The sequence below is a fragment of the Anolis sagrei genome, chromosome 6 (assembly GCF_037176765.1).
Source record: "Anolis sagrei isolate rAnoSag1 chromosome 6, rAnoSag1.mat, whole genome shotgun sequence".
Lineage (NCBI taxonomy): Eukaryota > Metazoa > Chordata > Lepidosauria > Squamata > Dactyloidae > Anolis > Anolis sagrei.
In genome coordinates, this window is record NC_090026.1 from 115,281,315 (window position 1) to 115,353,403 (window position 72,089).

Consider the following 72,089-nt stretch of genomic DNA (forward strand, 5'->3'; position numbering starts at 1 on the left):
TGCATTCAAAGCACCCCTGACAGATGGCCATCCAGCCTCTGTTTAAAAGATTCCAAACAAGGAGCCTCCGCCATACTCTGGGGCAGAGAGTTCAACTGCTGAATGGCTCTCACAGTCAGGATGTTCTTCCTCATGTTCAGATGGAATTTCCTTTCTTGTAGTTTGAAGCCATTGTTCCGTGTCCTAGTCTCCAGGAAGCAGAAAACAAGCTTGCTGCCTCCTCCCTGTGACTTCCTCTCACATATTTATACATGGCTATCATATCCCCTCTCAGCCTTCTCTTCTTCGGGCTAAACATGCCCATCTCCTTAAGCCGCTCCTCATAGGGCTTGTTCTCCAAACCATTGATCATTTTAGTCGCCCTCCTTTGGACACATTCCAGCTTGTCAACATCTCTCTTCAATTGTGGTGCCCAGAATTGGACATAATATTCCAGGTCTAACCAAGGCAGAATAGAGGGGTAGCATTATTTCCCTGGATCTAGACACTATGCTCCTGTTGATGCAGGCCAAAATCCCATTGGCTTTTTTTTTTTTTTTTGCCACCACATCATATTGTTGGCTCATGTTTAACTTGTTGTCCACGAGGACTCCAAGATCTTTTTCACACATACTGCTCTTAAGCCAGGCATCCCCATTCTGTATCTTTGCATTGCGTTTTTCCTGCCAAAGTGGAGTATCTTGCATTTGTCACTGTTGAACTTCATTTTGTTAGTTTTGGCCCATCTCTCTAATCTGTCAAGATCGTTCTGAATCCTGCTCCTGTCCTCTGGAGTATTGGCTATCCTTCTCAATTTGGTGTCGTCTACAAACTCGATGTTCATGCCTTCTAACCCTTCATCTAAGTCATTAATAAAGATGTTGAACTGGACCGGGCCCAGGACGGAACCCTGCGGCACTCCGCTCGTCACTTCTTTCCAGGATGAAGAGGAAGCATTGGTGAGCACCCTCTGGGTTTGTCCATTTAACCAATTACAGATTCACCTAACTGTAGTTTTGCCTAGCCCACATTGGACTAGTTTGTTTGCAAGAAGGTCATGAGGGACCTTGTCAAAGGCCTTACTGAAATCCAGGTATGCTACATCCATTGCCCACATCTACCCAGCTTGTAACTCTATCGAAAAAAGAGATCAGATTAGTCTGGCATGACTTGTTTTTGATAAATCCATGTTGACTATTAGCAATGACTGCATTTGTTTCTAAGTGTTTGCAGACCACTTCCTTAACAATTTTTTCCAGAATCTTGGCTTTTGTTTTAGTCACTCTTTTTTCCCTTCTTGAAGATTGGGACCACATTGGCCCTCCTCCAATATGCTGGAACTTCTCCTGTTCTCCAAGAACTCTCAAAGATGATTGCCAATGGTTCTGAAATGACTTCCACTAGTTCTTTCAAAACTCTTGGGTGTAGTTGATCTAGCCCTGGGGACTTGAACTCATTTAGAGTGGCCAGGTATTCCTGGATGACTTGTTTCCCAATTTTGGGTTGGATGTCCTCTAATCCCTCATCCACTCCATCTTGCTGAGGTTAAAGATGACTTTCTTTTTGTGAGAAGACTGAGGCAAAGGAGGCATTAAGTAGTTCCGCCTTTTCCCTATCCCCTGTCAGCATTGCCCCATCTTCTCCTTGAAGAGGCCCTATCACCTCCCTGTTCTTCCTTTTTCTACTGACATAAGAAAAGAATCCCTTTTTATTGTTTTTTATGTCCCTGGCAAGCCTGAGCTCATTTTGTGCTTTAGCCTTGTGGACCTTTTCCCTACAGATGTTGGCTATTTGTTTGAATTCTTCTTTGGTGATTTCTCCCTTTTTCCTCTTCTTCTGCATGTCTCTTTTGTGTTTTAGCACAGTTAGAAGTTCTTTGGATATCCATTCTGGCTTCTTTGCACTTGTCCTATTTTTTCTCTTTGTTGGCACTGTTTGCAATTGTGCCTTGAGTATTTCACTCTTGAGAAACTCCCATTCATCCGTAACTCCCTTGTCTTTTAGTATCTCTGTCCATGGAATGCTGCTCAGTGCTTCCTTCATATTTTGGAAATCAGCTTTCCTAAAGTCCAAAATGAGAGTTTGACTTGTCTTAGTTTTGGCCTTCCTTTGTACCTCAAATTACAGGAGCACATGGTCACTTGCCCCTAAGGATCCCACCACTTCAACCGCATCGATCAGGTCTTCTGAATTTGTTAGGATGAGATCAAGAGTAGCCGGCCCCCTTGTTGCCTCTTCTACCTTCTGGACCATGAAACTGTCTACAAGGCAAGCAAGCAATTTGTTGGACTTTGTACTCTTGGCCGAGTTTGTTTTCATCCTTTTTGTGGTTAATGGATATTGGGCAAACATTGAAAATCATGCCATTCTTTTTAAATGGGAGAATTTGAGGGCTTTTGGGAAGCAACAAAACTGGAATCTGTGGAAATTTAAGGGCTACAATTTTACTAGGTAGAGTAATCTGTCATTTCTTCTTACTCCCACATCGTTATCTTTAAAATCCCAAGTTTTTTCTTTCCATTTCAGATAATAATATTGCATGTTCCATACATTCTTATGGAAACTGAAATAAACATTTCTCTTATCCCTATTCTGTACACACCATTGATTCTCTCTATATGAACAGCTGTGAAAGTCAAAACAGGAATGTTTTGCGTTACTCAGTCCAAACCTATATTTTAGTTTCCACTAATGAATTTAACATTGGAAAGCATGACATTGAATCACACAGAAACACACATGGCCATCTTTTTTATTTTTCTCTTACACAAACCAATACAAAACTCTCAAAATGCTAGTGCAGATGTTGGACACTTTATATTTTCTGCATGGAGAAAATGAACTGTGAAAGCTAAAGATATAGACTGCAGGAACAAATAACTGTTTATACCTTTTATCCACCTTCTCTCGTGTCAAGGCATGCCTGTTATCTGCTATTAAACTGTTGGCAGTGAAACGATTCCAGGTTTTCTCACACTGATTAAATGCCGGGGCTGGCACTCATTCTAGTAACATATGCTACTAGAGTAGATCTGCCCTATAAACCAGAAAAACAGCTTTACACAGGCCATGCCATAGAACATTCAAGCCAAGAAATCTTCTTTTCCTGATGATGCTAGGAAAATCAAAGCAGAAATGCCAAGAGAGTAGTATGAGTGTAGCTGACCCAAGACATTTTCCTGCCTGAGGCAGAGAAATAAACAGATCCCACACTCACCCAAATTAAGAGTATCCAAAGCCAGCCAAGGTATCTTGGCATAAGAGGAAGATAATTCTTCAAGCACTTTTCCCAATTCTTGGCACAAAAACGATAAAGTAGAATCGGTAGTAGTAGCAGTAGGAGTAAGTTTATTTACTTGATCCATTTACCAGATGACATTTACAAAGAAGAAGTTATAGAGAAGAACAGAAATCTCATGCAATGATATCTACTGGAAACTTAGTAAGACTGGTCATGGCATTCAAATAAACCAAAATCATACAAAATCACAAAGTCAGCCAATCATCAATTAATGATCTTTTGTGACACTAAAAATCTGTTGCTAGTGATGACCACATCACTATGTCCAAGTGCGAGGCAATGAATACTCTTATCCCATCATATTGGGTCCAATGAAGGAAACATAGTTCAAGGAAAATGCTTGACACTTGTTACTGAATCATGATGGAGTAATTCCAACATACATCATTATCTCAGATTTCTATGCCAACTGGGCAATGGATAAAATATACCCCAGCCCATGAACAGTGTCAGGCATCCTCTAGATCTTGCAGTGGTCTTCTGGAGGTCCCCAAGGTTGATGTCATTGCTGCAATTCTAGCAATAGGAAAATTGGTAGATGCTATTTGTTGCTTACACTACTTTCCAACAGAAAATGGCCATGTTTATGGGAGAAGGGAGTCTTTGGTAGAGAAATGATGGCTTGTAGGTTGGATAGGAGATTGATTTTCGTTGCGTGAAATGTCTCCTAATCAATAGTTACCGCTAATATTGGGATTCTAAAGCCATGGTGGAGGATTCTGGCAGTTATCATCAACAATATTGTAGGTCTTCCCAATATGATAGGACCCCTGCAAAAGTGAGAAAACTATTAATAAAAAACATGTTTTAATCTGAAAGGACACCTTTCTACATCTTCCAAGATGATACTATGGTTCACTAGAAGCTGACCATAGAATTGCTCTGGAAGATCTAGAGAATGTCTTAATCAAATCCACAAATAACCAAATATGCAAAAGGAAAATCCATGAATGTGGAAGATAAACTGTATATATTGTTTTCAAACTCTTGATACAACCTGTTCTCATTGGTATGGTTTTTGGGAAGGCTGACTAGATATTTCGAAGAGGGAGAGTACATTTGTCTTCAGGTTCCACCACTGCACTGATGAGAATCTATACCAGGGGTCCTCAAACTAAGCCCCGAGGGCCAGATACAGCCCTCCAAAGTCATTTACCCGGCCCTCGCTCAGGGTCAAACTAAGTCTGATATGACTTGAAAGCACACAACAAAACAACAACAACAATTCTATCTCATCAGCAAAAAGCAGGCCCACACTTCCCATTGAAATACTAATAAGTTTATATTTGTTAAAATCGTTCTTTATTTTAATTATTGTATTCTTTTAAAGGGTTTTTTGCACTACAAATAAAACATGTGCAGTTTAATAGGAATCAATTCATTTTTTTTTTCAAATTATAATCCGGCCCCCTGACAGTTTGAAGGACTGTGATCTGGCACTCTGTTTAAAAAGTTTGAGGACCCCTGATATATACCATTCTCTGTATTTTTTTTCTGGATAGAAAATTCCATGTGAAAATTTTAAACAGAAAAAAACCAAGCTGTATATAGTGAGAAGAAAATTGCTGAAATTATTTGTTGCTTCCTCCAAGAAGAAAATTAACGAATACCTACATCCCTATGCACATTTTAAGGCAAAAGAAACAACCCAGTAGATCTACTTCAGAATTAATGCATATAAGGATGAGGAGGATTTGGAGAGATTGAATACAGAAGCTCTGTGCTGTCTCATCAATAAAATGTATGTTAGAGAGCATGCCAACAGCGTGATCTAACACTGACAATATGAGTCTGTGCTGTTTCCAAGCATAGAGATTCACAGTACAGTGGCTCAGGTCACACCCTAGATGTTGTAACTACTGGCAAGTGATGTCTTCTACCCCTTTTTTAATTCAGTTCTTAGGACATTTTGTCCTGGATCTGGATCAGGAAAAGGGAGATCAAATGAGTAACAGAGTTCCAAGGTGAATTTCAACAGCCATTTTACATATTGTTTGCTGCTTTGGCTGAGAGATGATAACAGAGGCAGAATGTCTCTGTCAAAGCAATATTTGACAGACATTTCATCACAGAGGGGAAAAAATAATATGGCTGTAGCTTTCTACTCACACAACTAGATAATACCCGAGAATGTAATATGAGTATGATAGTACTCCTACTAGGCTTGGTTGGTTTTAAAAATGGCTCAAAACTAGGCCTGGGTAACAACAGAAAAATTTGTTTCTAAAATCGATTCGTTTTTTGGGGGGTTTTGCGTTTCGTTATTTAAAATAATTACAAAATTTTCCTTTTAAAAAGTTCGATATTTACGAAATTTCGTAAATATGAAAAAATTACAAAACATTAACAAATCGATTTCCAAAACAATAACAAATCGATTAGTTAATGGCGGACGCGACCGCGAAATACGCTAAAAAACCTCCAAAAACTTCTGAAGCTTCCCTCTCCCTCTGTTGTTGACTGTTGGTGTGATATTATAATTTTTTTTCACTAATTAAACAAAAAACTTGCCCCAGACATGCGGAAATAATAACGAAACGACCTCAGAACAATAACGAAACGAATACAATAACGAAATACGAAGCATTTACAAAACGTGTTTAAAAATTCGTTTTTTTAAAAAAATGCTCCAGAATGGTTCGTTATCGTTTTGTAATTGAAAAAATTAATAAATTATTAACGAATTACGAATTAACGAAACGAAACCGCCCAGCCCTACTCAAAACTCATTTCGGATGTAGGGGGCGCTGGTGGTTCGACTCAAAATTAAATTCTGAATTTTCCCCCCAAAAATTCAGAACTTTCCAAAATTTCCGAATCACTTCATTAATGGCGGACGTGATTATACAATGTATGGGATTTTTAGTGTCGTCTTTGCAGGATATTTCGAAGACAACACTGATTGAATCTTTACAGAAATCCAGAGTGATGTTTGTAGATGCTCTATGTTTTCCAGGCATCCCTGCAACAAAGTATGGAAAATAATTTTACCGAATTCATGATTCTCAAGTATCAATTTCACACTTCCACTGAGACATTTTAAGACAAAGTGCACCTTGCTATGAAGATCTGATGATGTGTGAGGTGCACAATTTGTTTCAAAGATAAGCATGAACAGAACCACAGGGGTATTTTAAAAATGCAAACATCTAAAGTGCATATCTCTGAAAGCTGCAGACAAGCATGCATTAGTCAGTGGAAATGCACATACTAGTTTCAATGAGGCAAAAGAAAAACAAATAATGCAACTTGAGTAAACCAAGAATGAGAAGATTTCAGAAAATGCAAGGATCTAGAAAAACACAAAATCAACATTGAGTGTATGTCACATTTTCACCTGCAAATGGATGATAGCACAAAACTTCCAAGTTAGAGCAGATAGATATTTAAATACCCTGTACTTCTTTCCTTGCATAGTTAACAGCAAACCCCAAACTAAAGGTTCCAAAAATGTCAAGATGCAGGCCCCTTGGTTGAATAACACACATTCTCAATTAGACATATATGGATATGGTTTCTCCAAAGTTTCTGATTCATGAAAAAAAATCCTGCAATGTTTTGTGAAGGATTTAAGCAACAGACACTTCATCATCCACCTGTACTTTTTGACAAGAGACACCCTAGTATTTCTTTAAGCAATGTTACTACTCAAATGTATCCAAGTCATTGTGAACGGTTATATCATTTAGCATGCAAATCGCAAACAGAGGTGGCTAAGAAGGAAGCCCTGAGCTAGCTCAACAAATCTAAATTGAACAGAAAATCTATTGCCTCAGGATAAAACAACAAAAGATGTATCATACAGTGCTGGGTTTTTTTTTACAAGTTGGATTATTTTTTCCATATTTTGTTTAACACTTTTGTTCAATTTGACAGAAAAATTCTTTATGATTTTCTTCTAGGACAAAAAGTAAATGTCAATGAAATCAAGAGAGGGGCCACCTTGTTTCTGTGGTGGATTACAGAGATGTCCTGTTTTGCATTGCACTAACCATGATTTCTAGGTCTCTTTAATTTCTAATACTTCCATGAAAGCCAAGGAAGGCTTCAGATGAATGGATAAATGTATAATGGAAGAAGAAGATAATTAAAAACCACTTGTCCACCTCATAACACTAAGGCAAACTTGGAACAACACTTAAAAATGTGCTTTTTAAACCTTAAGTACCTTAACAATGAAGCCATCTAGAAGATGTCTTTCCTGCAAGGAAGACAGGCTAAAATTGCATTGATTAGACCTAAGCTTATTTCCCCCCTCTTTCTTTTCAGAAAAAGACAAGATAACTGCATTGTTTCCTGACTATTCTGTCCTCCCTCCCTCTTGCTTTCTCTCTCTCTATTTTTATGGTGAGCATCCCACTGTATGCCCTGTCACTGGGTTGAGGATTTGGGTTGGAGTTTATTTTGTACAGGTAATATAGATGCCATGAAGGAGTAAGAGTGAATATTCAGCTTCAAGACAGCACTAAACCATGGGTTTTAAACAGGGGCAAAAAATTCCAGGACTTCAGAAGAGGTCCACATACAGACCTGTAGGTATCAGGATTTCTGTCTCCTTTGTCTAGACTTGATGCTTTGTTGTGAAATTTAGAGGCTCCCAAGACTGCCGCTACAGGACCTCTGCTGGAAATTTCACAGTTTTTTTTATAAAAAAAAAAAACCCTCAAGATGTGGGTAAGTGGAGAATCACTGCAGCAAATTACTGCAAAAGTTTTGTTCTTTGACCTGGCCAGAGAAATGTTTCCACATGGCACACAAACAATGTCACCTTCTTTCTAGGAACTGATTAATCAGGAACAAACATCTAAAACCCATGAATCCCGTGATTTCTGATTGCAGGGACATACAGACATGCAAAGATTTACATATTCAGCTCAAAACCGTGATATTCTCATACCTGAAAATCTTGGTTGTTTTTTTATTTTTTGCCTTTTGTCATTATTACTTCTGCATCTCCAGGTAATAGTGTCTGGCCCTCCTGTTTGCTGCTGAAGCTCCCGGGATAAAGGTACTGTCTGGACAGGCCCTCAGTTATGCAAGTTCATGTTAGCTCAGTTTCTGAGATGGTTTATGACTTCTAGAAATTACAGCTTGTTCAATCTTTGAAGGACTCTGCTTGCTTACCTTTTATTGCAGAAACAGGTCCAATCTGTTAAAATCCCAAGTGAGGAAGCAACAACAAATATGCAAAAATTCCTGGAAGTTGTAAAAAACAAACAAACAAATGTGTGTGACAGATTAGCAATGGGAGTTACTCTGTGTCTAACAAGAATACTGTGCCTTTGTTATTCTCTATAAGTATAAAATCCGTCCACTCAGCAAAGTGGAAAATACAATTAGAGTTCTCTCTAAGGTCTTTATTAACTATTTCCTGTTGTCTAAATGGTAGCTGAAGAGAAACAGATGTTTTCCCGGTGGCAAAATCTTTGTTCTACAGAACACAGTTCTCAAAGAAGCTTGAGTTTTCAGCTGCTCTATTACCAGCTGTATGGCAAACTTCTCTCAGCTTCTTCAAAGAAATGACTGTTTTTCCAGCAGAAAATTAGAACCAGGTCATCTGCAAGCAGGGCCTGGGAATGTCTGTGGACTTCAGATCCCAGAATCCCCCAGCCAAGAATATGTGGGGTGGGGTATATCGCTAAGAAGCAACTTTTCAAGTCTTGTGCATGAGTTTGCCATTTAGACTATGGCCTCATCTGTGTCACTGTTGTGTGCCTTTAAGACACTTCTGATGAATAGCAGCCCTAATGTGTACTTATCATGGGGTTTCCTTGGCAAGATGTGCTCACAAAAGGGTTGCCATTCTTGTCATCTGAGGCTGAGAAGGTGTGACTTGATCAGGCATACTGAGGGGGCTTCTATAGCCAAAGAGGGCTGATAACTGAAAACTGAAATTGAATCCTTATGGCTCAGAGTCCTAGACACATCCTGGCTCACATGTACACATCTACCAATTGATTATATGTGGCTTCAAAATGACAGCTTTCATATTGAAAGTTTATTGTATCCAACCAAAATATAAAGAATATATGACATGTTTACTCCATGTTTTGGGGTTCTAGGGATGCTTACAGGAATGCCCTCTGAGCAGACTCCTTTCTCCATTCTTACTTGCACTTCTGTCAGCCTCAGAAGGTATTCAGTGATGAAAACCACTGCTTCTAGTTATTTGGAGAAAACAAGCTTGCTCTATCCTCAATATGGCATCCTTTCAAATATTTAAATATGGCTATTATGTCTCCTCTTAACCTTCTCTTCTCCAAGTGAAACGTTCCAAGCTCTCTAAGCTGCTCCTCATAGAGCTTGCCTCTAGTTGGGTTCTGGCCCATGCAGCATAGTTACGTTTATGGAATTCCCCTTAATTGGTTAGGAACTGAAAGAAACTGCTGCAAAACAACCTAAAGAAGTAGAATCACATGTAAGGGAACTTGGATAAGTGTTTTGACACCAAGAGAATTCTGACAAATGTTTCTTCTAAGATGAAGACAGACAAAAAAAAAGTGTCATCTTAAAACAATTTTTTTCTGTGCAGTGTTGCCTCTCTACATGTCAAAAAGGGGTGGCTCAACCCATTACGCAAAGTAAGCATTTGCAGTATAGTTGATTTTGCCTAGGGGCGCTCTTGAGGCACTCTTGGGGGAAAATAGGCCTTGACATATGCGAGTTGTAGTTACTGGGATGTATAGTTCACCTACAATCAAAGAGCATTCTGAACTCCACCAATAATGGAACTGAACCAAATATGGCACACAGAACTCCCACGACGAACAGAAAATATATATCAGTGATTGGTTGAGGGGGAGGGGCACCAAAATACTGTTTGCTTACCGTTGAAAATTACCTAGGGCTGCCTTTGAGCATTGTTGCTTTATTATTATTATTATTATTATTATTATTATTATTATTAAAGGGAGAAAGGAAGACTGTCTTGTAAATTCATTAAGACCCATATCCCTGAGGGTATGCAGTGGATTGTAGCCCATCTGTTACACCAAATCTCCCACTCCAGAGATATAAAACAGACTTTGTGACATCCGGGTTAATTCTTATAGATTTGTATCCAAGCATCCCCATTAATGTGAACAGCAACCAGCTATGCAAGCTAATAGTCTTCCTCTGGTTTTTTAAAAAGTCATTTCAAATCAATGCCAAATAACCAGAATGCTTGCAAATGTAGATATCTTATAGGGGCTCTTGAAAGCAGAGACATTTTGATAATGTACCCAGTAATGCTCACTCCAAAATGTGGAAAATTAGCATGTGCTTCATCTGCAATGCTAAATGAGACTCTGTGTGCACTAGTTTCACCTGGTGAAGAGTATTTTCACCTATTTTTTATGAAGCTTTCTTAAGTAACACATGGGCACCATTCTGCTGCTTGGGAGGGATTTCAAACTTATGTGCATTTGTTTGCATCCCCTTTCCTCCTTCTTGTGTCAGCCTTCCTGAAGAAACTGGCAAAAACATACTTAATCAAGAAGAAAATCAAGAGTGGATTTGCTGACCCAATGATGAAGAAGCCACTGCCCATCACTGGCTGTAAGGACCTAGCTAGGTAACTGAGAAAATTGATAATATCTTCCCTGATGTTCAGGTGGACTTATGTAAGTCAAGATGTGGCAGCTACTGTGAACCTGCACTTTTCTTCAAGCCTTTGTTTTTCATCCAGTTTTATTTGAAATAAATGAAAAAAGCTTATATCTTTCTCTTTTCCCTTCATCAGTCTTTCAACTCCTTTCCACTCTTTCCTCATCCTCTTTCTCTTCCTGCCCCCACTCTTGTCCAAGCAACCATTTTAACTGAGACAGTCGAGGTGTCACAGATATTATCAGCACACCTTTATTTTCATCTGAGAAATGTTGGATATCACATAGAGTTGTGTGCAGAATTCATTTCTCCCATTTCCTTCATTTCTTTTGTCTCTTTTATTATGTCGGGAGTACGGAACAGGAATGCCCCTTCTGGTATGAATATTTGGTTGACATGAAAGCAGGCAGGAGTGGGTCCCAGCTCCTGGCCTGATTTTCGGCATCACAAAGTAAGAAGCGCTCGATTGAAGGCACTGGCAGCGCGAGTGCTCTGAAACACCGCACACACACTTTCTCTCCTTGGAAAGAGGGAGCAAGTGTGGCATGCAAGCCCAGAAAGTGTCTGCACCTGCCAGTGCATGCAGCCGAGTACCTCTTGCTTTGTGATGCCAAAAAACAGGCCAGGAGCCCGGGACCCTAGAATAAGAGGTGCTTGGCTGTAAGCACTGGCAGGTTATAGAGAATATACAAACCAGCAGGTTAAGAGAAAGGTCATTGTCTCAGAATCTAATAGAAAGCTGAAACAGGCAGAAACCTCCAGTGCCTATTTGTGGAAACAGTAGTGTGGCATCAAGTGTGGTTGGGAAACTAGGTGAACTGTAGTCAGGAAGGAAGATCAGCATTTGCCAATCAGTAGTAGTCCTTGCCTTGCTTTGTAAACATTAATTAAGTTTGAATGGGATGCATCATTAACCCAAAGGATGCCCCTATTGGGAAATATAAAGATTTGATGACTTTAGATCAAGTGGTGCTTGCTTTAAACTAAAGCAAGGATACTGAAATGGGTGGAAAATCACCCTTCCTCTGCTCTCATCTCACATCACTGTAATGTCTGGAATGTAAGACAAATGGCAGGGAGAGTTCATCACTCTACCTTCTCTTCATTTACCCACGCCTCTCAACCCAGGGTGAGTGCAAGCATAAGGAAACATCAAAGACCTGAATGCAATTCTTTTGACTGAATAAGGAATTATTGTTAGAAATAGTATACCTGTGCCTGAGATCCTGTGGCTGGTGACATATGTCTGGCATGTAGCTATGTTTCTGTAGCTAAGTATCCCAGTGCTACTGGTGTCTTGTGCTCTATTACATCATTTCACCATCGTTTGATCCAATGAGGAACAGCTATTTTACATTCACAAGCCCTAACATTGGACTCTCACCCACCCAGCTCAATAGCCTGCACTGACTGATAAGTCATTCCTGGATGTCTGTCTACATTAAATCCAGAGCCCTCTGATCCTCATCACAGACTAAACCAAATTAATTCCATGTGGCCCCATGCCAAGGAAAGTTGGGGGATGGCAGAGTTTGGTCAAAACTGAAGCAGGCCTGGGCATTGCAGTCGCACAGTGCTGACATCAGGATTGTGACCAGAGAGATGGAGCAAACGGGGTTGTATATAATTCTATCCAATCTTTTTAAGATTGTTCAAAGAGATGCATACCATTATTCATAGAAGTAGACAGGAAAATGCATCAAAAACATCAAACTAAATTGTGCTGCAGATCAGCAAGGAGCTAAAGATAAGCAGACATTCTTTCCCCCTGCCTATGCAAAGGCTTTGCTAAACAACAAATGAATTCAAGTAAACATCTGAAATGTAAAGCAGAACAATCCCTTAGGGGATGGAGGCAGGAAATTTGTTCCAAATTATGGCCAAGATCCTATATAATATTCTGAATGTGTGGAGCCCTGGCAATATACCAATGCTGGATTTCAAGAGGAAGAAAGCTCATCTTGGGTGCATTTACACTGTGTAAATACAGTGTGACACCACTTTAACTGTCATAGCTCAATTCTATGGAATTCTGGTATTTGTAGGTTGTGGAGATGCCAACATTATTTGCCAGAGACTAGAGACCATATAAAACTAGAACTCCCATCATTCCATAACATTAAGCCATGGCAGTTAAAATTGTATCAATCTGTAATAATTCTACAGTGTGGATGCACCATCTGTAAAGGACAGGAACAAGCATGAATGGTCTCATTCCTTCCTTCTCCCTCTCCTTCTCTCAGTGACATGATGGCTTCAAACTGCAAGCCCCTCTCATCCAGATACTGTTGCTATGGAAAATTCACTCACCTGCATTTTCAGAAAGTTGACCTTGGCTGTGGAAGGATGCAAGGAAGAGGAGGAAGAGGAAATATCTGAGCAAAGCTATTCAGCAGTTGTGGGAAGCAGAATGGAGTTTCATCTTCCAACTGCCTTGATTTGGAAGGGATAATCCCAATCTATCTTCTGTCGCTCCACTTTTTCAGCTGCTTTCAAAATATCCCAGTTTTCCTCTTGTGCTCCAAGTTTTCCCCCTTATCATAAGGTTACTTTAGTTTCTGAAAACCGAATTCAAAGTGCAAAAGGAATTTGCACTCTGTTCACCTGCAAGGTTATAAAAAGAGCGGTGGGGTGATATCCTTTGCAGTAGGCTCAAGCGCTGCATTCTCTCCTAGTTTTCATGTGCTTCAATATTAATAACATTTGTCATCTCGTTTCTGATGTTATTTATTTCTTATCTATGAAATACTGAAGAATATAGGTTTCAATATGGGTCCCCTGGTGGCACAGCTGATTAAACTACTGAGCTGCTAAACTTGCTGACCATTTGAATCCAGGGAGAGGGGTGAGCTCCCACTGTTAGGCCCAGCTTCTGCCAATCTAGCAGTTCAAAAACAGGCAAATGTGAGTAGATTAATAAGCATCGCTTCTGTGGGAAAGTAATGGTGCTCCATGAAGTCATGCTGGTCACATGACCTTGGAGGTGTCTGTGGATAATGCTGGCTTTTCAGCTTAGAAATGGAGATGAGCAAATGGAGATGAGCAACTCTCCAGAGTTGGACACAAGTAGACTTAATGTCAGAGGAAACCTTTACCTTTACCTTAGGTTTCAATAAGCCTAAATGCTAGCAGAAAAGGGGTTCCCATGCATTACTATTGTCTCTATTTGATCCTCATTACTATTGTCCTTATTTGATCCTCAGCAATGAAAACCAGCTCTGGTAAAACCTTATTTCAAACAGATAAATCTCTCCAAGGAGAAAATACCATTGTGTCATTAAGATTCACAGAACTGGACAGGCTCACCTCTGCCATATTCAGTAGCAGCCAAGTAATACAAAACATTTTCTGCTCTTGATTCTCCTCCTCCACCAACCAGCCTTTTCTTCACAGCCCTCCCACTAAGAACAATTTTAGCATTCTCACTATGGCACAGTGCAGCCTGATGAATCAGAATAAGTTTGATGTTTCCCCACTCTTTTTATTGTCTTTTTTGTTAAATATATAATGCATATTTTATAGGATCCATTTACTTTAAGGAGAAAGTATTTCCTTGATCGCTGTTATACATAAAAGCCATTACATGAGTAACTGTGCTGTATATTAAACAGAGCTGTAGTGTATTCCTAGGTTCGATACTGAACATTGTTGGAAAACCTAATAATCTAATAATAGCAGCTCTGAGCCTCCAAATAATACTTGTCTTTTAAAATTATGTTTTCAAAGGAGGGGGGACAGCCATGGTCTTGTGTTGCTTTCCCTCCCTTATGATCCCTTGATGCAAACTGAAATTTCTTTTCTACACAGCATGAGCCAACCTAATTAAATCTGCATTACATCCCTTGTACTTCATTTTAAGCCCATTATAATCTATAGTCCAGAGGGGCAGGGGAACTTTCACATCTTCCCTGTTTTTTGTTTGTTTGTTTTAGTGAGGATAGAATATTTCTGCATTTAAACTTATTCAAAGTTTTTGTTGTTTATTCATTCAGTCGCTTCCGACTCTTCGTGACCTCATGGACCAGCCCACACCAGAGCTTCCTGTCAGCTGTGCCATCCCCAGCTCCTTCAAGGTTGAGTCAGTCACTTCAAGGATACCAACCATCCATCTTGCCCTTGGTCAGCCTCTCTTCCTTTTTCCTTCCATTTTCCCCAGCATAATTATCTTCTCCAAGCTTTCCTATCTTCTCATTATGTGGCCAAAGTACTTCATCTTTGCCTATAATATCCTTCCCTCCAATGAGCAGTCCGGCTTTATTTCCTGGAGTATGGACTGGTTTGATCTTCTTGTGGTCCAAGGCACTCTCACAATTTTCCTCCAACACCACAGTTCAAAAGCATCTATCTTCCTTCACTTAGCCTTCCTTATGGTCCAGCCATGACTGTCCCATCTTGGGTTGTCCTTTTATGGTTTTGCTTGTCGTATCATCAAGGCACTAAAGCTCCAGTCTGTGACAAGGCAACGATCCTTTGCTGAAGTATTCCAAAGTCTTGGTGTTGAATGTACTAAGCAAAGGAGAGGAACAGAAAGCACAGCCTACAAAATCCACTTCCTCCCCAACTAACCCCTGAAAAGTGCACCACTGAAATTCAGTGGCAAATTGCATCTTCCAAATTTGGTAACTAAGTTGAAAATGCTGTTGAAGGGAGGAGAAAACAACATGTTAGCCAAATAGATATGCTTGTTATATTGGTTGAACATTCTCTGTTTCTATTTTTTATTTTTGTGGTTATCAACCTTTTTGTCATTTCCCACTTATGACAAACTTAAGTTGGCAAACTTTCATTGAGTAGGCAGGGATTTAAACCCTAGTCTCCAGTGCCATGATGCAGTGTTTAGACCTCTATGCCATGGTGATCATTTATTGAAAAGATTTTAAATCAGAACATTTAAAATGACAGAATGTGAGTATATTGCATAAATTGTCAACACAAAGATGTTGCAAACATACTTCTAAGATTCTGCCAGTGTCTATCTGATCAAAAGTTTCTTTCATAAGTATAATTACAATATCAGTAAGTCTTTCCAAAAATTCTGATGATGTAACTTGATTGTCCAAAATCCATCCTTGCTGTTCACACTGTCGATAATTTGAAACCATATGTGATATTTCAGGCTTCTGGTCTGCACATTTCCATTTCTGATTTGCTTATGTGCAACAAAGAGAAGTTGTGAAATTAAGTATGTAACAATGCGCATTATGATCCAGAAAAAAGAAAGAGAAGTTCACCTATTTTATTTTATTTTCTATTGCAATATCATCAATAAGTTTAAGTATAGTGTCCCCAAATACCTTCACCCAGGAGCAATTATTTGTCATTGCCACTCTGATGTCTTGTTTTTTATAGCACCTTGGGAAGTGTTATAGAAACCTTGAAAATAAATATTTTTCACCCCAGCTACATTCTGTGTTTTCCCATATGTGTGAACTTAGGGTTTGTCCATGCCCTTTCCAGATGGGAGGAGATGCACTTGTAACATGTTATGATGTGAACAGCGTGGAAGACAGGGCATGACTGGCCATTCAAGGCTGCTCCACTTCTACCCTCTTTCTAGAAGGCTCAGTAATGGTGAATATTCAAATGCCACCTGGTGAAAAGCATTGTGAAAATGGGCTTTGGCAAATGGGCACCTTGCACTTTTTGATACCAAGGATCTAGGAAGAAGGCAGCCTTTGAGGAACGCCAAGACCTTGACTTCCATAAAACCCCCAAGTCTCATAGGATTGTGAGGAATGAATTCAGACCAGGTAATTGCTGTGAGAAGCTGTTTGGCCAGTAGCATAATATAACATGGTATAGCTTGTTCTTTATGCTACTGAGAAAAAGATTGGGAAGGGATTCCTTTCTTGGCCAAGCTATACTCTAATAAGAGGAGCAATTGAAGAATGAAATAAGAACCAGAATGATGTTGATAATACACACTAATGTAGCATGGGGTGAATATCCTTTGAGGGATATTGCAGGTGTGAAATTGCTCCTTTGGCAATGTTAGTCTTTCCAAGAAAAGGCAGTCTAAAAGAGTTGTAGAATGATTCCCTGGACATATAGTGAATGACTAGGGAAATGTGGGAGCCCTTTGAAGCTCTCCTCTGGTAGGTTGGCAGAAAACGCCAGACGAAATTATTGGGTGGAATGTTTCACTCACATAAGATAGAGTCTAATGTGACCTGATTTGCCCTCTTCTCTGTCTCCTCTCTTTATTTTTAGTAAGAGTGCCCTGAATGAAATCAAACCAAGAGAAGTGAAGGCAAAAATTTAAGGTCAATCTCATATAAGAAGAACATGTAGCTTTGTTCATTACGTTTAGTGTGGATAGATGTTAGCCCCCTTGAGTCCTTATGGGGAGAAAGGTGGGATCAAAACAAAGATGATAATACTAGTAAGTATTAAACAATGGCAAGCCTTTTGTGATCACATGCTGTTCCTCTCCTCCTCTGCCCTCTGAGGCCCAGTTAAGACATCTATGCTTCTATTTTAGATTAACTGCAGCTGGTTGTGATATATGAACTGTGGTCAAATTTTAGCCATGATTTTCTATGCATATTAGGCCTGGGTAACAACGGAAAAATTTGTTTCTAAACTCATTTCATTTTTAGGGGTCCATCGCGTTTCGTTTTTTAAAAGAATTCCGAAATTTTCCTTTTAAAAATTTTGAAATTTACGAAATTTCGTATAATTACGAATCGATTCGTTAATGGCGGACGCGATTGCACAATATCCTAAAAAAAACCTCCAAATGCGACAGGGGGAACTTCTGAAGCTTCCCTCTCCCTCTGTTGTTGACTGTTGGTGTGATAAAACAAACAACAACTATAAAACTTGCACCAGACATGCAAAAATAATTACAAAATAATTTTGAAATAATAACGAAACAATTACAAAACAATTACGAAATAAATTGAAAAAATTGTTTCGAATCTAATTTACTCCTCACACTATTCCTGCATGGCTCAATATTGGATCATAAGCTAATTTAAATACGAATTAATAACGAATTACGAAATTAACGAACGAAACCGCCCAAGCCTAATGCATACCTTGTCATGTCATCCAGACTATCTGGATGACATGACAGTCCTAACTATGGTTAACCACTGTAGCTAATCTTAGGTAGGGTTTTTTGACACAAACCTCTGACCATTAATTATGAAGCTTTTTTCACCTATCTATAATTAAGATTAACCACATTTCAGGGTTCAGATTACATCTTAATCAGAGATAAAACTACAGCTGAAGAAAGGAGAGTCTTTTCAATTCATTCCAGCCATGCATTGAAACCATTGTCATAACTAGGACTAAGAGACAATGGTTGCTTAGCATAAATGCATGTCAGCCTGGGTATGCTGAGAGTTACACTACATGGTGCATGATCATGCTGTTGCATAACCAGTTATATGATATGTAACAATGCCTCATATACAAGTGTTACACAATGGTAGCACTACGGTTTCAGATACACAACCTTTGTGAAATGCACCGTCTTGTGCAACATTATGTATGCCAATGTAAGTCACCAAAACAATCCCAGACTAAAGGGTGATTGGTGCTGAATCAAAAAAGCAGGCTCTCTATTGCTCTCTGTGCATATACATGTGTGACAATGAGGATAAGTGATGATTTTCCATGTCTCACTCCTATTAAACCCCTAAAGTCATGTAAGTAAAAGTGGTGATTCAAACTATCTCACACCCACTGTGATTTGTGAACAGTAGCTGCAGATGTAGAAATCCTCAGGGATTTTGTTTAATCGTTCACTTGATTCTGTCACCTTCCGGTTGGCATGTAGATGCTACTGTGTTATGCATATAGGAACCACATACTTTGCAAATGAAATGCAGATTTTATGAAAGGTAGTAGTTTCCTTCAACAGGTGGACAAGTATACGGATGAAACCAATTTACAGCTCTTTCAGATGCCTTCCTCAGAGGCTCATGAATATGGAATGGGTTTCACTTGGTGAATTCAAGAGATGTAAGCAAATTCTGCAAGACACTTTTTCTCCTGTTTCTCCACCCCCAGCTTAGTCTCCCTACCACAGGCTTTTGGGCAGATTAAGCTGCCGAGATGGAGGAGCAGAGAAATTCTGCCAGTTGGCATCCTGCTTCACTCATTGTTTTCTCTGTTTAATCCATTTGTGGCTCTCGCTGTGTTTGCAAATCTCCTATTGCAATGATTGGCTAACCAGCTTGTGCCACATCTGATCCCAAAGCCATTCACTGCATCCATGGCAGGAACCTTTTTTTACCCTTCAATGTACTAAATATTCTGAATTCCTTTACATACCAGCAGGAAAGAAAAGAGTAGTAGATTTGTTCTGTTCATATACCAATCAAGTCATAGTAACCAAGGTGCGTGAGAGAGAGAGATAAAAATGAATTCTGTGCTCAAAGGGGGAGTGTCAAAACCTCATATGAGAAAAAGGAACAGCTGGAGGCAATAGAGAGAACCAATGGTTGCAAACAAAGTGTTGACTGCCCTCTGCAACCACGGATTCTGCATCCAAAGATTCCAACATTCATGGCTTGAAAATATACCCCTAAAAACATTCACAAAGCAATTTTTGATTTTGTATTTTATATAAAGGACACCATTTTACTTCACAATTGTACTGTATATGGGACCTGTGTGCCAGGATCCTGGAATCAAACCCTAGAGGATATCTATCAATAGGTCACTTTGGATTGGAAAAGTCAGTCCTGATTCTTCTTCTCCCCCTCCCCAAGTAGGAAGGATAAAAATGCATAAAAATGAGGAGTATTTGGAGGAATATATGAAATGGTTGGTTTAAATTATTTCAGAACATACAGAGACTGAAAAGGTACTCAAGATGTCATTTCTTAGTATCCCTCCAAAGTAATTCAGTATTTTAATGTTATCCTCAACACTGCAGCCATTTGTTTATGATGCAAAGAGAATGATATTTCAAGACCACAGCAGACCTTGGCAAACCAGGCTCTGCCAATGAAAATAAGGATCCCTATTGCATTTCCCCATCGCAGGCTCACTTGCTGGGAGAAGAAGGAAGGAAATGCAGCCAAACAACCTCTTTCACTTAATGCAGCTATTGGGTGGACTTGAGGATCAGGCCAGGAAGATTACTTAGTTATACATATATAACCAACTAGTGAGTGCAGAATATCGGAGAATATTTGTTACTTTTGTTTTACTTTATCATTACTTAAAGGACTGAAACCTGTAGGATTGTAAAGAGAATTATTAAAAGCTTGAAAAATTCTACCCACTGTATCCAAAATTCCTTAAAAGGTCCATCAAAAGCAATTAGAAAATGATACTCACCATGTACACACAAGAAAACATACACTATTTTTTAAAAAAACTTCCAAGTGTTGCAAGTAACCACACTATGACTTCTAAGCACTGTGGAGTTTAGCTCAATGTTTCACATTTCAAGAGTACCCACTTTTTGACATGTTGATTATGAGAGATGCCGTTTAAAAATAGTAGCCTTAAGGCAGAATCCATCACTATGTGGCAAGGAAAAAATAGGAGGTGTCAATGAAAATGGTGCCCTTTTCCTATTGTAGTAGGACTGTGGAATCTTAAGCTATATTTGTATCAGCTACATCACCAGAGTCTGGTGTTGGACCTGTTAGCCTATGTGTCAGCTGCTCCCAAATGAAGACACAGGACCACGCTCTGGTATCACTGGAAACATTACTACAGGAAACATAGACATGCAAAAAGCCGAGAGTACCTGGCGCCGGTTCGCACTCCCTTATATACCCTCCCCCAATTCAAAGATGTAATTCCTGCCAAGATACAACCCCACGGAATTCACTCGCCCAAACTGCTAGCCGTTTCCTCTCAGGGCCAACCGTCGCAGGTGCCTTATCAGTGTTCTATGTCAGGGGCCCTGATTTCTGGCGCCAGAATCCAGGCCCAGAAAACTGGGTCCTGACACTATGAGTCCCCCTTCAGCTCTGTGATTCTATGATTATGTGAAAAAAGATGGGTGGCTTGAGAAAGAAGAGGAAGAGTGTGAATTGGTGAAATACTACAGAGTGAGAACGGGTTTGTGCATGCTGCTGATGTTCCTAGAAATAGTGAAAAATGATGGCTGTAATCATGTCAGTATATATATACATATATATATGTTGGGAAACAGGAGGGTACATCTGCTATTGGGTTAAATCTGAAGTTTAAATGAGCTATTCATAGTGCTGAACATCATCCACTAAACAGATTGGTAAGCTACATTTCTCCCCCATGTATGAGCATTCTAGCTGTCGGAGGGGTGTCTTTTTGTTCTTTCCTTTAAGGAATATTACAAAATGGTTCATCTAGGTCAAAACTTGAAATTATGCTGCACATTTCACATCCTCCAAAATCTGTTCATCATTCTGTTGACTGTCTAGTGACGCTTTACAGGCTGTACATTTTCCAGTACATTCTGTGCTTTTCCTACTGTACGGATATGATTTGTTTCAGAGTTTCTGTCTTGGTTATATAACAAAAGATAGCATTAATAGCATTGCCTACAACTCTGTTCAGATTGTATCTTGGACACAGTGAGCGTGTGCAGGCAAAGCTGTTGAAGTTTTCTGTGTGAAGATAAGGGCATTCCTCAGTGCAGAGAAGACAAACACAGAATACACAAAATGCTGATGGATGTCACAATCAAATCCATTCAAGAAAGGGACTGTTGACTAACTCAAAAATGACCCATGTTACAAACAAGATGTTTTGGAACAGGACACTAGATACTATTAGGATAGTGAGCTTAACCTTTGAGTACTCAATAACTGAGGCAGGTTGAGATTTGAAAACAAATCAAGGGGCAGATAAAGATCCATTAGAAGGTAAATCAGTGATTGGGTTATACCACAACATACAAAGAAGGAAGGAAGGAAGGAAGGAAGGAAGGAAGGCACATTCCTCTTCAAGCTTATATCAGGAAGAAACCTAACATGTTCACAAGAATCTTCAATTTCAACTTATCTGACACATAGCTAGCTAGTTTATGATGGGTAAAATTCTATTGATTTATGGAATATACTCACTGGAGTTTTCACCTGTAATCTACAGAAGATATACGTGTTTTTCACCACTGAAAGAGCAAGGTGTAGTTTACTTCAAGTTGCTAATCGCATAGAATTTTTGTTGTAATTAAGACCTCTTGGATTATATCCCATTATGGAGAACCAGAAATAATCCAACAAGAGAAATCCATACAAAAGCACAATACGAACCCCTGTGAATCATACCAAAGGTCCAGATAATCCAGCACCTGTGAATGTGTCATGTTAGAAGACATATAAATACTTTGGGAAATGATGTACATTTTTTGTCATAAAAGCAACAATTGGTACTGTCTTCGTCTTAAATTCAATTTGTTTCCAACTTGAGGAGACCCATTGAATACATTTCTGATTGGCAAGTCAGTATTGAACTAAATTCCATTGATCTACCCAACTGGACTTGGGCATTATCTACTTTAGTGTAATAAGTCATGTTTATTAGGGCTGGGCGGTTTCATTCGTTAATTTCATAATTCGTTATTAATTCATATTTAAATTAGCTTACGATCCGATATTGAGCCATGCAGGAGCAATTAAAAATCGAAACAAATTTTTCAATTTATTTCGTAATTGTTTCAAAATTGTTTCGAGATTGTTTCGTAATTGTTTCCATATGTCTGGTGCAAGTTTTAGGGTTGTTGTTTGTTTTATAAGTGACAAAAAATAAATTATCACACCAACAGTCAACAACAGAGGGAGAGGGAAGCTTCAGAAGTTCCTCCTGTCCCATTTGGAGGGGTTTTTTTTGCATATTGCGCAATCGCATCCGCCATTAACGAATCAATTCGTAATTGTTTCGTAATTGTTTCGTAATTTACAAAATTTCGTATATTTCGAACTTTTTTAAAGAAAAATTTCGGAATTCTTTTAAAAAACGAAACGCAAAACCCCCCTAAAAACGAATCGAGTTTAGAAACAAATGTTTCCGTGGTTACCCAGCCCTAATGTTCATCCATTGTTTTAAAAGACTTTTTGCTTTAAAAGACATTTTTGTGGATTTGGGGGCATTTGGAGTTAAATTTGTAATCATGTATTTATTTATTTGTTTACTATCTCCTCCTCCCCATTGATATACTTAAATTAATTATCCAAGTTAATTATTTTAAATTAAAAATTTTGAACTATTTAAAATAATTAACTCAATTATATTAAAATTACTTTTAAAATAATCATGTTAATTATTTTTAAATGATTTTAAAAATAATTATCAAGCCATGAAGAAATTAGCACATTATTAATGTATATCTCTTTTAGTCTGATTAATGAGCAGTGCGAGCAACTAGTCTTTATGTCATGGATTAAGAATAACAAATTCTTTTAAAACATAATATTCCAAATTCTGCTACATCTTTCTTAAAGCTAGATGGTTCCAGGAAGGCCATAAAGAAGACCATAGTTTTCTCCCATTATTCCTTAGCAGCAAGTAATTGGTAACATATTGTTCCTGAGCAGTCATGTGTCATATAGCTGTCATGGCTAAGAGCAACTGATCTATCATGACAGATAGGGAACAGCAGTATGTAAATGGATCATACAGCACCTTAGGGACTGAGAAAATATAGCATCAGTTCTTGTAGGCCAAGCCTCCATTGACTGAGGGTTCATTTGCATGGATCAGAAATAGCAATGCTCATCTACAGTGGGGTGCTGATCTGTTTGGCCACAATTGAATCCATTTGCCCCTGAATTGACTCATTTATCTCATATAGATGAGTCCTGAGTCTATTTCTTGAGATGATTGTAAGGAAGAAGACTCAGGGCCCATCTACACAGGCCACAATTTGCGATGCTGATCCAGAATATAGAATCATACAGTTGGAAGAGGCCACAAGGGCCATCCAGTAGGCTACTCTGCATCAGTGTTGCCATGGTTCACACCTACCAGACAGCTCAGGGGCTGGTGGGTGTCTGTATTGCATGACCCAAAGCTGGCCCAGAGGCTGGATAGCATCTGCACAGCCTAGCAGCACCAGAACCAATTGGGTGCTGCTGGATTGCCTCCCCTTTCTTGCCCCTTTTGATGTGGTCTTTGCAATATCTATTGGGCATGAAAATTGCATGAATCAGTTTCTACCACTGATTTTCTTCAGAACAATGAAGAAAATGAGGACTTCCGGTGGACATGGCGACGGGATAGCCTCGTCGAGAGGGAGCTCCCGACGAGGACCAGCGTTGTGGTGGTTAGGTAGAGCTAAAAAAGCTCCCCCCTTTGCCGGATTGAGTGCAAAGGTGCCGTGAACCCCAAGGACGCTTGAGGCCCCAAAGATCTCTCCCCCCTCAAGGAGGAGAAGTCGAGAGGGTCCGAGCGGGAAGGGGAAGCGAGCCACCCTGCAAGGATCAAGCCGCGAGGCTTGTCTAACCGCCGCCAAAACCACTCAAAATAGAAGAAGAGGAAGATAGAAGAAACCCCGGCTGGGGAAAGGAAAAAAGAAAGACTCCAACCCCAGGTAACGGGAAGGTGTTCCCAAATTAATAATATTTGAAGGAAGGGAGGAACGGAGGGAAGAGAAAGACAAGGAAGGCTGAAGAAGGAACAAATAATAAGAATAAAGAATATAGAATCAGAGAACAAGGACAATCAAGGAACATAAATTATATAAATTATATTTAGGTGATTTGATAACTTGGGCAAATTGGATTAAATTGGATAAGTGGAAACTTGGCGAAATTAGATTAAATTAATGGAAAATAAGTTGATCTATGGAAATTAATCTCTAATCTTTATATATATATTATAATTTACTACAAAAGAAGTAAGGAAGATAAAGAGCCCCCCACGCAATTTTAGTGGAGGCTCCTTTTGGAACTAGAGACGGAAGAAAGAAAGATAAACAACACTGACCTTGACGCCATTATTGTTGAGTCTACCCTAGCCTTCTCTATAAACAATCTGGCTGCAAGAAGTAAAGGAAGTGACGGAACAGGAACAGGAAGGCAGGAGACTCTGGAGGACTAAGAAAGGAGAGGAACCAAGAGGGGCCGGAAAGGAGTGAAGGAGGAAGTGACGGGGCGGAAGGAGAGCTGGCGCCATTTTGGATCATAGAGAAAAAACGCTACAGACTGGCAGAGGAGGAATTTGTGCATCTGGAAGACAGGGAGAATTGGAGGAGCAAAGAAGTGGTGGAACAAGCATAAGAGTTATAAATATAAGTGACGGAGAGGAGATACGAGGACGAGAAGAAGACGACGACGGACAAGGAAGAGAAGAAGACGGCGACGGACCAGGAAGAGAAGAAGACGACGACGGACCAGGAAGAGAAGAAGACGACATCGGACCAGGAAGAGAAGTAGATGAAAGTTACTATAACAGGGAGGAGAACTGGATAACAAATAACCATCGAAGGAACAAAAATAAAGAGGAACAGATAAGTAAAGGACTAATCTAAAAGTTTGGTGCTCCCAAGTGGAGGAAAAGAGTTTGTGCTTCCTATCAGAAATTTGATATTTTAGAAATTTTATATTTGTGATAAATTGATAAATTGATAGCCCACTGTAGTCATTATATTATTACATGAAATTGACATTAGACAATATAGTGTCATATCCTTTTTAAAAGGGGGGAAATTAGAGTAAAATAAACAAAATCAATTAAAATTAGTGAAAGTATTAGATTTCAAACTTTAGTGGGTAGACATATTATGAGTGAATGAATTAACTTTATAATTTGTCAATAATTGAATAATTGAAGATCTTTAAGAAGTAAAAAGTAAGAAGTAAGAAATTGGTTTATATTACAATCGGTTACGAAATTAAATTAAATTGATGGACTTTTGCTTTGAAAATTAATATTATAATTGATAATAGCTGTAATTAGAATAAAGATCTTTGGGAAATAAGAGGCAATTGGGAAATGACAACTCCAGGTAAAGCAGAGTCAAGAAGAGGATCATTGGATATAAATCCTAAAATGGACAACCTTTTAAAAGAGATTAAAAAGATATCAGAGAAACAAGATGCGTTGAAAACAGAATTGAAGGAAGAAATGAAGACTAAACATGAGGAGTATTATAAGAAACAAGAAGGAATAATTACCAAAATGACAGAAGAATTTAAGGTAATGAAAACAGAAATAAAAGAGGAATTTGGACAGATAAGGAAAGATATAACACAGCTGGATGGAGAAGTAAAGGAATTGAAAGCCTCTAAAGAGAAAATAGAAGGAACGCAAAAGGAGATGACACAAAAAATAAAAGGACTAGACAGACAAAGGGAAAAAATAGAATTAGAACAAGAAAGACTACTGCAAATACAAATGGATTTTCAACTGAGACTCAGAAATATAATGGAAGATGACAAAGAAGATATAAGATTATTGGTAATCAAAATTCTGGCAGATTGCTTGGAATGTGAGGGAGATGAATTAGAACAGGAGGTGGACCAAGTCTACAGGATATCATCATTTTATTCTAGAAGAAACAAGACAGACAGAGACGTGATAGTGAAATTTACAAGAAAGAAGGTACGAGATGATGTGCTCTATAACAATAATAAAAAACCAATCTTTTACAAAGGAAAGAAAATTGCGGTTCTGAAGGAATTCCCACAGGCAACCCTAGCAAGAAGAAGAAAATATTTTTTCTTAACAGAAGAATTGAAGAAAAGAATGATAAGGTTCAGGTGGGAAAGAAAAGAAGGGATAATGGTGACATACAAGGAAGAAAGATATTGGTTGACAACAGAACACAAGGCCAAGATTTTTTATGAAAAACTTATGAAAGAGAAGGAAGGAGATGAAGAGCAAGGAGAAGAGGAAGAAGAAGAAGAATCAGGAGAAGAAGAAGAGGAAGAGGAAGCAGAGGTAGAGGAAGGTGAAGAAAGAAGATTATCTACACCAAGGAAAGGAGTAAAGGCAAAAAAGGCAAGATATAAATCACCAAAGGACTATGGCTTTTTAGGAAAAGAACCAAAACCACAGAGAATGACACCACGGAAAAAGGAAGAAAAAGGAGGTCAGAGATCGGAACAATTGGCAACTGAAACAATGGAATTGGCTTTTGGCGACACAGGATTGGGATCAGATAAGGATAAATAAAATGATGGAGAGACAAATAAAATGCTTTTCGAATAATATTAACGGTATGAACTCCCCCCAAAAACGGAAGAGAGTATGGAGGAGCCTGAAGAAACAAAATTTTGATGTAATAATGTTACAGGAAACGCACATCTGTGATAAACATGTGGCACACCTTCCGAATAAAAAATTAGGAAAGGAATATTATTCGGCCTATGAAAAAAAGAAAAGAGGAGTGGTTACATATGTAAAGGACTCAATAGACTCAGAATTGGCATTTAGAGATACAGAAGGAAGATGTGTGGCAGTGAAAATAATAATTGGAGATTCCAAAATATTAGTTTGTAATATATATGCCCCCAATGGACCGAAGAGAAAATTTGCTGAATTTTTAAATACTAAGTTAAAAGAAATAGAGTTTGATGAACTGATTTTGGCAGGAGACTTTAATGGGGTCGTCGATTGTCAGATAGATAAAAGTTTGAAGAAAAAGAAGTTCAAGGGAGGGAAACTCCCCCAGAAATTCATGGACTTACAAAAAGACTTTGATCTTGAAGATGCATGGAGAATTAGAAATAAAGATAAAAGAGACTTTACCTTCTTCTCGAATAGACATCAATCCTGGTCTAGAATTGATATGGTTTGGATTACTAAGAACCTCTCTACTAAAGTGAAAGAGATTAATATTCTGCCACGAGACTTATCAGATCACTGCCCTCTGGAAATGGTCGTAAATCAAAAAAATTATCATAGAAAATGGAGATTAAATGAGAACTTAATAAAAACGGAAGATGACAAAGAATATTTCAAGAAGTCAATCCAGGACTACTTACAAACAAATAGATTGGATTCAATGGAGCCACGAGTGGTTTGGGATGCCTTTAAGGCAGTCATGAGAGGGCACTTTATTCAACAAGGAGCAAGAAGGAATAGAGAGAGAAATAAAAGAATAAATGAGCTGAGGGCAGAAATAGCAGCAAAAGAAATGGAATTAAAGAAAAACCCATCTAAACGAATAGAGAAACAATTGGTGACACTGAAACAGGAAAAAAACCATGTGGAGTTGGAATTCCAATCAAGACAGATGAAATTTCTAAAGCAACAGGCTTTTGAAAATGCTAACAAACCGGGTAAATGGTTGGCAAACCAGGTTAGAAAAAAGAGGCAAATCAATCATATTGCTAAAATAAGTACCAAGGACAAGGATTTGAAAACGGACAAAGAAATTTTGGAGGAGTTTCGGACTTTCTATACACAATTATATACAAAGGAGGACATAAAGAAAGAGGATATTATGGAATATATTGGACAAATGAAACTGGATAAAATAACAGATGAAGACAGAGAAGAATTGAACAAAGAAATAACAGAAGAGGAAATCGAGAAAGCTATAAGTAAAATGAATGCAGATAAAGCTCCGGGACCGGATGGGTTTACGGCAGGATTTTATAAAACGTTTAAAGAGCAGTTGATACCTATTTTTAAAGTTATAGCGAATGAAGCTTTAAAATATCGAAAGGTTCCAGACTCCTGGAAGGAGGCAGAAATAACTGTGATACATAAAGAAGGATCATCGGAAAACGATATCAAAAATTATAGGCCGATCTCCTTGTTAAATACGGATTATAAATTGTTTGCAAATATTATGGCCACAAGACTAAAATTTTTTTTAAGTAAGTGGGTCGGCGAAGAACAAACAGGTTTTCTTCCAAATAGACATATGAAAGAAAATATACGCAATGTTCTAGATCTTTTGGAATATTATGAGACCAATCATCAAAAAGAATTTGCCCTTTTGTCAATAGATGCTGAGAAAGCATTTGATAATATGAATTGGGATTTCTTCAAGATTTTGATACAAGAGTTGGACATGGGAGAGAAATTTAATAATGCAATTAATGCTATTTATGAATTTCAAAAAGCTAAGGTAAAAGTGAATGGGCAAGTGACTCAAGAATTTGAAATCACGAAAGGTACGAGACAGGGTTGTCCACTCTCCCCATTAATTTTTGTTATGGCAGTGGAGATCCTGATGAAGAAAATTAGAGAAGATGAAAAGATTAAAGGAGCAAAAATCGGTAAATTCGAATACAAAATACGAGCGTTTGCAGATGATTTAATAGGTACAATTGAAAACCCGGAGAAAAATATACAAAGTTGGATAAACAAAATAGAAGATTTTGGAAAGGTGGCAGGTTTTAAGATGAACATGAAGAAAACTAAACTTTTATTTAAGAATGTGAATAAGGAGAAACAAATAAAGATCCAACAACAGGTTGGAATAGAAGGTGTTAAGAAAATTAGATATCTAGGAGTCTGGATCACAGCCAGAAATGGACAACTTTTAAAGAATAATTATGAACCAGTTTGGAAGAAGGTCCAAAAGGATTTGCAGAACTGGGACCGGCTGAAATTATCTCTTCTGGGTAGAATATCTTTGATAAAAATGAATGTATTACCAAAACTTATGTTTTTGTTCCAGAATATACCGATAATAAGAAGTCAAACGCTGTTCAAACAGTGGAAGAAAGACTTAATGAAATTTGTTTGGAAAGGAAAAAGACCAAGAATTAATTATGTGAACTTAATAGATAAGAAAACACGAGGAGGATTGGGATTTCCCGATCTGAAGACTTATCATGAGGCCTGTGCACTGTCCTGGATTAGGGACTGGATGACTTTAGATAAAGAGAAGTGCCTAAACTTAGAAGGTCATGACTTAAGAGTGGGATGGCACGCGTATATATGGTATAATAGAGAGATGAAGGAGAAAAATTTCGGCAATCATTTCGTGCGAGCCTCCCTATTACGGACATGGATGAGGTATAAAGCTCTTTTTTATAACACAACACCATTATGGATTTCAGCAATGGAGGCGCATCAAAGAAGACTACTAGGATGGAGGACATGGCCAAGATATAAGGATGTATTGGTGAAGGGAACAACAGAGATGAAATCATTTGAACAATTAAAGACTTTATTTAGCAATATAACTTGGTTAAACTACCTACAAATTAAAGATTATTTTAAACAAGACCAAAAAACAGGTTTCGATTGGAATGAGAATATATGGGATAGAATACTAAAAACACAAAGGAAAACGGTTACAATATTATATAATAAATTGCTCCAGTGGATGACAGAAACAGAACAGGTGAAAACCTCTATGATTAAATGGGCAGAAAATATAAGAAGGCCCATCCACTTTGGGGAATGGGAAAGAATATGGAATAAAAAATTGAAATATACATATGCTATGGATTTAAAAGAAAATTGGTATAAAATGTTTTACAGGTGGTATTTGACTCCGAGCAGACTGAGCCATATGTATCAAAATGTATCAGATAAGTGCTGGAAATGTAGTGAGCAAGTAGGCACTTTTTACCACATGTGGTGGACATGTAGAGAAACAACAAAGTTCTGGTCTATTATTCATGAGGAATTACAAAAAATATTAAATAAAAGTTTTAAGAAGAAACCCGAATATTATCTTCTGGGTTTTACAGATGATGATTGTAAATTGGATGAGAACGAAGATAAATTATTTACCTACTGCACAACGGCGGCTAGGATGGTTTTTGCCAAATATTGGAAGAACGGTGAGGTTCCGAGTATTGAAGACTGGTGGAAGAAAATTAAAGAAATAAGAGACATGGACGAATTAACTTTTTTGTTGAGAAGAAATGAAGGAAGAGTTTTGAGGAGGACAGATTGGTCCCTGATATATGATTATGAAAAGAAAGTTGAAAAAACAATGGGATAAGAAAAGATATTAAGGTGAAGAATTATTTTGAAAAGACCCTGAGGTTGGAGTGGAAGTCATTTTAGAATAGTTTGAGTAGTTGTACTGTATGTATTAGATGTTAGTTAGATATGGTGGGTTTTTGTCTTTTTTGTGTGTACCTCTCCCTTTCCTACTGATCTATTTCCTTGTTTTTTGTTCCCCCTCTTTCCTTGTGTGGATTGTGAAAAACTTAATAAAAATCATTTAAAAAAAAAAAAGAACAATGAAGAAAATAATAACACTGGGGAAAGAAATAGGAAACCAAGCAAACCTTATGATAGCAGCACCATAAACAAAAGTCAGAGTTGACTTGAAAGCACAATATCAAAAAGACAGCCTACCCTGTCCACCTTCCATAAAGACCTGAAAACTTTAGGCTTTGCACCCAGTGTGCCGATCACCATTGGGACCACCTTGATTGGCTTGTGCCAGAGTTTTTGCAGTTCAATCTTTAAATCCTTTTCTAGTTGTTTCTTTTCAACCCTGCTGTCACCTGGGATTGAAACATCAGTGATCCATATTTTGTTTTTTAACACGATTGTGAGGTCAGGAATATTGTGCTCCAAAACTCTATCTGTCTGAATTCAGAAGTCCAAAGTAGTTTGACATGGAGTGCCTAAAGGCCTTGGCCTGCACTTAAACACAATCGGCGCTGACAAAATTACCATCTGCCAGCTGCAAAAGGCCACCTTACTGGGATCCGCATGCATTATTTGCTGATACATCATACAGTCCTAGATACTTAGGAAGTGTCCGACATGTGATCCAATACAACAGCCAGCAGAATGATCTTGTTTGCTGTGAGCTCATCTTGTTGTGTTTCAAATAATAATAATAATTATTAAAACAATAAAACCATGTTCATTTTCTGTAACTTTTTCAGGCTTGTGATCACACCAGTTCTTTGTCGCAGGCATATGGTATTGATGGCACAAGTGCCAATGAATCATCTGAGCAACAATGTTATGTCTCTGCTTTTAGTCTGTCTGCACGATCTTCTTGCAGCAGCTGAGGATGCGATCTATTATTTCATCTGCTTCCTTGCAGAATCTACACTTGGGATCTGTAGTCAACTTTTCAAATCGGGCATCATCATCATCAACATCATTAGCAGATTTATTAATGAGCATTGTTAATAACACTGGATATCATTAACCGCATCAAAATACTTATTTGAGTAATGTAGAAGAGGCGGAATCAACTTTAGGTTGGAACCAGGTGAATTTGAATCCAGGGGCCACATTGCTGTCTGTCTGAATCAGGGCTGTTGTTTGGAAAGGGGAAAAGTGTGTGTGTTTGTGGGGGGGGGGGGGAGGCATTTAGTAGCTGAGTATTTTGAATGGGAAAAAATGAATGTTCTACATCCATCCGTAAGAGAAAGGGAGAAAACAAAATAGGATAATAACACTGGTGTCATTGGCATGCATTAAATCTGTACCCTTTGAGCAAACATCAATCAAACCATTAATGTATAGTACAAGCTTTTATAAGCATAATATATAAAACTGCAATACAAAGCAACAAGGAACGCGTACAAGGCCCATGGGATTCCTAAGGTAATAGGCAGGGGATCGAACTCTCATCCTAGAAATATGACTCTGAGATGATAAGAATTCACACTGTGAACTATTCACACTAAGCACTGAGAGGTTTTAAAAATATTTCACTTTTGACAGCTAGAAGGGAAATTAATGGTGCTTATTTTCTTCCAAAATCATTATCCATTATACTTCACAGCTTTTATGAAAATGTATTGTCCTTCTTGTTTTATACATGCAGACACAAATGGTACATGACTAAAGCAAACGGGGGTGGGGGGGGGGGGGAGAAGACTACTAGTTCTACATTTTGTGCCAGCAGATAAATTACAATACTGTTCACACTATAATGCAGAGGAATGTCAGATCTTCTGAAAGAGGAATTGCCAAAATTGATCAGCCACCAATCACCCATAGTGCTACACCCAATAGAATCCTTCGATTTGTAGTTTTGTAAAACGTAGGAGCAACCTGGCTCCACAAAATATTGCTATGGGAGATAAAATGGAATTGTTGTCCTATAATTGTGTAGTGTGGAAGGGCCCCAAAGAGCATGCTGTCACTATGAAACAATACTGTGAAAATGGTCATATTCCCCATACACAATTTAGATTTTGTTCATAATTGTATCCAGAATCTGTAAATGGCATATGCCAATTATTTATATAACAACAATCATTCTTATCATTTGCTATCATGGAACAACAAATAGTACTATATATAACAGCAGTTGAAAGAGTATATAAAACCAATATCTATTAAAATCCATCAATAAGTTCTTTTTTAACAGTACACTCTTGGCAAGGCTATGGAATGGTCAATGAAAAGTAAGGGGTGACTGAGAAATAGCAAGCTATGTGCTTAAATCAATACAGGCATAATCTTCAATGTGCAAAACCTAAACAAGGCTTCTTGATAACAGGGTTTCTTGGAAATCTTTCATTCATGGGATTGCCATACAGCAAAGCTAACTTGACAGCACACAACAATTACAACTATAGTGTGTCTCCACATTAGCAATCTCATTTTAACATGAAGTCTAATGTTTTTAATTCGGCATAAACCTTTATAGTGCATCTAACACACTGAATTGCAGTATACAAAATCATTGTGTGCATATTTGTGTGTGAGAGAGAGACACACACACACACACAGAGAGAGATTAAGATGTTTTTGCCACAGCAGATTTATGTGTCTACTGTTCCTTCGTCACTACTACTTCTCTAAATATACCAGGAGCTGTATTTTGAAATCTTACCCTGTCATATATTTTTACTCTTTCCAATATTAACTTGCCCCAAAGGAGTACAAGAAGACATGTCAACGATGTTTGAGAAAGAACCATTTTGAAGCATAGTATTGCCAGGAATGCACTGTTACATAAGCAGTTTAATTATATAAGTATTTTGGATTAAATACAATGAGAGGCAATATGTGCGCTCTTGTTAACCAATGATAATGTTAAAGCACTGCAGCATGTGCAGAAGCATGGTGTTAAATTATTCAACACTCACACATATCATCATGTTGTTATTATTCAGTGCACTGCTCAGTTGATCTCTGGAGGCTGTGGTAGCCACACATGACACCGAAAGAGCCTGTGTTGATGGACTGGACCTCTGAAGCTGTCAAGAAAATTTCATCATATCCCAAAGGCTGTTTCCAACAAAACCAGTCAAGCATAGCTGGGGTAGCTAGCATTGTACTGTATGCCTGGTGACAGATTAATCAATACTCTTTCTCTTCCTTTTCTCCCAGATTAACCTGCTCTGTGTGCAAATCATTTTAAAACCGATATGAATTTATACATTGTTGCAGTGTTTACATTTTCAGTAATGTGGAGGAGAGAGAGAAATTCATAAGGTAAGAAATCTGTGGATAACTGAATGATCAAATATGGGTAATTTGATAATTTTGAAGTTACCAGCTTGACATGATGATATCTGCTCTCTCCAAGACTGAGGCATTAGTTTTGCATCACACACACACACACACCAGGAATTCAGAACCAGTTTCACAGTTTGATGGGTTTCTAGAACATATTGTACTGAACTATAGCCCCCAGTGTATCCAATTGATGGTTTGCTCAATCTATACTTTAAGATCAGTGGTTCCCAACCTTTTTTGACCAGGGATCACTTTGACCAGGGACCACTCTGCAACTTAAGAACCAAAAGGGTTATGAATAAGTTTTTGGTCAACTTTAGATTTGGTTTGGTTATCTGGGGTTATCATAACAAAGACAAGAGAAAGACAAGAGAAACTGAATATGTGCCTGATTCCTGTTTAACAAATTGTTGTTACTTCATGCTTTAGTTTTTGGGGAGGTTGTGGGGTAGGTCGCATGGATGGACAGACCTGAAATTATCACTCCAGTTATGTAACTGGCAGAACAATAACCCATGGCTAGTAGTAGTGGACAATAAGAGGGAGAAATTATACAATAATTGTGGAAAAAGACCACAAAGGCCCTCCCAACAAACTGTAGGCAAAATATGAGCCCAGGATCCAAAACATTTCTTTGACCTAACTCTAACCTATTATACAAAGCAAGGGTAAGTCTGAGAGCTGCCCATGAACATCAACCTGATGTTATTTGAATGGCAATGAGAGAAGAAGGGAAGTAATAGGGCAGCTGAGAAAGTGATTATGGAGAAAAATGGAATGTCTCTGCCCAGTTTGAGCTCTTGGGGGGGGGATGCATCATCAGCATGCATCTCCCAAGAGACCCCCCTATAGAGTACTATATTTGATCATAACTCTTGGGGGGTGCATCATCAGCATTCACCCCCCCCTCCAAGAATTATGATCAAATACAGTACGCTATGGGGGATCTCTTTAGTGTGCAACCACAGATAGTTATTGAACACAATATTTGTTTTATAATATTTTCTGTTTGTATTTTGTTCTTGTTATGTACCTTGTTTTTAACTCCAGCCTATGGATATCTTAAGGGTTTTCTTGGTAAAATGTGTTCAGAGGAAGCTTGTTATTGCTTTTCCTCTAAGTCTCAGAGAGTGTGGCTTGCCCAAGGTCAAACAATATAATGAGTGTGGATTCAAATCACAGCCTCCCAGAGTCCTAGTCCAACACTCAAACCATCATGCCATCAGACTTTCTATGTAGAGCTTAGTTATCTCCTCGAGGTGATGACTAGAAAGACAGGCATGACCATAAACAGAAACTTACTTATGGTAGCATGCAAAGTGGAGGAATGCCACTGTAGCTTCTGACCAGCCATGTGACTACAGCTTAAAAGAACAAAGCACATTCAGCCACAGTAAAATGCTGGCTGAAATCCCAGATCTGTTCTTCAATTATCTTTTCAAATCTATTTGGAATTGGAATGTTTGGTCCTCATTTCAATTGGGGCAGAATGTAGACCTATTTTCTTGCTCTCAATAGCACAGGCAAATCTGCCTGATTTCATGGGAACCATTTTCTAAGCAAAGACAATGCAAGAATGTTGTGAATTTAAGAAAGAAAAAGAAAGCAGAGCAAATAAGTTCCTTCCATGACAAAAGAGACGATGAAGCGAGTGATTAATGAAGTTCCACAGCATCAACATATTGCATCCTGCCCGATAACTTCCTCCGGGTGCTTGCCAAAATTAGATAAGAACAGCTGATTGGAGGGTGTCTGCTGCATGCTCCTTTTCCATATCAGTATGTTTTATCATATGATGATCGCAGAGCACAAGCTCCCTGACAATAGCAAACTGTGTTTCAGTATTCTAAGAAGTCATTGTTCTCCAATCAGATGATAACTATTTCATCTCCACATATCAGAGCAAAGCGGTGCTTGCTTTCTTACAGTAGGGAGCATGATGACCTCTCTAGAAGTGGCAAACATTGTCAAGTGAGGGATGACCCATATATATGAGCTATGCCACACATGTGACAAATTTGATTAGCTTTCTTGTGAGGAAAAAAAATGACTCTTATTGATGAAGGTAGAGGGAAAGGAAAGACTGTAACAGCTTGCTTTTGCCTGAGCCTACTGGTTCTGCCTCCATATCTCCATTTTCCCCTTCTGAGTTAATTGTGTAATTTGTGTTTTGAATTCAGTTTGCAACAATCGAAGTGAGCTGAGGATAAAAGGAGACAGGAAATTTGGAAAGAGAAATGGCAACATTTTGAAAGCAGATGAAAAGGTGAGATGATAAAGGACTCACTGGGATTGTTGATGATAGAGGAATAGCTGGGGTTGTTATTTGAGAACGCAAAAATGCTGGACCACTCTAACAACTACCATGTCAGGCTACACATAGAAACCATTGAAATCCACAAGCATGTGGACAATTTCAACAGGGGAACTCCAGATAAGAAACAATCAGGAACAGCTAATCATCTTCAACAAAGAATTCCCCCAGGCAGTAACAAGGCACAAATGCTAATCAAGGTGGCCAATTGAAACATTCACACTTGCCTCAAACAGACAAGAGTTCTTTCTCCCACCCTGGACTTTCCACAGTTATCTAAACCCAATTTTACTAGTTTCCAACAGACCTCACAACCTCTGAGGATGCCTGCCATAGATGCAGGTGAAACATCAGGAGAGAATGCTTCCACAACATGGCCATACAGCCTGAAAAACCTACAGCAACCCAGTGATTCTGGCCATGAAAACTTTCAACAATACAGCCGGGATTGTATTTTCCAGATCTGGAAAGTATGGTGGTTTCTATGTCAGCAAGGTAGTGAATGTTCACTAGGTTATAGCCGGAATTTTAAAAACTTAACTAAGGCTGTTGGTTTGTTTGGGGGAAGAGTTCCCAAACTTGGATAATATCTTTAAATACTGTCTAAAATTTAGAGTCAAGTCACCAGCCTACTGAACATGGAAGCTACTAGCTGGCAGTGACAAAGATGTCCTTGTGGCTATATAATTAAAAACAAGAGAAGAGTGAGCCATTGGGCAGAAAAATAGAAGCAATAAGACAGTAAAACACAGACCATGGGCAAAATATGTCAAGGCCCAGAGAGCTGTAAAGTTTTTATTGCCCTTCATTCTGGAAAAAAAATCCACATAACTGAGTACTGACTAACATGGCCATCTTAGACATGGAGCAATAAAAAAATTTATAGCACCTTTTCCCCTGTCACATCTTCTCCATATACACCGACTTTTGTTTAATTTGAGATGTCTTTAAAAATGGCTCTTTCCTTCCAAGGTTAAGAGCTTCTAGAAAAACAATATATTTTTAAGAGAATGAGAGAGATCCAAGAAAACTAGTGTGGTTAAATTAAATAGGAATTAAAAATAAATTGGAAAAAATATTTAAGTCTAGATAACGTGGAGTCTGTGGCAAATTGTTGGTCAGAAGCAGTCCTTGACTCGAATCAGTGACTCAGAATATTCTGAGATATACCAGTCTGGTATATTCCAGGATTTACTGTATGGTAGACTACAAATAATAGAAGATATTTTAAGAGAAAGACCTTGAATGTCACTCTACACAGATACAGAACTGAAAGATGTTTGAGGAATGTGTTGTTTGCAAATTCCAGCAGAAAAACAGACCTGATCCATGCTTCCTGGATTAATGTGCAGTTTGGAACGCAGCTATCAATTAATTTTGCTTCTCTGAATAATGCAACACACTTCGTATCTCAAAAGATGTTCTGTATTTGAAAAGGTGGGTTTCAGATAAAAAACAGTTGAAATATAAAGATTTAAATGTGAGGATTTATACTTAGAGAGGTAGGTGACAGTTTATATAACACACACACACACAATCCAGAATCACAACATATTTACATATGAGCTCCTGCAAAAAATAATAATAATAGCACAGATCTGAAAGCAACTGACTTTGCTCACTAAAGAGCCGGCTGACAAAAAAGGAAACAAATGCAGATTAAAATAGATACAGAAACATCAATAAGAGCATGCGCAGGTTATTGTGAAATCCAATTAAACCACCTATAGAACTAAAATTATATAAAGATAGAGCCCCCTGTAGTGCAGCAAGTTAAACCACTGACCTGCTGAACTTGCTGACTGATAGGTTGGCGATTTGAATCTGGGAAGCAGGATGAGCTCCCATTGTTGGCCCCAGCTTCTGCCAACCTAGCAGGTCAAAAACATGCAAATGTGAGTAAATCAATAGATACCACTTTGGTGGGAATGTAACGGGGCTTCATGCAGCCATATTGGCCACATCACCTCTACAGACAATGCCAGTTCTTCGGCTTAAAAAATGGAGATGAGCACCATTCCCCAGAGTTGGACACAATTAGACTTAATGTTCTTAGCAGGAGCCAGTGGCTTTTTCAATACAGGGACAATGCTAGGACAGCTGTCACTCTTCCAGGCAGCACCTATACAAGCTCTTCTATTAACATCAGGTGGCTCAGACAAACAAAGGTTCTGAAGACGAGAGATGAAATCCCTCCTCAGCCACAGAAGCCCACTGGGTGACTTTGGGCAAGTCTCCGCTTGAGAGGAAGGCAATGACAAAACTTTTTTGATGAATTCTTGCCAAGAAAACTCTGTAATAAGTTAGGGTTGAGGTGCTGATCCGAATATCTTAGAGCATAAGCAGCTTCATATAGGATGATATATTATTCATACAGCCTGATTCGTAGCATGATTCTTATTCCTAAAAGTAAAAAAAAAGTTTTGTTTCTACTCTTGACCATTCTTCCAAAGACTTAAAACCAAGATAAAGCAAACAGCACAAAACAATTGTGAAGTGTTATGGTCTCTGTAAGAGCTTTGCTTTTTCAGTGTTGTGACACTTAGCTATCATTCTGGATGGATCAGAATTAATCTGATGAAAAGCAAGAAAGAGAAGCTAGATGAGGAAACACCCACATTCCTGCCATTAACACAATCGCGTCAAGAAAAAAAATCACCATGGTGAACGTGAATCCATGTAGGCAGTGAAAATGCATTTAGTAAAGTAGCTACACCAAGCCAGAGAAGTTTAATTCTGAGTTATTTTAGAAAATGGTACTCGTTATGATGGGAATGAATGTCAGAGGCATGAAAACTAGGCTATGATTGCATGACAAAGGGTCAAAAAGGCACAAATAGAATGTGCAATTCTTCCCTTGAAATACCACAATTCTCTAGTCTGGATTCTCCCTTTGTTTTTGATGAAGATAGCCACAGTTCAATTGCAACCAAACTCTAATTGTACAAATAGAAAGTAATTAAGGCCCAAGTTTCCAAGAAAGAAGAATTTGGAGGTATCAACTAATGAAAGCTGTTTCTTTGTGGAAAGATATGAGATTTTCTAGGCCTGCCGCCATAAAGTGTGATTCTGTATTATATTCCACATTTGTTGTTACTGCATTGACAATCATCTGGTTCTTATTAAGTAATAAAAATGTTTAGCCCCAAGGCTACCTATAGCTTTAATATTTGGTGGGAACCAGGATATATTCCCCTAAAGTTAAAGGTGTAGAATAGCCTTCTTCTGTAAGCAGAGGTAGATGGAAAGAGGTGTGACTTCAAAGACCAAGTGACTGGAGTCATAGATCTGTGATCATCTTGAACATTTGTGCTGAGTTTGGGTAAGGCAAAGAAGGCAACTACTCACATGCAAGCCAAGAGAAAATGATATATGTCCTTGTTTAAGCTTGCTGAGGTGATAGAAAGCAGAGAGTCAACAAGTCTCACCTAAGCAGAGCCGAAACTATGGGAATTGCAAAACTTAAATGGAATGTTGCAAAGAATGAATGTGCTTAAATGATGGAGGTGGAGTTGTACCCCCCAGTGTTTGAATACGTCAGGGACTGGCCCTCAAATAAGACCATAAATAGTTTAGGTGAGATTGGATAGTGAGGAATTCTGATGGTCTGACACTAGATGCAAAAGGCTTATCCTGTGCAAGGCAGGCAAGATTCAGTTTAATGAATAGCAGAGGACTAAGACACAAATGTTTCTCCACATAGTCCAGTGGACTATATGAAGGAGAATATCCCAACTGTGTTCTCCAAGACTGAGTAAACCATGTTAATTAAAGCTAGAATATTTTGATATGAAATGTGTATTATGTGAAATATCTTATCCAGTTGTAAATCAAAGAGTAATTTAATTTACCTGACATGACTTATTAAGGCAAGATGTTAATGGCAGTATACTTTGCATTTTGGACTACAACCCTGAAAACCAGGGTTCAATTCCTTGCTTAGCTATGAAAACCCACTGGGTGATTTTGGGTGAATCAAACACTCTGAGCACCAGAAAATCCCAGTTTTCCTTAGAATTGCAACAAGTCAGAAATACAACAAATAAACAAATGCAAATCACATTACAAAATGTTAGGCAAAATTCCTGTTTATCTCCATACACTTCAATGGGTTATGTGAAGAGGAATGTGCTAATAGCATTGGAATTTTGTTCAATGAGGAGTCCAGCTCATTTTATAGCTGTTCCTTTGACTGTAGGAATCTTCTGATTGCCCCATCAAGGAGAGACCTTGATGAAGCTCAACATTATAATAAAGGATTTTTTGTTGAGTGCAGGAAAGGAAAAACTTCTGTCTGTATCACCACTCACCCAAGAGTACATCAGCCCATGCATGAACAATTGTTGCTGTTGACCCTTGGGCATTTTTGCAGTCAAAAATGTGGCTTGAGGGCATGTTTTCAGGTCATGTGCGAGACAGGGGGGATTCAAACCTAGCCATACTGACAACAAACCCATTGCAATCAATGGGGCCTCAGTTAGCCATGACTAATTTACATGCCGTTGAGGGCAGGGGTTAATTTGAAGACTGATTAAATATGGAGTCTGAAGTTCTTGAAGGAAGAATAGAAGAAATAAATAAATATGAATCCATTATCTCATTGAAAGAGGCCTCTAGGTCAAATTTCAGTTGCTTTTTTAAAGAAAGAAAGAAGAAAATTTGAAAGAATTATGAACACATAGTCATGTTGATTGTGATTGTGAAGGCAAATGATCCATGCTTTTTCTGTCTATCTATCTATCTATCTATCTATCTATCTATCTATCTATCTATCTATCTAACAAGCCCTCTGAGGAGCGGCTTAAGGAGCTGGGCATGTTTAGCCTGAAGAAGAGAAGGCTGAGAGGGGATATGATAGCCATGTATAAATATGTGAGAGGAAGCCACAGGGAGGAGGGAGCAAGCTTGTTTTCTGCTTCCCTGGAGACTAGGACGCGGAACAATGGCTTCAAACTACAAGAGAGGAGATTCCATCTGGACATGAGGAAGAACTTCCTGACTGTGAGAGCCATTCAGCAGTGGAACTCTCTGCCCCGGAGTGTGGTGGAGGCTCCTTCTTTGGAAGCTTTTAAACAGAGACTGGATGGCCATCTGTCAGGGGTGATTTGAATGCAATATTCCTGCTTCTTGGCAGGGGGTTGGACTGGATGGCCCATGAGGTCTCTTCCAACTCTTTGATTCTATGATTCTATGATTCTATCTATCTATCTATCTATCTATCATTCCAAAGCTTGTTGAACAGACTTCGAAGTGACATACAATCAAAGGGTGCTCATGGTTCCAGCACTGGAAAGTCAGTGAATCTGAATTTTAGTCCAGACTTTAAAGAAATGATCCAAGATGTTGAATTATTCTCCCCAAGGTAGCTTCAGCACCTTGGATAGTGCCTTTAACATGCAAAAGAAAATCCACATATTGGAGCTGCCGGACTCTACTGCATAAGACCCATGGTGTTTAGGGTGAAACTTTAAGTACAGGAACTCATTATAGTATATGGTAAAGATGATTTTCTTATCCAGAGTCCAAAAATGCAAACAGATGCATTGTGTGTGTGTGTTTTTGTTATTAATGTGTGGGTGTGAACATATATTCAATTCAAATTATTAGGAAGTTGCTAGGAAAATCTACCAGAGAGGAAGCAATAGGGACATTTAGAGAGATAGATGGTAGATCTTGTTATCATTCACACTAATAAAAAATTGGAAACCCTGCTGTACTACTACATAGCCCAAAACCAACTGCCACCACCCATGTGCATACAACTCCATTCAAGTTGGTATATGTGCATACAACCCATCTTTGGTATTCATATTGATGCGACTTATTACTATTTTTAAAATGGTTGGTATTAGACCTATGATATTGCCATTGTTTCCTGTTCATATTTACGATTGTAGTGCCTTAGTCACAATTGTAAATGCCCCTGTAATTCACTTTAAAATCCAACCAGATGAAGCAAGGGATGAAGCATTGGTGATTATGGTACAGTACAATAACACATCCAGCCCCATTTTATTAGCTAGTAGTGGTGCAATGAGGAATTGTGACAGGACCAGTGTTTCTGCTTCTGGTCAGTGCACCATTGCTTGCCCAATTTTGCAGTGAGTATGGGGGAAATGAATCAGGAGATGGAACACAATGGCAATATAATGGGCATATGTTTCCTTAAGGATCTATACATTTCGCAGCCAGTGCCATATGAAAAGCAGTATATGGATCAGAAAGGGATACGTAATGGAGGCATTCATGCAATTTTTTGGATTAAATAACACTTAAATGAAAAAAAAAGTAAACCTGTAAATGAAATAGCATGCAGCTTGAAGTACCTTTTGGAGAAGGGTAAAGAAAAAAAAAAGGAAGAATTGACACCATTGTACAGAAGAAATATGTATCATGTGCCCTTAGAAACCATACATAGATGCCCAGGTTATTGGGCATAAATTACATAATGTTGACTAGTCTTTTTAGACCAAATAAATTTTGCTGTAATGCAATTAAGAAAAATGATACATTTGGATATTCAATTATGCTTTATAACATAAAGGAAGAGATCAATGTTGTTTTACCCAGTAAATCTCACAGTAACTGTAACCAAAGGCAAGGTATAGCCGCTCTCTCTCTTATTCATTTATTCTTCTGTATTGTCGAAGGCTTTCATGACTGGAATCACTAGGTTCTTGTGGGTTTTTTCGGGCTATAGAACCATGTTCTAGAGGCATTTCTCCTGACATTTCGCCTGCATCTATGGCAAGCATCCTCAGAGCTCACTACCTCTGAGGATGCTTGCCATAGATGCAGGCGAAACGTCAGGAGAAATGCCTCTAGAACATGGCTCTATAGCCCGAAAAAACCCACAAGAACCTATTTATTCTTCTGTTTATGAGAGCATGTCCAACTCAGTATCAGGAAAATATACACTTGTGAAAGAAAGCGGTCAAATATGGACCATAAGTTTCCACTTTGTCTGATTCTGCACAATGGAATTCAGGGGTTTACACATGCCCCACACCCCACCCCAGGACTGTTTCTGTGGACTCCTAGGCTCTGCAAAAGTTGAGATTTATCTTTTCTTTAAAAATCATTTGCTCCTAAATGTCCTGTAGGGATAATTTTTAGCACCTACATATTGTTGTTCGTGGGGGACTATGCCAATTTTAGCCTCAGGAGATGGCTTTTCTGAAACGGAACATGAATAGAAAGTGACTTCCACTTATTGTTATAAAGCCCCCTAAAATAGTAACAATCCTTCCAAAGTCCCCCATGTTTGGGGCATCTTGGGGCAAAACTGATTTTGGGATATGTATAGCTCTTCAAAAGCTCATGTGATCTAATGCAACCCTCTGACTTTGAAGAGTTGCCCACCTCAAGATGTAACCTTGGGGGTCCATCTTCCTTGGGCTTCATCCTGAGGAACCCAGGCCAAGGGGTCGATTACCCAGACATGGGGATCTATCTGCTAAAGAACAGTGATTTTCTTCTGCTATGTACCACCTGCCAAACAATGTACCAACAATACAACTGGTCTTATAACAGCAATCAAACCCTAGAGCAAATTAAGCTCGACTGGATCAAGTGGACTTTGTTGACATCATTAGAAAAGAGAGGTAGCAACAGGAGAAAAAGCCGACCATACTACAGTCAAATGGACCATCAGGGAGGCCACAACCAAAGCTGTTGATGTCAGGGGGTCTTGGAGGTCTCTCATTCATAGAGTTACCATGAATAAAAGCTGACTTGATGACAAGTAATAATGACAACAAATAGCAATTATGTGGTATCCAGTGAAATTTTTGGAAGGACAAGGAAAACAACCAGTTTCAGCTCAAAGCAGGAAGAAGTGGATATCTCCGTGTTAAGCATCCATGAAAGTATAACCTCGAATGAGCTCCCCATCAAGGACAAGAACTTGGGAAAGGGCCTCTTTTTTTTGTTACCTCCTTAAATTCCTTTGCCACAATTATTTTAGCCATATAATTTTAGAACTTTTATCCTAATAATACAATTTTTCAAAACTGTGCCAGCACTAGTCCTTTATCTTGTTGTTTCTTGAATCTTTCCAGCTGCTTTTAAAATATCTCAGTTTCCCTCTTCCCCTCTCTTTCCTACTTTTTCTTCATTTTCATTTCTGTCATTGCAATCTGAAATTGAATATACAAAGGGGGAGAGGAGAGCGGAGTCTTGGCCTTTCCAGTAGATTCATGCAAATGCAAACTAAGGCAACCAATTCTGTTTGTGTGTGTTCTTCATTATTAGCGTTTTTAGCCATCTTGACCACACTGATGTTTCTTGGTCACACATGCCACTATTTTTATCTGTGAAATATTGGAGGATATGCCTTATTGGGGTCTTTCCATACTAAGTTGATGGGAATCAAATGCTGGGATAGATGTAAAGGCCTTTTGCCTAGGTACACTATGGTTCTTGTGTTGCATCTCATTGTTTTATTCTGCCTACCTATATCTCAGGCCTATTATTTCAGTCTCTGTTCTGTTTTATAGTTTGATGCTACACAATAACCCCTCAAAACTTTGGTCTTGAAAATAACTGGCCTGATAATCCGTCTTGATGAGGGGATGGAAAAGGCTGTCGTTTTGAATAGGAAGTCCATTAAGGTCAAATAATAAGGCTTGTCTCCTAATTAAATCAGGCTTGCGTAGGAGGCCATTTGTTAAAGGCCATAAACTAGTTGCAACCTCACTGGACCTGCCTTAATGGTAAATGAGGAAAATGAATGATAAATCTTACTGAAGAAGGAAGACAAGATCAGTGTAGTCCAGCCCTAATTACATTATTTGGTACAGAAGCAATTTTAACCCAGTCAGGAAGAGATATGTGTTTGCTACTTATATTTGTTTCCTCCTTCCTCCTGTTCTGTGATATTTAAGATGCATCCTAAATAAATTAACATTTTGCACTGAAATTTTTGTCTGCCTTTTTTTTAGAGAATGACATATCCTCTGACATTTCACAATAAAAACTGGAACATATGTGGTCTAGCAACATTTGAGGGGCAAAAGTTATCAACAAAGGGGGGGGGGAATAAGGGAGAGGCTTCAGCAGTTTCCTTTTCCCCGATTTTACAGGGAATATTTTCCTGTGCCTTCTTTTCGTCTCCAAATTGAGATAATTAAGGATAAAGGGGAAAATGGAGGAAGGGAAAGAAAAGGGAAGGAAATGAGTTTTTTTTTTAAAAAAAAAAAAGGTGAAAGATTGAGATGACAGATGATCAATTGGCACTGTTCCAACAAAAGCAGGATATAGGATGCTACTTATACATTAGTGGATTGGGGGTCAGAATGCCATTGATATAAACACAGTGCCAGGTTTTTATAGGCAAATGTTCAAGAATATGTGTTTGAGGGAGACAAAGATGGCTTGAGGAATCTAGGAGCAACATGGTGCCATCAAGGCCCCAAAAGGCAACCAGAATAACTGTTCAGTGATGGGAAGAGACCCAGTATGGTACTGTGGTTTGATCACTGGATTATTATTATTATTATTATTATTATTATTATTATTAAACATTATTTGTACCCCACTAGCATCTCCTGCAGGACTTGATGCAGCTTACAAAGGCTAAGGCCTCAACACAACAACAAAACAATAACAATACAATTTAAAGCAAATTAAAACATAAGCAATACAAAACATTACACCATTACGCAATAAAAACCAGGGCCGGGCCAGTGATGGGTACAGGTTAAAAGTGCTGGGTGTGGCAAGAGGTATGTTGGATTTCCGGGCAAGTGCAATGTGCAGAGAGTCTTAAACTCTAATAAAGTGCTTCTGGGACATAGTGCTGGAGATTATCCTATTCCGGAAAGGCACATCGGAATAGCCAAGTCTTCAGATTCTTCCTGAAGACTGCCAACGTGGGTGCTAGTCTAATGTCTTTGGGGAGGGTGTTCCAGAGTATTAGGAACTCTGGATTAGGACTCTGGGAGACCGGGAATAACAACAGCAACAACACTTGTATTTCTTACCCATCTCTCCTCACAGCTTGAAGCAGATCACAGCACAAAAACACAAAAATACTATAAAAACTTACAAATGCACATAGTAAAATGAGGTTCCATAAAAGATACCTATCAAGGTCAGGCTTGAGACAGTGGGATTGGGACCAGAATTGCCTCAATTGGGTCTTAATAATAATATAATATCTTTATTTTTATACCCTGCCTTTATCTCCCCGAAGGGACTCGGGGTGGCTTACAGGGGGCATCCCCAACAAAACAGGTTAAAATAAGCATTGAAAAACAAGCAATATCAAACATTAATAAACATAAAATCAGACAACATTATAAAATGATTAAAAGCTATCATGGCTGAGCAAATAAAGTGCTGGGATATGGTCTTATGTCAGCAACCATGTCTTGGAAAATTGCTTTTACATTATTATTATTATTATTATTATTATTATTTCAAGTCAACTCTAACTTGTGGCATTCTTATCATAGGATTTACTGGGCAAGATTTCCCACTACCTTCCCATGAGGCTGAAATATTTTCCCACTACCTTCCCATGAGGCTGAGAAACTAGGAATTTCCCAAAGTTATGTCAGGTTTCTGTGACTGAGTAGAAATTTGAAGCCTGTTTTTCCAGGGTAAGAATTCAGAACTTCAGCAACTATACCGCACTGGCTCTACTTTCTAACTACACTTCACAAATTCCTATAGTCATCATGGCTGTTGGCCAAGCTGTGTTGGGTACTTTACAGCTGCCCAAAACAAGTTTTCTAAGTTCAGTCCAAGGCACTCTCAGAACTTTCCTCCAACACCACAGCTCAAAAGCATCTATCTTCCTTCGCTCAGCCTCCCCCAAGGTCCAGCTCTCACATCCATAGGTTAGGGCTGGGCGGTTTTGTTTCGTTAATTCGTAATTCGTTAATAATTCATTAATTTTTTCAATTACAAAACGATAACGAACCATTCTGGAGCATTTTTTTAAAAAAACGAATTTTTAAACACGTTTTGTAAATGCTTCGTATTTCGTTATTGTATTCGTTTCGTTATTGTTCTGAGGTCGTTTCGTTATTATTTCCGCATGTCTGGGGCAAGTTTTTTGTTTAATTAGTGAAAAAAAATTATAATATCACACCAACAGTCAACAACAGAGGGAGAGGGAAGCTTCAGAAGTTTTTGGAGGTTTTTAGCGTATTTCGCGGTCGCGTCCGCCATTAACGAATCGATTCGTTATTGTTTCGGAAATCGATTCGTTAATGTTTTGTAATTTTTTCACATTTATGAAATTTCGTAAATATCGAACTTTTTAAAAGGAAAATTTTGTAATTATTTTAAATAACGAAACGCAAAAACCCCCAAAAAACGAATCGATTTTAGAAACAAAATTTTCCGTTGTTACCCAGGCCTACAGTAGGTTACTACAGGAAATACCATGGCTTTGACTATGCGGATCTTTGTTGCCAGTGTGATGTCTCTACTCTTTACTATTTTATCGAGATTGGACATTGATCTCCTCCCAAGAAGTAAGCATCTTCTGATTTCCTGGCCACAGTCTGCATCTGCAGTAATCTTTGCACCTAGAAATACAAAGTTTGTCACGACCTCTACGTTTTCTCCCTCTATTTCCCAATTGTCAATCATTCTTGTTGCCATAATCTTGGGGGTTTTTTTTATGTTTAGCTGCAACCCAGCTTTTGCACTTTCTTCTTTCACCTTGATTAGAAGGCTCCTCAGCTCCTCCTCGCTTTTGGCCATCAGAGTGGTGTCATCTGCATATCTGAGGTTGTTAATGTTTCTTCCAGCAATTTTCACCCAAGCTTTGCATTCATCAATCCCCACATATTGCATGATGTGATCTGCATACAAGTTAAAAAGGTTGGCTCACCCAACCTTTAGGTTAGGTTAGGTTGTCCCCTGACATTAAGTCCAGTCATGTCTGACTCTGGGGTGTGGTGCTCATCTCCATTTCTAAGCTTTGTCCATAGACACCTCCAAGGTCATGTGGCTGGCATGACTGCATGGAGCGCCGTTAGGTTAGCCTGGTGTAAATATGGCCTAAAATAAACCCATATCTTCAAATGTGCTGAATCCAGAACCATTGCCCAAGCAGCTAGGATCTCATTGACCCCACAGATCTGTCTTGGAAACAATTAACATCATATATTCTATATGTTGCCACTGGATGACTCAATGTGTTCTCATCTCTGCAAGTTCAATAAACTTAACATAACACTGGAAGAAATAGAAAGGATCAATATCTTCAGTGAAACTGCTTTCAATTGTGTTGTCACTGTGATGTGAATTTCAATAATAATTCAGTGATATCACAGTTCCTTGCATTTCCAACCCAAAACCTAGTTTCTTTGGAATAGGGCTTCAGTGATTTGCAGAGTCAACCAAATGACCTTATCTTATAGTCCATTGTGTGCATATGTCCAAGGTCCTTCTTTCTTGACCTGGAGTGGTCTTCATAAAACCAATCAAATGGTTTTCTTCCTGGGCATTCTAAAAATATAGGCAGAATGGCAGAAAGCCAGGGCTCATAAGAAGGAAGTGCTCCCAACTTAAAGGTTACAAAAGGTCAGCAGCTGCATCTAATATTTATACAGTTCTTGTCCTCTGAGTACTTGCCTACCATTTATGCAGAATCTCATTTTACTGAAGTGTGTAGTAACCTTGGGTTCCTGGTAACCCACTCTTGTTTAATTTTAATGAGAATAAATGGTCATAATAAGGAACAGTTCAACAGTAGCACGTGGGAGCATTTGCCACTCTAATCCTTATATGACCAAAGAAACAGGGAGATGTCTTTTTTCTGCAACTGAGGCTGCAGAGGATGTATGGTAGGCCCTAGTTTATACCAATACCTACACCTCTTGTGGTCTTAGGGCCTCATCCGAAGGGCCAGGTGAAGGGTCCTGCTTCACCTGGCCTCCATGAGAAAAGAGGGGGGGGGGGGAAGCAGGGTGAATCTGTCATCCCGCATGTAACTTCCTTTTGGCGATGCTTTCCAAATCATATGGGGAAAGCATTGCGCTTCCGGAAGCCTCCCATGTTGAGGAGAAAGTGTCCGGTGATGCTTTCACCCCGGTTAAGGGCAGGGCCTCTGCCTGAAGTCACATAACAACGTGCGATGACAGATGTGGGGCTCCATCCTGAAATGCAGTGGAAGTGTCCTAGGATGATGGTTTTAGTATGTATGATGAGGTCCTAAGAGAGATTGACGGGGAATTATCATTTCCCAATCTCCTGGAGACCACAGAATTGGAAGTGAAAGCCTGACACTTTTCAGATTTAATCTGAGTAAATTCAGGCTTTATCTCACAAGTTTTGAAATATCCTCCAACTGTCCAATTTGTCATAAACAGTCCCCATTAATCCTCTGTCATCCAAATATACATTCCAGTCATCAAGAAAGTGACATGAGGAGTAAAAGTGACCACAGAACCATTGCATTAATCTCACTTGCAAGTAATAGGGTGCCCGGAATTCTACAATTAAGACTTTTACCATATATGGAATGAAAAAACCACACATCCAAGCTGGATTCAGATAAAGAAGAGACACTAAGGATCATGTTGCCAGCATAGGTTGACTAATGTGGTGCACCAAAGTATTTCAGAAAAAAAATCAGCCTGCAATTTGTAGATTATAGCAAATTCTTTGAATGCGTAGATCATAAAAAAACTATGGATCACTCTTTTAAAAATGCATGTGCTACATTTGGTAGTCTCTATGTGTAGTCCGTACTCAGAACAGAATATGGAGAAACAGAATGGTTTCCAATTGGTAAGAGGATCAGGCAAGGCTGCCTTTTGTCACCCTATTTGGATTAGACTCAGGGCCCTTCCACAAGGCCATATAACCCAGAATATCAAGGCAGAAATCCCACAACATCTGTTTTGAACTGGGTTATCTGAGTTTGCACTGCCATATATTCCAGTTCAAAGCAGAAAAAGTGGGATTTTATTCAGCTGTGTGGAAGGGGCCTAAGAAGAAGGAGACATGAAAGCTGGAGGAAAGAACATCAAGAATTAAAGATATACCAATGGCATCATATTATTAACAGAAAATAGCAGACTTGGAACAGTTACCGAAGAAAGTCAAGGATAAAAGTGCAAAAGCAAGTTTACAATTCAACATTAAGAAAACAATGACAGCAGATGACTGACATAACTTTAAAGTAGACAATGAATACATTGAAATCATTCAAGATTTTCCCATGCCTTAGTCAGTCATTAATCAGAATGGAGACCACAATCAAAATAAGAAGAATACAAGGGAAGCTAGCTATAATGGAACTGAGCAAGGTCCTGAAGTGTAAAGTTATATCATTGAATATAGAATTACATTAACATACAGGAGTTGAGAACAACAATTGCAGCAGAATAGATTTATGACACAGTGGGCACCCTTTTAAAATTATGAGAATGTAAAGGTCACTGATACAGTTTATCCATATAGATTAATGACTGAATAATAATAGCACAGGGTCTACATTTTCTCCCCATAGTCTTCTATATCTTAAATTTATGCTTCTTCCTTTTTCCTTTCATAGTGTTTTCTGAGGCAAGGAATATTCAGAGGTGGCTTTGACAGTTCTTTCCTTTGAAATATAGCCCATGGCCTCTGGTATGTGATGCTGGTCTCCTATCCAAATAGTATCCAGGGGTGACCATGCTTAGCCTCCCAGACCAGATGGGATCTGGTATCATTTACATATTTAGAAAGCTCTGAACAATATAGCTGGTGCTTAATGTATTATGCTGAATGATGTTACTTTCTGAGTGACTTCATGAGATGTCATCTGGTATTACAGGAGTCCTCAAACTTTTGAAACAGAGGGCTAGTTTAGGGTCCCTCAAACTTTGGGGGGGGGGGGGCAGATTATAGTTTGGAAAAAAATGAATTCATAGAATCATAGGATCAAAGAGTTAGAAGATACCTCATGGGCCATCCAGTCCAACCCCTTGCCAAGAAGCAGGAATATTGCATTCAAATCACCCCTGACAGATGGCCATCCAGCCTCTGTTTAAAAGCTTCCAAAGAAGGAGCCTCCACCACACTCCGGGGCAGATAGTTCCACTGCTGAACAGCTCTCACAGTCAGGAAGTTCTTCCTCATGTCCAGATGGAATCTCCTCTCTTGTAGTTTGAAGTCGTTGTTCCGCGTCCTAGTCTCCAAGGAAGCAGAAAACAAGCTTGCTCCCTCCTCCCTGTGGCTTCCTCTCACATATTTATTAGGGCAGGGCGGTTTCGTTCGTTAATTTCGTAATTCGTTATTAATTCGTTATTTTTTTATAACGAAGCGATATTGAACCATTCAGGAGCAACTAAAAAACGAAACGAATTTTTCCAATTTGTTTCGTAATTGTTTCGAAATTGTTTCGTAATTTTTTTGAAATTGTTTCGTTATTATTTTGTTATTATTTCCGTATGTCTGGTGCAAGTTTTATAGTCGTTGTTTGTTTTATCAGTGATAAAAAAAAATATCACACCAACAGTCAACAACAGAGGGAGAGGGAAGCTTCAGAAGTTCCCCCTGTCCCATTTGGAGGGTTTTTTAGCGTATTGCACAATCGCGTCCGCCATTAACGAATCAATTCGTTATTGTTTCGAAATTGTTTCGTAATTTCCGAAATTTCGTAAATATTGAACTTTTTAAAAGAAACATTTCAGAATTCTTTTAAATAACGAAACGCAAAAAACCCCTAAAAACGAATCGAGTTTAGAAACAAATTTTTCCGTGGTTGGACAGCCCTAATATTTATACATGGCTATCCTATGTGCACTGCACATATCTTATCTGCAGTGTCAAAAGCATGAAAGAACAATAAAATATTGAAAATGAAGAACAATTTTAACCCACATAAACTTGCCAGTATTTCAGTGGGGCATGCTTTTGGCTGATGAGATAGTCAAGTTAATTGGGATCATTGTTGTTGTCTGTCTTCAAGTCGTTTCAGACTTGGGGTGACCCTAAGTCTAAAGTTTAGGACAGGGGGTGGGTAAATAACTTTGGAGGGCTGCATTCCTTCTGCAGGCCTTAGTTTGGGGACTCTTGCCTTACTGGAGCTTCCATCTGTAACATTAGCAGGGGTTGTTTCACATGTTTTAAAGCAATGTTTTTGGGTCGGAAAGATTAATGTTTACAAGAAATGTTGCCCAGGGAACACCTGACTGCATTTACTCAGTCTTTGAGGAGGCTCTTTCTGTGTCCATCTGTATGCTTGTCCGCTATGCCCTGCCTCATGTACAGAGGAAGAATTGTTGGGGGCTACAGACAATGCTATTGCTGTGGCCCGTTTTTGGTCAAAAGATATTTAGCCGCCTGCGCTCCTTCTATTTTTATCAGTTTTATACTAATTTATGCAATGCTTTTGATACGAAATTTTAAAAAAGCAGGGGTTGTGATCCTGAAATCTCAGGGTCTGGAGACGTACTAACCTGACAGTCCTATTTGGGTTGAGTATCTCTTATCTAAGATGCTTGGGATCAGGAATCTTTGAGATTTCAGATTTTTTTTAAAAAATTCAATACCCTCATTTACATATCTGGTCCACCTGTTGGTGCAGCAAGTTAAACTGCTGAGCTACTGAATTTGCTGACCAAAAGGTTGGAAGTTTGAGTAAGGGGAGTGGGGTGTTAGCCCAGCTCCTGCCAACCTAGCGATTCGAAAAAATGCAAATGTGAGTAGATAAATAGGTACTGCTTCGGCTGGAAGGTAATCACGCTCCATGCAATCATGGCAGTCATATGACCTTGGAGGTGTCTATGGACAATGCTGGCTCTTCAGCTTAGAAATGGAGAAGAGCACCACCCCACCCCCACCCCCCGGAGTTGGACACAACTAGACTTAGTGTCAGGGAAAACCTTTATTTATTTATTTACCTACATTTACATTTAAATCAATAACTCCCTATAACGATGAACTCTACATTTTGGGAAGGGGACAAGTTATTGTTCAGCTTGACTTCCTAAACCAACATGGGACACCTTAATTTATTCCATTTACTCAGTTTCATGCACTTCCCTCCATCTGTGTCTGTAGGCATCCTCCTGAACAAGAAGAACTTGACTGAAACTTCTCTTGACTCCCTCCCCATTTCTTGCTTCAGACACTTCTCCATATATAGACAATTTTTGACTCTCTGTTTAGACTAAGCATGCAAATGCCTTCTTGACGTACTCCTGCAAACGTGTTCTATCATGTAATTCCCCAAATCTCGGTGAGAAAGTAAGAGAACGCCAAGGTGCAAGTACATGCAGGCAAGGAATGTGATAAATTACAAAGTGCCAAAAGGGAAAAAATCAAACCACAAAAGGGAAGAGAAGACAAATACAGTAAGGTGGTGTTTTTTTTCAATTGGAGTACACAGATTGCCAGAGGGTGAAACCTTTCAAAACTGAGTATACTTTATTGTAAACGTTGTGACATGGGAAAACGAAGAACATGCTTCCGTGATAGTTAAGAGTCTGTAGAGAAATGCCATGAACCTGCATTGAAAGCTAACTCTCATTAACTCTTACTCGGTGTTTTGTGCTGCAAAGGTTATGACCATTATTGAGGTACTGACCTTGCACCTTTGGTCCACACAGTTAAAAGCTTCTCCATGCTGGAATCCTATAACTCTGAACTCATAATAAGAGCTCTCATTCCTTGTAAGGGGATTGTAAGATTTGTAATACTCATAAGCTGTCAAGCTTTACTGCCAAAATGAGGGAAGGAAGGGAGAGAGAGAGAGAGAGAGAGAGAAGAAGAAGAAGAAGAAGAAGAAGAAGAAGAAGAAGAAGAAGAAGAAGAAGAAGAAGACTTTAGTCAGGGGATTAAAAGAAAAGCAGCCAAAAGTTATTTCATCTTTTATCTGACCTGCTTTAAATATGACCCACCAAGCCATCAGCATGTATTTAAAAAGTGCCATAAAGCACTTAAAAAGCCATAACATATATATTCTTCTAAATGCAGTGCAGGCTGCAAAGGTTGCATCTACACTGTAGAGTTAATGCAGTTTGACACCACTTCCACTGCTATGATTCATTTCCAGGCAATCATGGAAGCTGTAGTTTTACAGGATATTAAGTCTTCTCTGCCAAACAGTGCTGGTGCCTCACCAAACTACAGCTCCCATGATTCCATAGCAATGAGTCATGGCAGTTAAAGTGGTGCCAAATTGCATTAGTTTTACAAGGTAGATGCACCCTATGATGGCTTTCAAAGGAAATTGGATACATACATAGAAGAAAAGCTATATGTTTCATTATCAGCTCTACGTTTCTAAGTTTCAATTTCAGTATGCCTCTCTATACCAGTTACTGGAGAATATGGTAGGGAGTTGATCTGCATCTTCCAACTATGATTCTATTAACAAGAAGGTGCCATTTCACTCATATTCAATTTTTGGGTTTCCTGGCTATAGACCCTTATAGAATCATAGAATAATAGAGTTGGAAGACACCACATGGGCCATCTAGTGAACCCTCTGCCATGCAGGAAAAGCATAATCAAAGTACCCCCCAACAGATGGCCATGCAGCCTCTGTTTAGAAGCCTCCAAGGAAGGAGTTTCCACCACACTCTGAGGCAGAGAGTTGCACTGCTGAACAGCTCTCACAGGGTGATTGAAATGATCAAAGGTTTGGAGACCATGCCCTATGAGGAGCATCTTAAAGAACTGGATATGTTTAGCCTGCAAAGAGAACATTAAGAGGAGACATGATAGCCATGTATAAATATGAAAGGATGTCATAAGGAAGAGGGAGCAGGCTTGTTTTCCGCTTCCCTGGAAACTAGTACTAGGAGCAATAGGTTCAAATTACAGGAAAGGAGATTCCACCTAAACATTAAGAAGCTCTTCCTGACTGTACGAGCAGTGGAACTCTCTGCCTTGGAGTGTAGTGGAAGTTTCTTCCTTGGAAACTTTTAAACAGAGGCTGGATGGCTATCTGTCAGGGATACTTTGATTGTGCTTTTCCTGCATGACAGGAGGTTGGACTAGAAGGTCTATGTGATCTCTTTCAACTCTATTATTCTATGATTCTATGAGTAATTTCCATATGATAAGTTACATGTCTGTGGAGGAAACTCCCTTTATGATTTAGAACTCTGGAAAATCAAGTTTCAATGTCCTATTGGAAGCCTATAAGAGCAAAAAGACAACTCAAAGCAGACATTATTCCTCTAACATGTGAAGTGTGGCAAGGATGCAACACAAGGAATTAGACCAATGGCATCATATTACTTGTTCTGAGAGACTACCAAATGCATACTAGAGCATCATCTGAGAGATGCATGCAAAAGCATCTCTTCTCTGGAAGTGATGCACTTTGGTTATGGTGTCATAGCTATGAATAGAAGAACAGGCAAAAATAAACAAACTGGAATATCATGGGCTGATTTGGCAAGAAGTTTTAAGTGCAATCTGAAATAAGATTATAATTAAATGATGAAGCAATGGCTGTCTACTCTTCTTATCTTGGTGTATGGTGACTACTTTCAGAGTCGTTGTCTGGCATTTTTTTTAGTTTATTTCTAGTTCTACAACACTGAAATCCTGTATGAGGAAAATTTCAAAGACAGACTTGCTCACATTTACTCACTGCATAGTAATAGGCCCTGTTGCATTCCTTTGAATTACACATTACAACTTCATTGACTGGATTGGGGATGCGGCTTGCATAATATAGTTCTCATTGCATGCTAATTATTTTGTGCAACATGACATTTATCTGAGTGGTAAATCTCTCTCATACTCCTAGCCCATATTTTAAGCAGCTGGCAGAGGAGATACAACACACCATTACCTTAAATTAGTTAACTCCCAAGATCTATTGATCCTATCAATGCTCCTCTGCTTCTTTAGCTATCTCTCATCAGTTCCAGGGAAGCCTGTACTTCAGCTAGATTAAGATAGCTTTGCCAAGTGATCTAAGGGGCTGGATTGAAGAATCACTCTCTTTGGAGACATGGGTATGAATCCCATCGCTGCATGATAGTTTTACCTAGGACACTGAAATATTAAAATCTGAATCCTCACTTGGCTATGGAAACCCACTGGGTGACCTTGGGCAAGGTGTGCACTCTCAGCTCCAAAGGCAGGCAAAGGCCAACTTGTTCTGAACCAATTCTATCAAGAAAAATCCCATGATAGGATCACCAAAACCCAGAAATGACTTGAAAACTTACAACAACAACCAAGGACAGCAAATTAATACTGAGCGTAGATCAACACTACATTTACCTAAGAAATTTCCCCATACAGATTACTCATTGGAGTTCCCCCCATGTACACTAAATTAAATTCTAGTCTTGCATAAGGATATTTTTAATACATATTACTTCTGATACATTTATACCTTGCATAAATGGGTGGTGTATGTGTCTCCTCAATATAAGAATACTTCCTTTGCATGCAAAAGTTTTTAGTTTCAATCTGTGGCATCTCCAGTTGGAGAAGATGAAGGAAAACTCCTGTCTGATACCCTACGAAGTTGCATCAGTAAATCTAGGCGATACTGAACACGATAAAGCAATTTTATGACATGAAGTAAATCAACTTGCAATGTTCATATAGTATCTGTACATATCCAAATATTCTTATTAAGGCTCTGCTGAGTACGCTGTAGTTTCAATATTGACTTTAGTCAATATTGCATCTGAAGAATTACACATACACGCCCTCACTGAACATTAATGTTGGTTTATTACAGTTGAGTCATGCTTTGTTCCACTGCAGCAGCTATTTAGCATTTAATTCTTTACCTTGTCTGCCCTTGGCTTCACTTCTCCCCTGCTGCCCCCTCTTTCTCTTGGCAATTTTTAGTGAACAATGTAAACCTGCAATTTAAAATGTGAGCCAAAAGCAGGAAGTCCACCAAAGCAAAGGAAAGACACATTTGTCTCCATGTTTGATTCTCTTCTTTGCAGAAACATTAATAGGTCCCACATATAGAAAATATCATACAGGGAGCACACCACCCCCCGTTATGTCTACTCCACTGGCTGCTGTTCCGAGCACAATTCAAAGTGCTGGTCTTGGCCTATAAAGCCCGATATGGCTCCAGCCCAGCTTACTTGTCCGAACGTATCTCCCTCTACGTTCCACCTCGTAGTTTAAGATCCACCAGGGAGGCCCTGCTCTTGGTCCCACCAGCGTCACAAATGTGTCTGGTGGGGATGAAGGACAGGGCCTCTTCGGTGGTGATCCCCCGCTTGTGGAATTCGCTCCCCAGCAAGATTAGATCGGCATCCTCCTTCCTTTCTTTAGGAAAAAAATGAAATCATGGTTTTGGAACCAGGCTTTTGGCTAGCAGGCACAATGGCACTTTGGACATTGACCTGGATCATATGATTTTGTTATGATAATGGAAATGGCCATGTGACTGCATAAGTAATGTTATTGTTTTTAATCTACTGTGTATTCATAGTTTTATATTGTTGTTTATATTGTGATCTTTCAGCATCGAATTGTTACCAGTGTTAGCCGCTCTGAGTCCCCCCTCGGGGGTTGACAAGGGTAGGGTAGAAATGTAGTAAATAATAATAATAATAATAATAATAATAAATAAAACAAAAAATGGAAGCCTTTCTATTATGTCCTTTGCTTGGCAGAACAGGGGGTAACCATCAGAAATGTAATTATCATGAACGCCAGTCTGCTACCAAGTGCAATTCAAAGTGCTGGCTTTAGCCTATAAAACCCTAAATGGCTCCGACACGGCTTACCTATCACAATGTATCTCCTCCTATGAACCACTTCAGAAATTAAGATCATCTGGGAAGACCCTGCTCTCGCTTCCACCTCCTTCACAGGTATGTCTGGTGGGAATAAGATACAGGTCCTTCTCAGTGGTGGCCCCTCCCTCCCTAGTGAAAATAGAGCAGCTCCCTTCCACCTGACCTTCAGAAGGAAAGTGAAAACCTGGTTCTGGGTTCAAGCTTTTGGAGATTAACTGCAGTGCAATAATAGCTATGGAATTATGTGCAATGACTTTTGGAACGGCTCTGGATTACGATTGTGGATGGTGTGATTTTTTAATAGTGATTATAATGTTTTGTATGTTTTTAATGTGCATTTTATTTTAATTTTAAATCTTTAACTTAATGTATTTTATCTGTTTGTTCTTCAAAGGCATTGGATAGTTACAATATGTCAAGCTGTGTTGAGTCCCCTTCGGGGTAGAGAAAAGTGGGATACAAATAGAGTAAATAAATAAATATTTTTTGTGGGGGACCTGGAGTGTTCCCCTTCTGCATCCTTCTACTTTACAGTTGATGCATGCAAAAACAATCCATGTTCTTCCCTTCCTTGACACAACACTACTTCATCTTCTAAGGATATAGTGAGCAACCATGAAATGTTATCTTCTTACCAACTGATAATTCATGTTAATTAATAGATTAAGGCTAATCTATATGCTTGCAAATTGCACCCAGAGAGTCCATAACCTAGTCACACATTATCACATTGGTTGTCTCCTCGGCAATGCATTTTAATTACTCTCAAAATAGCAGGATCACATTTCCTCAATTAACACATTAGCTTTATTAATTTTTATACCCATAAGACAAGGCATCTCCATTCCCTGGGACAGAAAGATACAAAAAAGGCACCGATTCATCTCTGGAAGTTATTGGCTTAAGGAGTAACTAGCTTTGAAAAGATGCAATGTCTAACTGCTAGTGACGGTAGAAATATAAGATGTAGTAAATAATGAGAAAAGAGGTATAAATTGCCCCATGATTTCTTCCAACATGCTTGATATAACAATGAAATTCATCTGGAGTTCCAGCATTATGGACCCTGTCTGGATGGGCTCTCAGTGAAAATAACGTGTAAATAAGCAAAATCAAGCTGCCTGGATGTAGGGGACTAAAATATGGCAACCTCCATGAAGTCCCATCTATTATCACAACTCAGGTGATACTAACAGGACCTTTCAACTTCTGCAAGAACTTCAGGTTCGGAGCCAGGTGTATCAAGCTTTCCAGAAGTCCAGATGAAACACAGATGGGTTGAAGGCAAAATCAAGCTTTATTCTCAATGGCCAAAGAGGATGTCAGCAGTGATGGCACTCCAAAGAACTGACATACTTCAATGCAAACATACAGAAATATTTATAGGATCTTGACAGCAGTTTGAAACAAAAGACTCCTGCTGCTCTGCGTATCAGTTTGGTCCAGTTTGTGGCCATTGCTTGTTCTGTCTCTTATGGGGGCTGCTTCTAGATAGCACTTAAATGCATGCTGAAGTGGCTATAAGAAACCCGTTTAGGCACATGTTTAAGTTTCTAAACCTCCCCCACAAAATCCATGCTTTCCTGGAAGTGTGTCTAGATGTACCTTCCCCACCCAAATACCCCCCTTCCCCCAATCTCCTGGCATGTCATTTATACGTGCCAGGAGGACTCCAGAAGTACTTTAATGGTGGCTGGGTAAGTTCTTTTAATTTTTACAGGCTTAGTTTGGGGGATTTGAGGAGAGGGTTGGTGCCCTCTCAGTTGTCCACACGATGTAGTCCCTGGCTCTAATCCAAACTACGGACCATATCTAGAAAGACCCAGATCATTTGGATGCCTCCAGAAAAGGTGTGCAAGTTCATGCATTTTGGGCCCTATCTGAATGGGCCTGGCATGTGAGAAGGAACGAATGTGGATGGGTTTTAGGCAATGGATGCTAATGATGGTAGTTTCCCCAGCCTAGGCTTGTGATCGTGAAACCATGGGTAGCAGTGAATGTTAGCTAGCCTGAACAGGTTCCTTGGAGGAGGACAAAGGAGGGCATTGGACAACCTTTGTGACCTTTGGTTTGCCTCCATTGCAGGCATGTAGCCAGGGGGGGGGGGCTCGGGGGGCTTCAGCCCCCCCCCGAAATTTTCATGGTGGTTCACGAAAAGGCCTTATTGGTGCATTATTTAAATTGTTATGTTTATTCATATCATGATCTGATCACCATACTCAATATATCCCATATGCATGGGGGTATTGGGGTAATGATACAAAAGGTTTGCTAGGCTAGACCCTCTTTCACTCAGACTCAGCCCCCCCCCCCGAAACTCAGCCCCCCCCCGAAACCCCCCCTGAAAAAATTTTTAGCCCCCCCCCCCCGAAACGAAATCCTGGCTACGGGCCTGCTCCATTGCTAGGTGTGTGGAGGCATTGTTAGGAGATTATACCTACTGCATGAAGGGGCAATTGAGGGCTTTCTATCCCTCTCCCCACGAGCACTTGTGAAACTTGTATGTCCAGCCTAAAAGTAATCTGTGGAGGTTAGTTCAAGTTAGGTTTCTGGGTGTAAGGTTGCCTTGGACATGAGTATCAAGACTTTTCCATAGCCATGTGTTTTGGGGCCCTCCTTGGGTTTTCAATAACAAAAAGAAGCCTAAAACACAAGAATATGGGTTTGTGTCATACTGTATCAGACCAAAGTCTTATTTTTTCCAACATTCTGTTTTCATTGACAACTATTTGACAAAGGGATGCCTTGCCTACCAAGAAATCAGGAAAACATCTTATGCTTGCTAACCATTAATATACCTACTATCTCTAATACAGGAGGCAATGTACAACTTTCCTTGGTGACAAGTTATTAAGAAACTCAATCTCTTTCTCAGAAAATCCCAAGAGAGAGTACCGGTGTCCTCTGTCTACTCCAAATCTGATAAAATATCCTACAGTGCCAGAACAGAGCATGAGGATGTTACAATTTCTACAATATTCAGAATCCCCATGTCAATTGTGGCCAAGAATATGAGGAATTCTGGGAGTTGTAGTCCAAAGCAGAATCTCTTCCAGGCTCTGTGTCTGAGCAGCCAGCTCTCAGAAAGTCACCTAATCCATTTTGATAGATATATGTGGACAATTTGTAATACAGATGCATGCTACGCTTGGTTTAACTTCAGTGAGTGTGACATAATATTTCTGCTATCTGAATTTTAAGAACCCTTTTGTTTAAAAATGTTTACACTAAAGCATCCTTTGTGGATTTGCTACAAATGTACACTATTGACAATTGTTTATTGTTGTTTAATTAGGAGGTAGATTATTCCCATGTTTAGATGATTACTAAACGTCTTGACACAAATGTTATTATTCCCCAAACCACCAGACATAAATTGGCTTTGATTTCTTTCACTTAATCTTATTAGCAGTACATTGTAAGCCTCTTGTATTGCAACATCACATTTTATCACCTAGTGTTTCATCACTTTCATTTCACATAATGAACTCTGGCAGTATGTGGGTGGGAAGGGGAAAAAGATGAACATTTTATCTCTGCTGAATTTTCAAAATCTAAACAGAAAAACTGCTGCAGACAAATGTTAAAAAGGCACAATCAAGATATCCTAAAGCTCAATCTTGATTTTGAAAATAAATATATTTCACACTGGAGATTTAAAAAATCCACCTATGGTTAGTCCCATATTATAAGTGAAGCAGATGTGCACTGATGTCATTTCAACATGCATAAATTATGTGCTGCAAAAATCTTTTTTCCTCTAAATGAGACTAAGAGCATTTTCATATATAGTTGGTGGGATTTCTTTGCATCTCAGATTAAAAAAAAGAAAAGAAAAAGGCATGAGGGATTTTTTTGATACCTAACCTGTGAGTCTTCCTTTTGGCTACTCTCTCTTTTGTGGGGCAGCAGGTGAACAAGTGGTAGAATATTTTAGTGGCACGGCAGTTAGATGGAAATTGCTCTCTAGAATAGGTTTCCAGATTTTATGTGAAAATCATATTATCAGAACAGCCCTGAAATGAAATCTTTGCACTCTGACACAACTGAGAAGTCATTTTGCAATATCTGTTTTCAGAAAAACAGCCTCCAGCACCTGGTGTTCATTGATGGCCTCCCATCCAAGTTCTAACCAGAGCTGACCATGCTTTGCCTCCAAGATCAGAAGGGATCTGGTACCTTTATGCCCTTAATTATTGTATAAATAAATCATCATGTTCCACATGGGGCAAAAGATGTCCCTATGAGCTGTGTGTCATCTTCATCTGCTGGCTAGATGCGAATTGTTGATGGACAACTTGAAGACTCCAGTTCTCTAGAGCAGGGATTCTCAAACTGTGCTCCATGGAGCCCTTGGGGCTCTGTGGGTGATAGGGAGGGGCTCCACAGCCCCATGCTGCTTCCCATCACCTTCTCTTTCTTTCTTCTGAAAAATGCAGGGAAATCAAAATTTTGAGCTGCCAGAAATAGCAGCAGCAGCAGCAGCCTCCTGTGGCACAGACCCTTTATCTCCTGCCTACCTTACTGCCCACACTCTTTTCTTTGCTGCCCAGACCCTCCCCCCCCCCCCATCTTTGCTTCCAACATCCTATTTCCCTTCCACTGCTCAGGGGGTGCATTGATTGTGCTTTTCTTGCAAGGCAGAGGGGGGTTGGACTGGATAACTTATTGAATTTCTGCTATTATTATTATTATTAGTAGTAGTAGTAGTACTACTACTAGTAGTAGTAGTAGTAGTATTACAAAGACTGGATGGCCATCTGTTGAGGGTACTTTGGTTGTATTTTTCCTGCATGGCAGTAAGGAATTAGTTCGTGCAAAGATTTTCCATCCATCTGCCACTGGCCCAGTCCATATATAGAATCATAGAATCATTGAGTTGGAAAAGACCTTGTGGCCCATCCTGTCTAACCCCCTGCCGAAGAAGCAGGAAAATCACATTCAAAGCATAATATAATATTATATAATATATAAACATTTCTTGGGGCTCCACAAAAATGCTTTAAAAAGAACTCCATGGCTAAAAGTGTTGGAGAACCCCTGCTCTAGAAGTGAACCAACAAATTCCTTCCAAAAGAGAATATATTTCAAACAGGGATGTTTTCATTAAGAAAGCACAATACCAGGGCATCCTGCAGTGTGGCTGAACAAAAGCCTAACCCCTCTTATTTTCCCCATATCTTACCACCTGGAAGAGATAGATTATATGATTGCTCCACCCAAAGTGGTTATATGTTTCTATTTCCCAAAGTTCTTATCAGTCGTATGACAGTTTTCCTCAATGAACAGAAGTAATAATGGAGTATGATCAACCATTTTTCTCTCTCTGATTAAAACACAGAAACACTAGCAAGCATCATCATCATCATCATTGCCACTTCTACTCCTTGAGACTGACTATTCTTGGGTTGTTTTTTGCACACTCATCTGAAAAAAGAAACAAATATATTTTATATTAATATCTATCTATATAGATACAGATATATACTATCATGTGGTAACATGATTCATGATAAAATATGGTAATGCTTAATACAGTGGAAGCTGGTAAGAAAAAGAGAAAGTCCACATTACAGATAGATTGATTCAGTCAAGGAAATGAGTTTGCAAGATCTGATCAGGAGGTCTTGGATGTCTTTCATTCATGAAGTCACCATGAGTTGGCCAACTTGATTACAAGACTCACAAACCTGTGTGAGTGTATAATAAAACAAAATAGAAATACTTCATCTAATATTATTGAAAGACAAGGGTCTGCACCTTCTGTAAATTTATCTTTTGGAGCCTTTAAATTATTTGCTAGAAAGTGCCTCTATTTCCCTTCTCCAATTTCTACAGAGCTGCAACTCAGAAGAGATCACGTCCTTTGCAGTTGCAGAAGAATGGAAACTCAGACACACATCTTCACTTGATGCATTTAAATATTAGATATTACCAGCTCAAAAAGCAATTGCCTCATAAAACTGTAATCTCCCAGTTCACATCTTTAAAAATACATGGTTCATCTTGTATAATCACAGTGTTCTCTGAGTACATCAAATGTGGCACATTAGTCAAGCAGGTTAGTGATCTTTTTCTTCTTTTTTTCTCTCTCCTTCCCGCTTCCTATATATATTTGCACAAAGGCATTGCCATTACCTATTACATAAGCCCATGTATTGCTATTGTTGTATAGACAAATATAGATATGAGTTAAACAACTCCTGATTCTCTACATTACACAAAGGATGCTGAGGGAGCTACCAAGGCATGCCAGGAATCTGCAACTGTGTGCTGGGAAGACATAGTCAACCAAATCATTAGGTAAGCATTGCAGTCATTATCCTTGCAATGAGTCTATTTCACTAAAAGTCAGTGTTAAAAGTCATTTCAGGAGTTATTAAAATCTTATAGGGCATTTTGGTCCACATAAACAGATTGCTGGTAACTTCTCAATTAGACATATTCTACATGGGGCTGCCCTTGATTTTTTTTTCTCATGTCAGGAGCAAGTTGAGAAACTGCAAGTTGCTTCTGGTGTGAGAGAATTGGCCATCTGAAAGGATATTGCCCAGGGGATGCCCAAATGTTTTGATGTTTTACCATCCTTTGTGGAAGGCTTCTCTCATGTCCTTGCATGGGGAGCCGGAGCTGACAGAGGGAGCTCATCCACGCTGTCCCTGGATTTGAACCTGCGACCTGTCAGTCTTCAGTCCTACGGGCACAAGGGTTTAACCCACTGCACCACCGGGGGCCCTGCTGCCCTTGTTGATGGCTCAAAACTGCAGCTTGGTGATCACTTTGGGGTTCTCAAGAAGAATCTCAAAATGAAGAATCTTAAAGCATGAAAGCTCATGACCAATGAAGAAAATTGTAACCTTCCCTGTGTGCTTTTTCCTCTGGATATGATCACCCCAACAATTGTTTTCACTATTTCCCTGAGGACAAGTACAAAATAGATACCTTTCTCCTCCCTTTCCTATAAGAGAAGATTGAGGAGGATGGGATTTTAGGGAAATAACTCTCTAAGGTCAAAACTTCAACAAAAGAAATGAAATAGGAAATGCTGACTGAGCATCATGCATGCAGTGATTTGAAATTCCTGTGAAAATCTGCCTCCACAATTATGGATCCAGATCAGATCAGACAAATAAGTTTATCCCTAGACATTTTTAGATTAATTGGAATCATTTTATTAAAACCAAAAATAACTTGGTAGATGATTCTGTCGAAGCTCTGACAGATGTCTGGAACAAGGAGTTTGCTAGGGCAGTTGACACAATTGATCCTAAACATCTCTTTTCACAGAGCAGAATAAATCAGAGCCCTGGTACTCCAGGGACTTGGTGGTGATGAAGCAAGTGAAACAAAGATTAGAGCAGTGTTGGTGGAGAACTTGCAATGGATCCGATCGAACATGGGCTAAAGTGTACTTGAGAACCTATTCCACTGAAATGAAGGTGGCGCAGAAAATCTTCGCTGCCTCCAACATTGCATTTGTAAAGAACCACCTAAAAGAGCTGTTCTGAGTGGTCAGAAGACTTTTAAACCCTGTTCAGACATGGATCCTTGAACAATTGGCAGCCCATTGTGAAGAATTTGCTAGGTCCTTTGAGGATAAAGTCGCTTAGATCCGTTCTGACTTGAACACCAGTATTGATACAGTCTCTGTGGATGTAACACAGGCTCCTGCTTGTCCTGATTTAATTGATTTTCAATTTATACAGCCTGATGAGGTGGACAAGATCTTGGGAGAAATGAAGGCAGCCACCTGTTCTCTGGACCCTTGCTCATCTGATTAAATAGACCAGAGGCAGGACTGGCAGAGTGGGTGAAGGTGCTGGTGAATACCTCCTTAGCACAAGGCTTAATGCCAACTAGCCTTAAGAAGGCTGTAGTGAAACTTCTATTAAAGAAACAGTCACTGAATCCCACCCAAATGGTGGTGGCCTCTCAGATCCAAAGTTTCTTGAAAGAAACCAATTATCTGGATCCATTTCAATCTGGGTTCATGCCTGGGTATGGAACAGAGATGGCATTAGTTGCCTTGGTGGATGAGCTATGAAACAAGCTAGACAGGGGGAATGTGTGCTTGATGGTTCTCCTGGACTTCTCAGTCGCATTCATTACCATCGACCATGGTATCCTTCTGGGATGGGGCTTTGAGGCACTGCTCTACAGTAGCTCCACTTCTTCCTGGAGTATTGGACCCAGAATGTGGTGCTGGGGGATTCCTATTCGACCTCCTTGCCTGTGGTCTGTGGGCTCCCTCAGGGTTCTATTCTGTTCCCCATGCTGTTTAATATCTATATGAAAACACTGGGTGAGATCATCTGGAGTTTTGGAGTTTGGTGTCACACATATGCAGATGACACCCAATTCTGTTATTCCTTTCCACCAAAAGCCAAGGATGCCGTCTTGACCATGAACCATTGCCTGGCATCCATAATGGACTGGATGAGGGCTAATTGAATCTAAATCCTGACAAGATGGTGGTGCTTCTGGTTAGTCACAAGGCTGATCCGAATATAGGGACTCAACTTGTGCTGGATGGAATAGGGTGGTTGCTGGTATTCTATGGGGTTACATTTCCCCTAAAGATGCAGGTTCACAGCTTGGGGGTGATCCTGGATTTATCGCTGACCCTGGAGGCCCAGGTGTCAGCAGTAGACAGGAGAGTCTTTGCACAATTAAAGCCTCTGCACCAGCTGCTCATGTACCTTGAAACGCCAGATCCGATTACGGTAGTCCATGTCTTAGTTACCTCCCATCTAGATTACTACAATGTGCTGTATGTGGAGCTGCCTTTGAAGATTTTTTGGAAGCTTCAGCTGGTTCTGAGATCAGCAGACAGACTATTAACTGGGGCTCTGTACAGGGAGAGAACCATTCCCATGTTATGGCAGCTCCACTGGCCACCAGTCTGTTTCCGGGTAAAATTCAAAGTGCTGGTCATTACCTTTAAAGCCCTAAAGGGTTCAGGCCCAGATCATTTGGCTGACCACACCGCATTTGAGACTGCCCAGGCGCTGCAATCAGTGAATGAGACCTTGCTCTTGCTTGGTGAGAATGAGAGAAAGAGCCTTCTCCATGGTGCCCCCCCCCCCCAACTTTAAAATTCCCTTCCTAAGGAGATTAAGATGGCACCCTCCTTTCTCTCTTTTAAAAAACAATTAAAGACCTTTATATGCTCACAAGAATATAGAGAGGAGGACATATAAAATACCTGGCACAAATATAATGGAATGGAATATGAAATGGTATGTTATTCTGGCTTTTTAAATTATAATATGTACATCCTACTAGTTTTACTTTCTAAGCTTTGTTTTCAAATGCTTATTCATTTAAATGTGTATTTTAACTATATGATGCCTAACTTGTTGTAATGTTTCACTATTGTCTTATGGCGATGTCTAATGTGTTAAAAACAAACAACAATAAGGGTCTTTGGACCATAATAAAAAATGTTGTTGTTGTTGTTGTTGTTGTTGTTGTCGTCGTCATCTAATGTGTTATTAGTTGATTTATGGACTGTTTATTTGCTTTTTGGTTGCACTTTATGGTATTGGATGTTTGCCGCTGTATGTTGTGAACCGCCCTGAGTCTCCATCGGGGACATAGGGCGGGATAGAAATAAAGCTTCTTAATTATTATTATTATTATGGAACAAACTACTTCAGTTGATTCAAATGCTGTTATCAGTAAATGTTTGATTTTATGCCTATTTCATATACCGATTTATCTGGGGGTCATGTAAACATTTCTTGGGCCAAAAGGGATTCCAAGAGAAAAAGTTTAAGAAGCCCTGAACTAGGTGACCCTTGGATTTACAGGGGACAAGCCTTGGATATCTTCTCTACCTTGGTTTTTAGTCAAGGAAGAATTCAGCATCTTCCAGTATGCATCTCTCCTTTGATAGACCCAATGTCTTTGTTCTCTGCCAGCAGTAACATCTCTGTATTGTCGAAGGCTTTCATTGCCAGAATCACTGGGTTGTTGTAGGTTTTTTCGGGCTATATGGCCATGTTCTAGAGGCATTCTCTCCTGACGTTTCACCTGCATCTATGGCAAACATCCTCATCCTCATGAGGATGCTTGTCATAGATCCAGGCAAAATGTTAGCAGAAGCTAGACAAAATGTTAGCAGAAATTAGGAGAAGCTAGACAAATGTATAGCATGATTAAATCCCTGAGTCATCCAAAACTCTTGCCTGAAAGTTGTATAAGTGTGTTGCTAATGAGCAGATGTCCTTTACAGGAGTACAATTTACAGTGTGAATTGAAAGAGAAAATGTTCAAGCAATGTAATACCTTTGGACAATAGAGGAAGAAATACTATGAATGAAACAAGCACATGATGAATTCTACATCTCTCAAGCATCATTTTAAAATTTTGGAGAGATGTTTGCAGGTGGTTCATGAAGCTTTTCATTCCTAACATTAACAAAAAAAATAATCTGCCTATCTGTATTGCTGTTTAAAGGTCATCTTTGGTATGTGGCATCTTCCAGTCTTTATTGCAATTTTGTGAGACTTTTGTAAAAAAGAACTTCAAGCTTCTTCATAACTTCTTTTCTACTCAGTGCCTTTATAATTCACTGATCAGTATTTAGCAGTCTAGTAAGCGTGTTTTGCTGGATTTCATTCAATTTGCTGCTTTCAAAGAAACATTCAAGGTAACTCCATTCACCTTCATTTAATACACTGAGTTGGCTTCCACTTTGATAAACAAGCAAACTAAATGAATTAAAGGAAGTTAAAGTGAATAAATCAAATGAATTCCAGCTTCACTGAACTATGTGAGTCAAAATAGATTACATTTTACGCTAATGTTTGGAATCATCAGAATTTATATTTAAACATTGATTAAAAGAAGCAAAGTGTAGAGTTTCCTTTTAATTAATGAATTTCAATAGCCTTATCCATTTCAGTTGTACTGTGGACATAAATGTTGACATAATTTGTCATAAATTCATTACATGGAGTTAAACTGGCTTATGGAAATAGCGGCAGAGTCAGCAATTCTATATCCATTGACTGGGAATAAGCTCAATTGAACTCAACGGAACTTGCTTTTGAGTAAATATGTGTAGGCTTGACATGAAAAGCAAATATATCAAAATTCAAGCAGCCTACAAGCACACTTGCCAGAAGAATAGAAAAATATGGAAATGAAGGCTATGTAATAAATTCTTCTCATAAACAAGCAAAACTATGGACTTCTAATGGCACATCTGTTTTGTATTATCTACTGCAAACATGGAAGAACTGTCTCCTACTCTACCCTCCCAAGGCATACAAAGTAAAAAGGCTGGCATTCTGTAATGCAGTTACAGATGAGTAACTTAAAAGTAGGGATCTATAACTGCTCCATATTCAGTAACACTAAAAATTTGGAATTTTGACAGTATTCCCACAATCATAAATGCCCCCCAGAATCTACTTTAACATCCCATAGACTCATTAAGTAATTGAGATCTATTCATTTGGCAATAGAGTCATGGGAGTATGATGTTTCCAGCCTCTCTTATCGGATACTAGTCTCTTACCAGATCATCCATAGCTAGGAGTTCATCCACACTGTAGAATAATGCCATGTGATTTATTTAATTATTTATTATTTATCTGCCCCAACTTACCTGTCAGAATATATCTCCCCCTATGAAGCAGCTTGGATTTTAAGATCTGCTGGGGAGGCCCTGCTCTTGGTCCCGCCTCCTTTGCAAGTGAGACTGCTGTGGATGAGAGACAGGGCCTGCTTGGTGGTGGTCACTTGGCTATGGAACTCCCTCTCCAGTGATATTAGATTGGCTTCTTCCCTCCTAGTTTTCAGAAAGAAAGTCAAAACCTGGCTGTGGAACCAGGTATTTGGAGAGTAGCACAACCACAGATCAATATACATCCATAGTTTGATATAAACGAAGCAGTTTGGGCTATGATGGTGGAATTAGGTGCAATGTTTTAACATTTTAAAATTGTATTTATATGTTTTATTTGATTTTAAAGTGTAATATGTTGTGCATTTGTATGCTATATCTCTCAATGTGGCATTGAATAATTGCCAAAAACCGGAAGCTGCTCTGAGTTCCCTCCAGGGTGAAATAGAGCAAGGTAGAAATAGAGTAAATAAATATATAAAATACGTAATTCATTTTTTACACAAAATAAGTACTTAACAATAAGATTATCTTCATGGAGACTTCCTGTCACTTAAGAATCTCTGTTTTGATATTTATTTTTTAAGCATATTTTTTATCTCTAACCTGATAATTTAAATGAAGAAGAAAGGCAATTTGCTGACCAAATTATTTCATATGTAGGTAAGGTAAAGGTTTTCCCCTGACATTAAGTCCAGTTGTGTGGAAGGTCCATAATTCTGTGCACCATACAACATTTTTCTTGTATTTGGACACTACTTATTTCTGATCAAAAGTGAATGGAAGCAAAATCCTCATTCATCTCACACATCCAACCCTTTGGCATTTCATTGCTAACCACATCCAGTGCATACCAACAGTGCATCAGATGTCTCACCATAAATTACCAATGTGCGCAGTCAATATGGTTCAAGCTTTCCCCCCTCAAAACTCACATAGCGAGCAGGATGTTCAATGGCTTGAGTTGGCAACTCTTAATGGTAGTCTCAGTTTAAATAAGTGTGCTGTGCAATACATACAGCAGTTTCCACAGAACATAGGGTATAATTATCCAAGACTGATAGATAATGCATTCCTCTATCTTCAGGGCATGTGGTGGAGAGATCAATGGAGAAAATTACAAAGGTGGAATTGCTAAGTGAGTGAACTCGGGGCAAGCTGATGGACAGATGGAGCTAATGGTAGGCTTTCCCTAATTAGGTTGACTCCAATTTTTTTTCTTGTGGGCTCCACCAATACAATTCTGTTGTCATTGTTGCTATTGTTTTTGGAAAACGACTAGTAGTAAACCTCACCCTATTCTTTTTAAAAATGTAATCTTTATTTTTAAAAGAAGATTACTGATTAAATTTCTTCAGTATTCATTCATAGCCCAGATTGTGTACTGTTTTAGTCACTCCAGAATGCATCAAAGAGAAGATGTACTTTTGCATGTAAATAAAACCAGTATGGCAGAATCAGAACCAATAAATTGTATGGTACCAGAATTATAGTCAGCAATCTGCTAAATCAGTGAATTTGGGCATTATTTCAGAATACCTACAATCTCTGTTTGACCTTCAGAGCTGTTTCTCAAGGAGTATATTGCAGATTGCAGTAGAAAAATGATCATATGGCACAAACTGGGATGCAATCTATAACAAAGCACTTGTTCAAGCATTACTTTACTGCTTGGGGCAAATTCAGGTTTTTCAGGCTTTGCTGGTTTCAAAATGAAATAATAAATGTAATTAGGTTAGCTGGAGAAAGAGGAGAGACAGTAAATGCTTGGCAGATTTGCCAACATGTTTGAGATTGTGGGGACTATAACATGTTTTGGCATTGGTCTGAATTATTCAGAGCCAGGCAGGATCTAGGTAACTAAGACCAAAATACTTTTCATACATGTGTATAATGCCTTCTTCCATCACTGTGTGTGTGTGAGTGAGTGTGTGTATACTCACTGTTCCCCAACAGCACTATCTACATTGAGTCTTACATCAAGCCTTGTTCCATCCATGTTGTCTGCTGATTTCCATTTGTGCCACTGCATCTGTCTTGATTTCTGTTATGTATGTTGTTGGGCATCATCTGAAGAGGGTAGGTGATGGGCAGTTAAAAACAGTATTACCACCTAAGAAAAAGGTGATTGTCCTTTAATCAACTGAATCTTACCTCAGTATTGTTTATGAAACATTGAATGGAAGTGGATTGGCTTAACAAGTGTCCTGTAGAGAAGACGGAAATATGAGTTTGACCACCTTGTTACTTCTTATTCATTGTGTTGTCTGAGGTCTATGAACTTAATTGAACAATAGCTTGTTGTTAAGAAGTTT

General features: G+C 39.0%; 1 long non-coding RNA gene across 1 annotated transcript; it reads left to right on the forward strand.

The window, feature by feature from the left end:
• The first annotated feature begins 8,115 nt into the window (after positions 1–8,115).
• On the forward strand, positions 8,116–36,546 carry LOC137097398 (uncharacterized). Its single transcript, XR_010910203.1, has 4 exons — positions 8,116–8,288; positions 10,721–10,835; positions 34,001–34,105; positions 36,310–36,546. It is a non-coding gene; the product is annotated as an uncharacterized lncRNA (long non-coding RNA).
• Positions 36,547–72,089: the final 35,543 nt, after the last annotated feature.